Source organism: Lolium perenne, chromosome 4 (assembly GCF_019359855.2).
Source record: "Lolium perenne isolate Kyuss_39 chromosome 4, Kyuss_2.0, whole genome shotgun sequence".
NCBI classification, from domain to species: domain Eukaryota; kingdom Viridiplantae; phylum Streptophyta; class Magnoliopsida; order Poales; family Poaceae; genus Lolium; species Lolium perenne.
Genome location: NC_067247.2, coordinates 52544726 through 52613949, shown reverse-complemented (window position 1 = coordinate 52613949; position 69224 = coordinate 52544726). Strand labels below are relative to the sequence as shown.

The 69224-nt window shown below is 47.9% G+C and overlaps 6 protein-coding genes and 6 non-coding genes across 18 annotated transcripts in view; 1 reads left to right on the top strand and 11 right to left on the bottom strand.

The window, feature by feature from the left end:
- Positions 1 to 3025, bottom strand: part of LOC127292530 (uncharacterized) — a 3055-nt gene extending 30 nt beyond the window's left edge. The window contains exons 1-3 of one of the 2 annotated variants that reach the window (XM_051321952.1): positions 2691 to 3024; positions 2377 to 2471; positions 1 to 295 (exon numbers count right to left, since the gene is read on the bottom strand). The exon at positions 1 to 295 is cut by the window's left edge and continues 30 nt beyond it. In XM_051321952.1, the coding sequence (XP_051177912.1) occupies positions 2393 to 2471; positions 2691 to 2962 (351 nt within the window). In that variant the 5' untranslated portion in view covers positions 2963 to 3024 and the 3' untranslated portion in view covers positions 1 to 295; positions 2377 to 2392. Of the gene's footprint in view, positions 296 to 317; positions 2102 to 2376; positions 2472 to 2690 lie in introns of those variants that run through there. The other variant, XM_071818612.1, reaches the window with a different exon arrangement.
- A 4827-nt stretch (positions 3026 to 7852) lies between these two features.
- LOC127346783 (uncharacterized) lies at positions 7853 to 8470 on the bottom strand. Its single transcript, XM_051373046.1, has one exon. The coding sequence runs from the start codon at positions 8468 to 8470 to the stop codon at positions 7853 to 7855; it is 618 nt and encodes a 205-aa protein (XP_051229006.1).
- A 2698-nt stretch (positions 8471 to 11168) lies between these two features.
- Positions 11169 to 13131, bottom strand: LOC127292529 (accelerated cell death 11). The gene is made up of 4 exons (XM_051321950.2): positions 12799 to 13131; positions 12000 to 12172; positions 11746 to 11891; positions 11169 to 11411 (listed from the first exon to the last, which is right to left on the bottom strand). The coding sequence occupies exons 1-4, from the start codon at positions 12991 to 12993 to the stop codon at positions 11305 to 11307; spliced, it is 621 nt and encodes a 206-aa protein (XP_051177910.1). The 5' UTR covers positions 12994 to 13131; the 3' UTR covers positions 11169 to 11304.
- A 19600-nt stretch (positions 13132 to 32731) lies between these two features.
- LOC127297773 (small nucleolar RNA Z102/R77) lies at positions 32732 to 32817 on the bottom strand. Its single transcript, XR_007849462.1, has one exon. It is a non-coding gene; the product is annotated as a small nucleolar RNA Z102/R77 (small nucleolar RNA).
- A 224-nt stretch (positions 32818 to 33041) lies between these two features.
- LOC127297772 (small nucleolar RNA Z101) lies at positions 33042 to 33139 on the bottom strand. The gene has a single exon (XR_007849461.1). It is a non-coding gene; the product is annotated as a small nucleolar RNA Z101 (small nucleolar RNA).
- Positions 33140 to 33171: 32 nt separating this feature from the next.
- Positions 33172 to 33318, bottom strand: LOC127297809 (small nucleolar RNA snoR137). Its single transcript, XR_007849497.1, has one exon. It is a non-coding gene; the product is annotated as a small nucleolar RNA snoR137 (small nucleolar RNA).
- Positions 33319 to 33396: 78 nt separating this feature from the next.
- LOC127297737 (small nucleolar RNA Z159/U59) lies at positions 33397 to 33487 on the bottom strand. The gene has a single exon (XR_007849426.1). It is a non-coding gene; the product is annotated as a small nucleolar RNA Z159/U59 (small nucleolar RNA).
- Positions 33488 to 33751: 264 nt separating this feature from the next.
- On the bottom strand, positions 33752 to 33839 carry LOC127297796 (small nucleolar RNA U31b). The gene has a single exon (XR_007849484.1). It is a non-coding gene; the product is annotated as a small nucleolar RNA U31b (small nucleolar RNA).
- Positions 33840 to 33913: 74 nt separating this feature from the next.
- Positions 33914 to 34001, bottom strand: LOC127297795 (small nucleolar RNA U31b). Its single transcript, XR_007849483.1, has one exon. It is a non-coding gene; the product is annotated as a small nucleolar RNA U31b (small nucleolar RNA).
- A 1603-nt stretch (positions 34002 to 35604) lies between these two features.
- LOC127292528 (transcription termination factor MTEF1, chloroplastic) lies at positions 35605 to 37011 on the bottom strand. The gene has a single exon (XM_051321949.2). The coding sequence runs from the start codon at positions 36876 to 36878 to the stop codon at positions 35919 to 35921; it is 960 nt and encodes a 319-aa protein (XP_051177909.1). The 5' UTR covers positions 36879 to 37011; the 3' UTR covers positions 35605 to 35918.
- A 392-nt stretch (positions 37012 to 37403) lies between these two features.
- LOC127292525 (uncharacterized) lies at positions 37404 to 45638 on the bottom strand. The gene is made up of 7 exons (XM_051321944.2): positions 45482 to 45638; positions 41779 to 42025; positions 41322 to 41445; positions 40614 to 40954; positions 38723 to 40442; positions 38073 to 38317; positions 37404 to 37840 (listed from the first exon to the last, which is right to left on the bottom strand). The coding sequence occupies exons 1-7, from the start codon at positions 45574 to 45576 to the stop codon at positions 37769 to 37771; spliced, it is 2844 nt and encodes a 947-aa protein (XP_051177904.1). The 5' UTR covers positions 45577 to 45638; the 3' UTR covers positions 37404 to 37768.
- A 184-nt stretch (positions 45639 to 45822) lies between these two features.
- Positions 45823 to 49242, top strand: LOC127292526 (putative ALA-interacting subunit 2). 6 transcript variants are annotated; one of them, XR_007845178.2, is made up of 9 exons: positions 45823 to 45988; positions 46856 to 46917; positions 47010 to 47084; positions 47185 to 47301; positions 47526 to 47596; positions 47680 to 47974; positions 48135 to 48436; positions 48684 to 48764; positions 48843 to 49242. XR_007845178.2 is itself a non-coding variant. In XM_051321946.2 (9 exons), exons 1-8 carry the CDS (start codon positions 45919 to 45921, stop codon positions 48736 to 48738), a joined length of 1035 nt encoding a protein of 344 aa, XP_051177906.1. In that variant the 5' UTR covers positions 45823 to 45918; the 3' UTR covers positions 48739 to 48764; positions 48843 to 49242. The 6 variants fall into 6 exon arrangements, 4 of the variants coding, with proteins under 4 accessions (XP_051177906.1, XP_051177907.1, XP_051177905.1 ...); XR_007845177.2 differs by having other exon boundaries at positions 48826 to 49242; XM_051321946.2 differs by having other exon boundaries at positions 48135 to 48424.
- The last annotated feature ends 19982 nt before the right edge of the window (positions 49243 to 69224 follow it).

Here is a 69224-nt window from a genome sequence, read left to right as displayed (position 1 = left end):
AGTTTCATCATATGCCTTCTGGATAATAGACAGCATCCCTAGGAATCAAGTACTTGTAGAAAGAGATACATCGGGATAATAGACAGCATCCCCAAGAATCAAGTACTTGTACGCACAAATGACCAAGCAGATAACAGATATACGTAGTATAAAAGGCAGACGTAACAGTATTAGGCCTCGTCTATGTCTTCATTTACCCTCGATCCGTCACACCAAACTATCCCCATCAGTAGTAATTCGATACTTAGTGAAAAACTAATCCCATCAGTAGTTACTCCGAACCTCTGTGCAAAACCTGCAAAGAGACAAAGGGCGGTTAAAGAACAATAGAACAGCTATATATGACATTTAACCACGATGATCTAGACACATAATCTAGTTATGATAACAAGCCAAACATATCTCCAACAGTCAGCACTACTGTAAATTATTCGATTCCTTATTTGAGCAAAAGAAAAAGAACATAAACCGACAATAGACATTGTACAGTACTACCATCATCGAAACACAAGTACAAGATCTGAGTAGCTTAATGCATTATTGCACAATGAAGCAAGGAGGGTTGGTCGCGATGGAAGGTGGTAGCTCTAACAAGAGACAAGCAGAACTTTAAGCTTGATATCATAGCTTCACCAGTGTATCGATCGCACTATAAGTTCAAAACTTCAAACGTGTAGACTAGCATGTTGAATGTACCCAAACTGCCCCCATAAAGTAGCGGTTGCATAAATTTGAGGGATACTAATTTGTCATGTTACAACATAGTTATTTAGCTTTATTCTGACCCTGTTCATTCTTCCTATTCCAGTGTTATCTGTTATGTGGGGCATTTTGTATGCTCTGTTTGCCGTCCCAAGCTCGTGCGGAACAAGTGCCACTTATGCTCTGCCAAAACTACCTTCAAGCACTGTTTAGGGATGGAATATCTCATGGAATCCGTCATGGTTCCTTGCTCTAACGCCAAGTACGGATGCACCCAGAAGATCACCTACTACCAGAAAGAAGAACACGAGAAGGTGTGCCTGAACGTCCCATACTTGACTTAACAACAATTTGTTATGGCCAGGGACAAACAGATATGCTCAAAGAAAAAAACGAAAAAAAAACACTGCATTATCAGAACATGCTTTCAAATTGACATTAGAAAGTCAGATTACTACTAAGTTGGTAATTATTAGGCCTTCTTCAACATGAAAATGAAGGAACGATTAGATAACAGATATAAACAGCAGTTTCCAGCCATAAACAAGTGACCAATAAAAATGCCGGAGAAGTAAAATTGTTCAGCAAAACTTAAGGTCATGGTACTCTTAAGTTGCCAACCCAGTCATTTTTCAGTTAGAGCACGATTTGATTACATAGATGGGCTATGCATATCCTAGCAACAATGCCTTGTGCAAAACTGACTCTACTCATTCGCCAATGCCTTCTAACCTATAGCTGAGAAGTCCTACACGTCCTCGCTGTCCCTAAAACAATTTGTGAACAAGACAATTATAAGTTTATTGCACACAAAGACACACCCATATGGCATTTTAAACAAGCATATATACAGGTGGAGAACAGGATGATCAGACCAGAGAGCCAGATATGCATCTAGCACCTTTTTACAGAATCAATTTAACCAGACATGTGAAGCGCTGAGGTTACACAAACAATGCGCTGATATATACTACATATAGTGACCTTATCAGACTGACGTGGATCTGAAATTGAGATGCTCAAAGAAGAAAACCAAAAAAGTTGTGTTATCAGGACATGCTTCCAAATTGACATTAGACAGTCAGATTACTACTGGGTTGGTAATTATTAGCCCTTCTTCGACACAAAAATGAAGGAAAGATGAGATAACAGCTATAAACAACAGTTTCCAGCCATAAACAAGTGACCCGATAAAAAAATGCAGTAGAAGTAAAATTGTTCAGAAGAACTTAAGGTCATGGTACTCTTAACTTGTCAAGCCAGTCGTTTTTCACATAGACCACAATCTGATTACATAGATGGGCAATGCATATCCGGGTAACAATGCCTTGTGCAAAACTGAGGCTACTCATTCGGCCAGGCCTTCTAACCTGTAGCTGAGAAGTCCTACACGTCCTCGCTGTCCGCAAAACAATTTGTGAACAAGACAATTATAAGTTTATTGCACACAAAGTCACACCCATATGATCATCTCAAACAAGCACAGATACAGGCGCAGAACAATATAATCAGACCAGAGAGCCAGATATGCATCTAGCACCTCTTTTACAGAATGAATTTAAGCAGACATGCAAAGCGCTGAGGTTACACAAGCAATGCGCTGATATATGCTAGTAATACCACAAATACAGGGACCTTATCAGACTGTGGTGGATCGGAAATGGAGATGCTCACCTATAAGTAACCTGTCCTAATGCCTGGTCAAGCGTCGGATCTCCCGTGTACAGCGGAGACGCTTTCCTCTCCACTCCGCCTTTTGCGCGTTGGCCCTGCGAGGAGGTCATCAGCAGCGAGTGCGGGAGAAGATTTAGAATCAAACCCTCAAACCCCGCTGTGGAAAACCAAACGGAAACCCGAATCGAACCCAACCAAACCCCCCGTGTTGCGGAATTGAACCCTCCCGAAACCCACAACCCCGAATCGAACCTCCAGAAACCCTAAACCCCGAATCAAGCCAAGCATTGGTACCCGAATCGAACCCTGTCTACCTTTCACGGTCGTGTCGAGGCGCGTTGGACGTAGCGGGGGACAGGAGGTACTTGGTGAAGCCGACGCCCTTGGAGTAGCAGAGGTAGGCCGCGCCGCCGACGAACCCAAGCGCCCCGCACGCGACGGCGAGTGCGCGGAAGGCGCCGTGCGTCGCGTAGTGGCCCGCAGTGGCGCCGGCGGCGGCCACCTCCACCTTGAGAGCGGCGACCGTCCCGTTGCGGGCGACGGCGGAGACCCTGCCGGACGCCCGAATGATCATCTGCGCCGCCATGCTCTCGTCTGGCGTGGAGAAAGGTGGGCGAAGGGGACTGACTGGTCGAGCGAGCGATGCGGCGGCTGGTGATAAATGCGGCTCGCTCGATCTTCGGCTACGGACGCTGACTGCTGGGCCCCAGCAGTATCTTGGCCGTACCGTGCAGTGCCGTCCTATTCGCTACCTTCTATGACTGTGTATTGGACCCACTGGTCATAGCCTAGATCTCAGAGCATCTCTCTAGCATAGCCACTAAAAACACGAACTAAAAATTTAGAGTTCAGTTCACTAAATTCGTATTTACAGGTCAAAAATTAGCGCAGAACAGAGTTCGTAAACTAAAACTGCAAAAAGACATTCCTAAATATGTCAGTGGGCTCATGATATCAGTTTTTTTCCTTGTCTCCTCCTTCTTCTTCCTCCAGCCACCCTAGCCTGCTCTGCCCCAGCCGCGAGCCCCGCCCAGCCCGGCCGCGCCCCGCCCCGCTTCTCCTTGGACGTGGCCTTCCACGCCCTGCTCGCCCCGCCCTGCTCCGTAAACTAAAAACTGAGTTCAGCGCAAAACAAAACCGTAAACTAAAATTGTAAAAAGACATATTCTTAAATATGTCAGTGGATCCATGATATCATTTTTTTCTTGCCTCCTTCTTCCTCCAGCCACCCCGGCCTGCTCCGTCCCAGCCGCGCCCCGCTTCGCCTCGGCCACGCCCCACCCTGCTCACCCCGCTCGCACCCTGCTTCGCCCCACATGCGCCCTCCGCCCAGCCCCGCCCCGGCCCCGCACCGACCAGCCCCGCCGCTTCGCCTCGCCCCGGCCAGCCCCAGCCCTGCTCCGCCCCGCCCCGCCCGCGCCGCCCCACGCCGTCGCGGGCTCGCCGGAATTTGGTTAGATTCCGACGAATTTGGTTGAATTCCGGCGACGGTACCGGCGGAAGCATTTAGCTCGATCTGAAATTTCAGCGCGGCACGAATAGAGTTTTGTGTTAAGTTTGCCCTTTCGACCCCTACCAATATATGCCGAGTTGGGTTTTCGGTCTCGGTCTGAAAACTTTTTTTTGGTTTTAACTCGTTTACGATGACTGATCTGCGCTATTTTTTGAACTGAACCCGTAAATCGGCAGTTATTATTCAGTTTTGCCCAATTTACGGCTCTGCTAGAGATGCACTCACGCAGCTATTTAGCTATTTCTCTCTGTTGTTGTTTTGAGGCTGCCAGCTGTAGATAGGAGCGGAAGTGCGGATTTTGTTAATTATACAACGAAAGTTGGAGTTCAGCAAATGAGCGTGTTTCCCTCGGGATCAAATCCCCCGATCATAGGTTGTCAACAATTTAGCCATCGTATACGTTCACAATCTTTCCCACAAAAAGAACGAAAGAAAGAAAAAACACAACAAGTGGGATCTCACAGCGCCATCCTCACATGACTCCGGCCGCTCGCACCAGCAACAACTCTATTGATGGTCCTCCGGAGAAGCGGCCGTGTGGTCACTGGTGCAGCAGCCCTCCTCCTGTTACGCATCCGTCCTCAACGATCTGCATCCCCCAGTCTATGCATGTAGGCGTTGCTCCTCCGTCGGCCACAGCTGTCGCCAGAGAACCCGATGTGGCGTTGCTGATGCAGCACCGGCATGATGGCGCTTGCAGCAACGCCGATGATCGATGGTAGCAGCACCGATGTGGCATGGTAGAACCTCCGGCCGCCGACAGCAACACTTTCAGCTCCATTTTATTTCATATACATTCCATTGTATAATGTCTATATATCATTTTGTTCGATATTGCGGGAGCAAAAGTTTCAATTTCCGAAAGATCCCTCTCATCATTTTTCATGACCAAGGAAAAAAGCTATATATGCTTATATTTTCAATCACCATGACTCTAATTATTACACAGAGTGTCTTGAGATAGTGTTTGTTGTTCTCTACTATAAATATTTGTCTATAACTCAATCACTTAGGCTACCTAAAGTTAGACATTACTACAAGAAATTATGGATTCCTATCGTATATGAATGAATGCACCATTTTGTTTGTTCTCTCCCCTTGAATTTCAGCAGATCAACAACTCTAGGTACTCATAAAAAAATACAGTATTTTATACTACTTTATTGTGACTTGCTCAGTTTGCATCTAACCAGAATTTCTACATTTCCACAATTTATTTTGAAGCTTTTACCTTTTTGGAGAAATGTATATCTGTAATTTCCCTACTATCAAAAGTCAGATCACCAGAGGACTTAATTGTTCAGATGCTAAAATAGAATTCTCAAATTAACGTGTTATTCTCTATTTCTGTTTGTTCGAGTGGAGGGATTGGAGAAATGAAAATTAAACACGACTCTTGCTACTGTGTGCTTTTAATGGAGCATAGCACATAGTTTGGTGTTTCATGGGAGGACAAAATCAACAAGTTAGTGATTCATTCAGATGTACAATGGAGTGTACGTATAGAAGCAAAATCATCAGCTATGTACATTGTCTCACATATTTAAGCATATCTGCAGCAACGCGTGGGTTTCATCTAGTTTATAGAAATAATATGTCATGCATAGAGTTCAGTTCTGCAATAAATAACACATGCCGGCTCAGGCTGAATGATTCATTAGATATATGTTAAAACTATTTGAGAGATAAAAACACAAATGACTCCATCTAGGTATGAATTGAACCGAGTGTTCTTACCACAATTGCATTAGGCTACTAAGTACAATGATGTTGCTTAACTAACTCTATACTTTTACATGATTATTACACCACAAGATCAGGGGAAAACATCCACGTTGATTGCCAGTGATCGACGCCTCTCTGTGGTTTACTCATAGTTCGCGATTTGATATTGAATAGCTCGCCTGTGTCGGCAAAATAGATAGTATCCTTTTCCACACCAGCATAGGCGGAAATTGACTTGCAGTAGCGTTTGCTAATGAAAAGCGCTTGACCACCAAGTCCATCTAAAACCGGCACCCACACACCTTTGCGAATAGAAGCTTCAAAAACCTCTACCTTGCGAGTGCGGTTGATGCCTTCTTCCGCGTTGGGCACCCGCAAATGTCTTCTCACCATGAGTAACTTTCCACGTGACTGGACCAAGTACCAAATGACCATAATGAAATCCTTTGATTCATGTGACACGTCAGTATCTTTCAGGTAGGCTATACCCTCGAGAACCTTCTCATCGCCAGTTTTGTCCCTAAGTTCATCTAATGCACATTCCTCTTCATTCTCCTCTTGTGTTAGTTCCTCGTCGATGTAGTCCATGTCGTTCTCATCTGTATCGCCATCGTTATCGTTGCTGACCTCGGAGTTGTCGTTGTCATCATCCCTCCATACATGGAGACGGTATATGCGGGAGGGCGGGCACTTGATGAGGCGCTCGATACTGGTAACGTTGGGCACGCCATCGCCATCGAAACCGATACCGAGGTAGACGAGGTCCTTGGTGTGGGTGATCCCGTAGAGTTTGCCTCCAAGAAATGCAACGTCCATGATGTAGATGAAAGGAGCCTTTTGTGGTTCAGGCAGCCACACGCCCTTCCCTGGCTTGACCAAGATGAGGGGATGATTCCAGTTGTTCGTCAGGACAACGACGACATCACTAGGGCCTGAATGCATGAGCACTTTGCGGACCTCGAAGAGCTCGGAAACGTTGCCGATGATGGTGTTCAGCTCCGGTAGCGGCACCGTGGTGTCGGAGAAAGGATTGTGCAGGAAGTAAGTATGGGCTTTCCTTTCGTCGATGCAGTCAAGGGCGAGCCAGTCGTCGGTGGAGCCAATGCACGTCGCTTTATCTGGCAAAGTATAGGCAGGGAGCGGTGTCCATCGTCATCATCGAAGGGTACCAAGAACGAGCCATCGGAGAAGACGACCCACGGCAGCAGCCGCGTCGCCGCGTCGTGGTGGCGCATAGCCTGAAGCCACGAACGGCACACCGCCCGGAAGCGAGCGCGGTCAGCGGAGAGCGCGCGCTGCCGGACATGGCACAAGGCCTCGAAGCCGTCACGGTCGACAGAGATATTCCAGTGTAGGTGTAGGATCTGAGACCACGCCATTGAGAAGGTGAAGCAGCGGCGTCTCCGGTGGTGGTCAGGTGGGGTGCAGCCTAGGCGGTCGATGACGAGGGCTAGGATGTCCTCCGGGATGTCAGACCATGGCGGAACTGACGACGACGATGCCATTGATCGATCGATCAGTGCTTGATCAAGATCTGGATCGCCCTGGATACCAGCATACGTGTGTACTGTATATACTAGGTAGGTTGGGTCCGAAGTCGACAGTGAGTCCAGGTCCGTGGACCCTTTTTTGACAGAAAAATAAAATAAATGTTGTCGGACGTGACTCGGACCCGGCTGGTTTCCGTACGTATTAAGATTTAGTATAAGAACCAACGAGTTCAGGAAACGATACCATAGTAGGATCTTACGTTTTTTCCCTCAAATTTGGCAGATCGATAGGAAGGAAATAAATGTTCTTGGACGTGACTTGGAGCGATTTTTTTTTAAAATAATTTTTTTTTCTTATTCTATAAATAATATTTGTTTAGACTTTTTCTAGAAATAATACACCGTCAGGTTCAAGGAACCCGATTTTTAAAAATCGGGGTAGTAGAACCCAAGTATACAAAAATCGGGGTAGTCTAACCCAAAAAAAAATTCGGGGCAGTGGAGCCCGGCTTATTGTGTTACCGTGCGGAGGGAAAAGAAAAATAATGAATCGGGTTAGAGGAACCCGATTTTTATAAATCGAGCTAGAGGAACCCGATTTTTGGCCGAGTTTGCTCTCAGCATCATTTCGAGCCACCCTCTCCCGCCACCCCTTCCCGCCGTCGTGTTTCCCGCCACCACTTCCCGCCCCCAGGTGATGCATGCACCACCTGCTCTGCATGTTCTGCCATGGCGTCCCTTCATCAGGTCATGCTTGTTTCAGCGTCTTGATAGCCGCAAGTATATATGCATGCCTGTTGTGGAGGTTGCACACATTTGGGCGATCTTTCACAATTGATTTTTTTATCTGCCTGAAGAACCCTAACAAGCTAGCAGTGTTCTTCCTCTCAACAAATGCAAATGCGAGAGGCACAATTCGATTATTGCCGTCCACGCCAATGGCTGTCAGAATCTGACCCATGTACTTGCCAGTCAGAAAAGTTCCATCTACACACATCACCAGACGATAGTGGTTGAAAGCCTCGATGCATATGTTGAATGCGAAGAACACCATGTGCAGAACCCTGACAGTAGGGAACTCTGGTATCCCAAAATCTTGTATGTCCACATAGGTGCCCGGATTCCGGTCCTTCAATGTCTGGAGGTGACGGACGACGCCGTCATAAGCATCTAGGAAGGTCCCGAATCTGTTCTCCAGTGCCGTCTGTTTAGCCCTCCATGCCTTGCCATATGAAATTACATACTCATATTTAAGGTGAACTCTCTGCTGGATGGCTTTAACCCCAATCGCTTTATTCTCTACAATCTCCTTGTACAACAGGCGAGCAAGCAAAATGGAGGTAAGGTTTCGGTGATCCAGCAGCATACTCTTAAGGACACATGTGTGTGGCACGAAGTCGCTCACAACTCATGTTGTGTCATACTTCGAACAATACCCATGCACCCTTGATGGACATCTAGCATCGTTGCAGACCACTGTCAAGAATTTCGGACTTGAAACGGTGGTTCTGAATACCCTTTGTGTGTTCATTTCCCACTGAGTGATTGCTTCCTGCAGATGTCTCTTGTCAGCATATCTAGCATCAATTGAGATGGTGTTCATGTTGTACTCCTAGGCAGAATCATGCCGGTCATCCACTATCATTGCCTCTGACAAATCCTGGTTTCAAGAAGAGGGGATTGAATCCTCCTCCTCGTTGTCATCTGAATTATCGGATCCACCGGATTGATCTGAATGAAGCTCATCCTCCACTCGATCCTCATCTTCCTCGTCTATCATGTTCTTCTTCTGCTCTTCTTCTTCTTCTTCTTCTTCTTCTTCTTCTTCTTCTTCTTCTTCGTCGCTATCAACCTCGGCACTACCATCATGACCACCAGCTGCATGGCTACTCTGCCCGGATTGGAAACTGCTGCCTCCAGCATCATAAGTTTGACTGCTCTGGCCTGGATGGAACTCACCCTCGCCTTCGTGGGAATTGACCTCCTTCTTCTTCCTGCAGATGTCTCTTGTCAGCATATCTAATTTGTTTTCCTACCCGTCATCTCTCACTCGAGCCATGATGAAATGGTGGTTCATCCAAGTTGAAGATTGTTGAAACTTTGCCACTAGGTCGATCTCCAACTTAGCATGTAAGGCTACCTAGGTGGATATCTGTTTAGTTGAGGCCTATGCCTATCCTAGTATTATGTTAAGGCCAATTTACATATCCTGGTAAGAAAAATTCAAGTTACTAGCAGGAGCTCTGCCTTTCATTGATAGGAGAGTTGCCTAGTTAACGCACCACCATGCACACCAATACACAAATGAGTATCGACAAGGCACCTCCCACCACACCGCAAGAACCACCACCGAAGAAGAGAGAGGAACCAAGCCGCTACGGGACAAGCGGAAATGGGCCATCCAAACAATGGAGAGGATAAACACCCAAACAAATTAGGAGAGGAGAAGCACACCTCGAGGGCCTCACGACATATGTAGCATCCAGCGCTATGCCATGCCCTGCACGGTCCACCAACAACCACCTTCTAGTGTCACTGTTACATCATACAAATTAGACCGAACCCACCAGGTTGCCATGATCATGTCGACACACGAAGTTGCTATTCCCGCGATGTCGAGATTTGACCTAGACCACATAGAGTCGACCCTGCATCCCATACGAGGCCATTTCCTTCATGCACATCTACCTTCTGGGACTGCTACCCCAGCTTTCCTTGCCATGGCTTCCCCTGCCATCGCTAGCAAAGAAGAACCGATCAACTATCCCAACTCTAGCAGGTCAATGGGGGATCGAACTCCAAAGACGGTTGGGGATCTTAGAGAAGAAGAGGGGCACAAAGCCCAATTCCCACACGGTTACTGATCTTAGATGGCAACAACATGATTTAAGTCACATGCGATACGGATTGGAACAATCTCATCAAAGAGGGTGGAACCGCGGCTTGAAAAAGATGAGATAGTGGATCTAGACTTCACAACCTTGTTGACAGCATCCGATGCTTGATCTAAGTTTTTTTTTACCTCAACTAGCTCTTCTTCCTTTCTCTGTTGGTTTTCTTGTCTTTTCTTCGATAAATGCTATCTAAATTTTTTTCACTCTATCTTGTGGTGGCTAGATGGTAGAGTTAACATCCCCTTCCTCATTTGCAATGTTCAAAATAACCTTTGGTCACAACCCTAATAGATAGAGGGCTTTTGCACCTAAAATACCAATAAAAAAGAAGGACCCATCTAGAAAACTAAAAAACTAGGGAAAATTTGCGACATTACACATATATTTTCTTGCGTTTGCCGGAACAAACCGTCTTACTGTGTTTAGGCAAGCGCAGAAAATAACGGTGTCATGTAGCAAATTTTCTCAAAACAAAATCTAAGGTGGGAATACCGAAGTTCTTTCTTTGCTTCTAAGAACCTAGATATGCGAACATGAGCTCTAAAATATACTTGCTAAACCATGCGTGAAGGATTGTGTATCAATTTTTCTAGATGTTTAAAATCTAACATGATTTTTGAGCCCTTCCCCTACAATAAACAGTGTGGTTCTGAATAACACATTGGCAAATAAAAAGCCTCTCTTTCAGGCTATGTTGAGATTTCCACTCACACATCATGTACTCAACACTAACGCCCGACTCAACATGCCACATCGACCACTAAATGGCAAGAAGCTAAACTGAGATAGTGAGAGTGATGGACTAAGTTGGTTAATCTGATAGGTTAAGGACATGAATGAAGTGCGAGTGACGGGAACTTCTGAACATCCACCTGTTGTTTTATCTTTCAAGGGAACTTAGCATCACATAAATTGCTAGATAAAATCATGGAAATGTTGATCGTCCAGACTCCAAAACATTCATAAATCTGCCGCCACAAGATTTACAAAAACTTATAATCTCTGCACCAAGTTTTGAATTAGACACTAGTTCCCATTATAGCCCATATATGCAAGTAGCATTCCAGTTTAGCAGCTCTAGAGATAAGCTAGAATTTCAGGTTTGTAGAGCGAGCATTTCGTTACAAAAGGTTCCCTGTCCACCCGTCAGGAACCTCCATACAGCACAACTTATTGAATTTAGGTTACAACAACCCTGCACTCTCATAACTCAAACACCGAAACCAGCTACAGTTATTTCGGAGTCACAGCAGCGCACCATCTGATCACATTAGTACATTGGGACCGCGTGGTATAGGCTTTTCGCTCACCAGTCTAATCCTAAATTCCTTGAGGTGAAGAGGTCTTCGATGTAGAGAATTACTGGTCCAGATGACCTCACGAAACTCTGCATTTGAGCCTTTGCTGAAGCCTCTGCAAGATTAAAAGAGGCAGCCTCAGAACCACTCGTACGTCGTAACAAAAAAACTAAGATATATAATTGTCTTTTGATGAATAGGATCCCTGTTACTTTCTCTCTAGGCAACCTGATTAACCTATGCACAGGCTACAAACTCTCATGGAGTATCTGCACTCATGGAAGCCAACAGCTACGCAAACGAACAACTAATTTAATGCTTCCTAAGGCAATCGAAAAGCAATGTGATGCGATCATGCATGTCTGCAAATGATGTGAGTTGGTTGCATATGCAAGAGGTTGTAAACAGCAGAAGTGGTAGATCTGTATTCTGGAGATGAGGATACTCACCATCTTCATTCAGTTTCTTCAAGAGCTGCGACTTGGAAGGAAGGGCATACATTCCAGCACCAACTGCTTTCCGTATGGCCCAGCCATGGTGAGGAGCAAACACCTGAGCATAAGCCTTTGATGCTGCGTCCTTCAGGGAGTTGCCCCTTGAGAAGAGGCAATAAGAACATTCTCAGTAGGCATAATGAGAATCGCAAAACTGGGGATTGGCAATATAACAGAAGCGGCACCACTGTCCAGTTTGCTGCACTTACTCTGTAACCAGTATCTGCTCAAACAGAACTTTGACCATATCAATCCCACGTTTAACCCTGAGCAGATTCCTCGTGTGGCTGCCCGCCACTCTTACAGTGCCCTTCTGAATGTCTTGCTCAACCATGGAGGGCAATGTTGAGACCGACTTGGATGCCTCCAGTAAATCATTGACCTATAATCGATGGAACAAGAGGAAGTGCTAATCAGACAAGATCACCAACATATGCCTTGGAGAAAGGGATGCCACAGTTAAACAGGTAACATAGGGTACCAAGTCATCACCAAGCACGCTGTAGCAGTAGGTTTTAGTAGCAAATTGAACATGCGAACTGGTTGGACATACTAGCGATGGTACAGCAGCAAGTACAGACATACATACGAGTTTCTAACACCTCAAGCAAACATCGTGGTAGCAAGCATAGCAGGGCATCTGATCCTAGTGTGCACACAATTGTTGCTGGAATAATATGATTGAGACCATTTTGCCCAGACCTTCTAGTAACAAAAAACAACTAAAGTTCAGGGATCTCCACAACCAAATTACCAGATAGGTGTATAGGTTTGCGCTGTACAAAACAAAATCAGCACGGCAGCCCTGTTGCCTTGACCCAGTTGAGATATCGACATCATTTCGCCCCCAAACCTCGCAGCTCTAAACAACTAGCAAAATTTCCGGGAATCGCCTCAATTATGTTATACCAGAGAACTAGAGAAGCACAACGAAGTAGTCTAACCCTCCCTAAAGACAGGAGCCGAAAGCTTAGATAGAGCAGAGAGCGGGGAGCAGCGGCGTCTTGCCTTGGCAACGTAGTCCATCTCGGCGAACTTGAAGGCGATGCCGAGGCAGCCGAAGAGGACGGATACGTGGGAGCAGGCGCGGGAGAAGTCCCCCGCCGCCATGGCCGCGGGCTGCTGCTGCTTGGCGACGGCCGCCAGGTCCTCGAACGAGGCGCCGATCCGCCGCAGCGGCTTGTCCGCCTCGGTCGACCCCATCGAGTCGCCGCGGCGGGCGGGGAGGAGCGGCACCGGCGCGGTGGGGGAGGCGTGGGCGGTTGGAGACGAGACGAGAGCTCGGTGTCGTGGTCGGGGTAGCTGATGCCTTCGGCTTTCGGTGGTTCTACGGGGAATTGGGGAGATGGCGACGGCGAGGCTGGTCGGCTGCTTGATGGGCTGGAGAGTGGGGACGGTATCAGGTTCGGCCCATCGTAAGGAAGGACGTCGTTTCTGTGTTGCTTTTCACCTTACAAGGCCCATATAAGAGCATCTCCCGTCCCCCAAAGGTTTTTTTTTGGGCGCACCAGTCGCGCTCCAAAGGCCCTCTTCATCCGGCGCGGCCCAATACGGTGTATGGCGCTTAGAACGCTCCAAGCAGCCTTGCTTGCGTGTTTAATGGAGCCAAAACAGAATCATTTAGACCATCAAGAGGAATTCGACAGGGAGACCCAATCTCTCCTTACCTTTTCCTTTTGGCGGCGGAGGGTTTATCCTGTCTGCTGAAAAACGCAATGAGCACGGGCGAGATGGCTGGAATTCAAGTGGCGGTGAATGCACCGAGTATCAACCATCTTTTATTTGCGGATGATTGTATACTATTTTGTAAAGCAGCAGTGGCTGATGTTGCAAAGATGAGAGAAGTCCTAGAGAAGTATTGTGATGCATCGGGTCAAAGGATTAACAATGAAAAGTCCTCTATTTATTTTGGGAAGGGATGCCCGGATATTCTTAGGACTGATATTAAAGCAGTGTTGCAAGTTCAGAATGAGACAATGAATGATCGGTATCTTGGACTTCCTACGGATGTTGGGCGGTCGAGGAACGGTGCCTTTAGCTACCTTAAGGACCGAATTTGGAAAAGGCTCCAAGGTTGGATGGAGATGATGTTGTCAATGGGAGGGAAAGAAATTTTGATAAAATCTGTGGTTCAAGCTATACCGACTTACTCGATGGCGTTGTTTAAACTACCTCGGGGGCTATGTGAGCATATTACATCCATGGTGAGGAAGTTTTGGTGGGGGAGTAAGAAGGGAGAAAGGAAGGTGGCTTGGGTATCATGGGATTCGATGACAATGCCGAAATACAAAGGCGGGCTTGGATTTCGTGATATCGAGATTTTTAATCTTGCTCTCTTGGCGCGGCAAGTCTGGAGGATCTTGACTGAACCTACTAGCCTAAGTGCACGCATTCTGAAGGCGGTGTATTTCCCTGACACGGATATCTTGTCGGCTGCTGTGGGGCCGAGACCTTCTTTGATATGGCGTTCACTATGCGAGGGGAGGGATATGCTCAAATTAGGACTGATCAGGAGAATTGGTGATGGAGCATCAACAAAAATCTGGGATGACAACTGGATTCCGCGCGATCAGTGTATGCGGCCGTATTGCTGCATAGCTTCGGACCAAGAACAGAAACCTGAGTACGTGGAGGAATTAATTTGTTCTGCAACAAGGACATGGGATAGTCAGAAGCTGGAGAAGCTCTTATTGCCGATGGACATTGAAGTGGTGACACAAATTCCAATTAGCTATGTGAGGCAACAGGACTTCTGGGCATGGCATTATGAGAAATCCGGGGTGTTCACGGTCAGGTCGGCTTATCGGATGATCATGGCTACAAAACACCGGCGGGAGGCCTTTTTAGAGGGTCGTACTGAGGCCTCTGGAACTGAGCAGGAGGAGAAAAATTGGAAGAAATTGTGGAAAGTTAAAGTTCCATCGAAACTCAGGATGTTTGCATGGCGTCTAGCACGTTCAACGTTGCCCACTGGTGAGGTTCGGCATAGGAGGAACATGTCGACGAGTGCAGTTTGTTCTATCTGTAATGCGGCGGTCGATAGTTGGAGGCACTCCTTGCTTGAGTGTAACATGGCCAGGTCGGTATGGGCGCTGAAGGAGGACGACATCACGCTACCTCTTTTTGACGACGAAACGACCGATCCTAAACTTTGGCTGTTTCAGCTGAGCAACATTTTGAATCAGGCGAGTTTCATCGAAGTCTTGGTTACATTATGGGCTATATGGTGGGCAAGGAGGAAAGTTATTCACGAAGATGAGTTCCAGTCTCCGCTGTCAACACATTCTTTTATCAGGCGTTACCTGGATGAGCTGGAGTATACAGGAGGGAAGAAAGAATTGGCTAGGGGTGGAGTACATGCGATAACGGCCAGGTGGGCTCCTCCACAGCCAGGGTCTGTTAAGATAAATGTTGATGGTGCAGTGGCCAGATCTCAAGAAGGCGGAGCCTACAATGCGGTTTGTAGGGATGATCAGGGAAGGTTCTTGGGGAGCTCTTCTGTAAAGATCAACGGGATCACTTGCCCGGTTACTCTTGAGGCTATGGCTTGTGCGGAGGCAATGTCTCTGGCTGCCGATCTACATGTTCGTAATTTACTGATTGCCTCAGATTGCTTGTCAGTTGTCAAGGAACTGCAGAGCAAACAGAGTGGTGGACCTCATTGTATGGTGATTAAGGAAATTTTATCTCGAAGGAGTTCTTTTCAGGATGTCTTTTACATCCACGAGCGGCGTGAAGCTAATGGTGAAGCCCATCGTCTTGCACGATCAACGACTACCTTAGATGCTGGTAGACATGTGTGGCTTGGGAACCCCTGCTGGATTGGGTATACCTGTAATTCTTGCTATAACTGATCAATAAAGCTTCAGCTGTTCGTCTCAAAAAAAAGAACGCTCCAGGCAAGTCGGACAGAGCGAGAAGCGAGGCGCAGAGTGGCAGGCCCGACGCGTCATTGACACATTCAAATTTAACCTAATCGTCACCTACTCGCGATGGAAGTTATTGGTGCACAGCGACGGTGCAGTTTCCGCAGAGGTGCATTGATATGTCTCGTCGCTCCCAGCTCTCCTTGTCGGCATCAATGAGCGCCACCGCTCCCTCGCCTCCCTCCGGTCTATAAAGAGGGGCGCTCTCGCATCGTCCCTCACACACAAACCCGAGCGCCTCTCTCCCCAACCCTAGCCGCCACCATCTCAAGAGTCGAGGGGCATTCCATGGCTGGTAGAGGCCGAGGTAAAGCAGTAAGGCCTGCACAGTCGTCGTCGCCAGCGATGTCGTCGTGTTTCGAGAGGGAGTGGGAGTTCGAGTTCATCGTCATCCTCAATGGCGACCCACTCGGCATCCAGACGTTGTCGGACAAGTTCACTGAGTTCGTTGCCTGCCGCGCTACAGCTGCGGGAGGTTGGCTGCGGCTTCTGCCGGTGGCCGGTGGACGTGCGCTTCGACGGGCGCGACAAGATGTACCTCCACACCGGCTAGGAGAAGTTCGCGCACTTCCATGACATCAAAGCCGGTTAAGTCCTCACATTCTCCTACCAAGGCGACGAGAAGATGAGCGTGAAGGTGTTCGACGACATATCCTGCCGCCGGCACTACCACGGCGACAACGAAGAGGACGAACGATTGAACACGCAAAGTGTTCTTTCTTCGCAGCAAAAATGGTCACAGAAGTTTTAGTATGTTCTCCATGCATTGGATCAACAGGGCTATCATAACCAGCTGGATTTTCCAGTTTGAGTGACTGAGAGTAACTGAGAGTGTTCTTTCTTGGCAGCGAACATACGAAATCTGCGAGGCTAACTCTAGTTAGGCTTCCTCATTTTGCAATGTTTTAACTATGTATTAGTTTGTGTAAACCATGTTCCAAACTATGTATTAGTTTGTGTAAAACCATGTTCCCGATTATGTATTAGTTTGTGTAATGTTCTCTATTGAAATGAAAATGCAAAAAATAAAAAAAGCAGTTTAATGTATAAACAAGTTTGGGGACAGAGTTTGGGGGACGCGACTGGGAAACGACATCCCCCAATCGCGGCACGAAGAAAAAGTTTCCACCAAACACTCGGTCCGACGACGCTGTTTGGGGACGCGACGGGAGATGCTCTAATGACGCTTTTCGAAGAGGCAATTAAGATCCGTTTCTTGTGAAGTACGAGGGCGAGGCACTACAAATGGACGTGAAACGGCCATTTGGGACCATGCGGTAAAAGTAAGCATGCATTTGCCGCCAAATTTACGTCTCGGATGCGTCTTGGCGAACAATACGTGCACCGCGTGACCACTCACTTCTCCCACATACTTGCCTGGAAGTGGGCGTGAAGCCTATTTCGAGCGCATCACTTCATCGCCATCGCTTCTACATCTGCACCGTAAACTTCGCCATGAATGGTGTTGCTTCGTCTTCTACACGCGCAATAAGCATGTCTCTTCTACATCTGCGCCGCAAACTTCGCCATCAATGGTGCCACCTCGTCTCCCACCCAACCACCGTGCGATGCAGCATCGCCATGGGGAAGAAGCACGACTCCAAGACGTCCGGCAGCAGCGTCGAGAAGGAGCAGCCGAACAGGGTGCCTCTCCCCATCGAGATGGCGCAGCTGATGTACGAAAAATGGATGCTATGTCGATGATGGGGGACGTGCACCTGCCTGGCAGTGGTTGGTGCCGGTACCAAGCGGACCTCTGGGATCGAGGAGGAATGCAGGGTTCTCAACGACTGAGACTACCAGTTTAACGGCCGAGACTATGCACTGAAACACATTCTTTGGCAACTACGTTTGGATGGGTGAATTAGAGAAGCACAATAAGAGGAAGCTTAGAGCATCTGCGTCCCTCAAAGCGTTCCCCAAAGGGATTTGGGGCGCGCCGGACAAAAAAACCGTTCCAGCCGCGTCCCCTAAAGCCCATTTTTGTTCGGCGCGGCCCGATACGGTGTCCGGCGCCCTGAGCCCGTCCCCGTCCCACAGGGGACGCTCCGGGGACGCCGGACACACCGAAAAGAGAGGCGGGCTCCCACATATCGGCGACTATTTGCATAAACCGTTGGTTCGCGCCTCTTTTCTCGTCGCTCCTTCCTTCCCGCGCCTCTTTTCTCGTCGCTCCTTCCTCCCACCCCACCGCCGCCGCTGGATTTCCCGGCCGTTTGGGCGTCTGATCTCTGCTGAGAGTCGGCACCGTTGTCGCGGTTGGGGCTCCCGCCGGTCATGCAGCCGCCGCCGCTTCGCCAGCGCGTCCCAGAACGCGCCGTCAAATCCGCCCCACCTCCGCGCACAGAAGGTGCTCGACGACTTGCCAGGTAGGCGCGATTGGCCGCTGTTTGTTGCGTCGTCTGCCTCGGTGCAATTTTAACTATTGATTTTGCTTTAGCCATGGACAGCCACGATGAGATGCTTGCCCTGCTGCTGGAGGACGAGCAAGCCTTCGGCGACGACCTGCAGGAGCATTTGCTGATCATCGCGTCCCTCCAGGACATGCTTGACGCTGAGGCGGAGAAGAGGAAGAGGCCGCGTCGCGGAGGATCAAGGCCGGTGTCGTTGCCTATTCGACAGTACTCCAGAGGAGGTATCCTCATGGAGGGGAGAAGAAGTAGGGGCCATAGGGCGGAGTGTCCTCGGGACGGTGGTACGCGATTTACCCAGCTTCAGACCACCTGCACGATGGCAAGGCCTACTGCTGCTTGTCTGGAATTATCTGGGCGCTTTCGCGTTGTTACAATGAGTTGTGGTTGTGCCTCTAGGGCTCCCGGGATCCGGCTTATAAAGGCGCACGGATCTAGGGTTTACACGGAGAGTCCTAGCCGGAATACAAGTTGCCTAACTACGGTACAATATCTTGTCGTGTACGTCAAGGATCCACCTTCCTCTAAGTACGTGTTGGATCTAGATACTTCCTGGGCCTTCACGGATCCGGCCTCCTTCGTAGGTCGGTTGGGATCCGGCTTCCTGTTCCTGGGCTGGACTTCATCCTTCAGGATCTACAGCAACTGGGCCGCCCGATGGGCCACATGCCACATCACCGTCTATGGGCCACCCGGGCTTGCCGGATCTAGGCACTGCCGTTGATATACTCATAAAGTATACCCACAACAGTAGCCCCCAAAGTTCTCCGAGATTCATCATTCCTCCGGCTTCATTCAGCTCGGATCCGAAGAGAATCTTGAAGAGCTTCAAAGCCTTACTTCTTTCCGGTATCATCTATTCGGAAATCCTCTTTTCTTCTGAATCGGCAATGCAACGGAGATTCTACTTGTCCCGCGCGCAACTTCCTCTTTTCCCGCGCTAAATTTTCGGAGATGCGAATCTTTAGCCGGAAATTTCGGGAGCACACAGTTAAGTTACCTCCACGTCGTTTTACCGCTTTTGACCTAAGACACGTGTCAATCATCCGACGGTGTCACCGTTCCGTTCCCACCATTAGATCCGAATCACGAATCTCCGCACGAGGTCTATAAATACCCCCACGCGCGGTAACTCTTCCATTCTTTCACCGCATCTTTCACCTCTTCTTCTTCCTCGCGCAGCGCCGCCCACCAGATCTGAACTCCGGCGAACCTCCGCGCTGAAAGCTTCGACCACCGCCGTTCCAAGGTCCCTCTCGACCCGAGATTCGCACGTTTGATCGGGAAATCGTCTCCGCCGCCGATTGGTGGTCTTTGGAGGCTCAACGCTACAAGTCCGGCGACCTCATCCTCACCGGCGTTTCGATGAACCACCGCGCCATTAACTGTAAGTGCACCGGTCTTGTTGAAGAAGAAGTAGATTAGTGTAGACTCCGGATACTCAACTTAGTTTGCATGGGTGCAGCCGGAAGCATGTCGCATGGTTCACCACATTGTACTGGTAGTTCTCCGAGTAGCCCGGAACCCAACACCGTAGAACCAATCTGCCCGGATCCCATTGCATATCTACCACCATTTGTTTCCGACATCAGATTAGCTCAACCGTTCTCCGCCTCTTCCAGCACCGTACTCGGCCGGATCCCCACTGCCCAAGAACTCCGAGAGGAACTCGAAGGACAAGCTAGAATGGCAGCCAAAGTCCAGGAGACGGAAAACAAGAAGGCCTCCAAAGCTCGGAGCCGTGAAGGCGAAAGGGGTCAGTGGTGGCCCTGCGAGACTACTGATGCGGAGCTTAGGGAGCTCCAGAACGAGGGCATGATCTCCTCTCACTGGAGCTTCATGTGCGACTCCGACGTTCCCAAGCCGGATACGGACGAAAGAGTTATGACCAAAGCTTGGGTCGAGCGGGGCTTGTCGCTCCCCTGTTCGGATTTCTTCCTTTCTGTTCTCAACACATACGGTCTTCAACCCCACAACATCTGCCCAAACTCCTATCTCCTTCTCTCCAACTTCGCAACTCTCTGCGAAGGGCATCTCGGAATCCGACCAGATGTTCGATTATGGCAATTCTTTTTTCGGGTGAAGAATGAAACAAAGGAAAAGGCCATGGTGAACTGCGTGAGCATGACTTTTATGCTCCGGCCTGGCCGCATGTATCCGCCCCATGACTCCCACAAATCCGTCCGGTATTGGAACGCCGGATGGTTTTATGAGAAGAATATTTCAGTTCCGAATGTCCATGAAGGACTGCCCAAGTTCAAGAATCAACCTCCGGAGGAGCTCGCAAGCTGGAGCTTCGTCTTCACTTGCCCAAACACCAATTTTGGAGAAGGCCGCGCGGAGAATATCTTGGTTAGTCCATGATGGGCTGACCGAAGCTCAGCTGACCCTCAGCTGGTTCACTCGGAGGATCCAGCCTCTGCGATACAACGCACGTTTAATGTGCGAGTACACCGGGGTGGATGATCTTCTCCGAGTTACGCGCCATGACCTCCCTGCGGATTCCCTCAAAAGGAGATTCAAGACGCTGGTGAAGATCGGTCGGGGCCAACCGTTCCCGGAACTGATTAAGGACATCAATACTAACAACCAGTGTCCTCCGGTAAGAACTTTCTCTTTTGTCATATCCTTCATCTTCTCATGTTTTGGAAGTGTTTTAACTTATTCTCAAATCCTCCTCACAGCTCGATACTTTGGCGGAGGAAAATTTGCGCAACATACTTCGAGTCCCCGTCAGTGGCGACGCGGCGGAGGAGGACCCGGAAGACGACGATGAAGACGAAGGGCGAGCACCTCGAAAGGCTGCCCCTCGTCCTTCAAAGCGTCCCCGCGCCAAAGCTTCCGGCTCCGAAGCCGGAGCTAGCGGCGAGGCCTCCGCCAAGAAGCCCAAGGTCACCAAGCCACCTCCGCTTAACTCCAAGAAGGCAGAGCGCGAATGTATCAAGCTGCTGACAACAGCCGGAAAACGATCGCGCCCCAACATTCCTGGCGCCACCACCACGTAAGTTTCCAAGCACGGTGCGTCTCTTTGTTTTTTGATAAACTTGTTGCTTATCTATTTCCTTTTACCTGTCTTGTAGGAATCCGAGTACCACCACCGCGCGGACCAATGTCCAAGAGCCTATTACTAAGTATATGAAAAAGTCTCCGGCCATTGGTCCCGCGACACCAGTTCCGCCAAGCACCTCCCATGCTGCTCCCCAGCCCTCTCCTCCTCAAGCGGAGCAATCTCCTCCTCTTGCCACCGAAACTCCACCGGAAATAATTCCGGTTAGCAGCGAAAAGGGGGGCGAGGAGAACTCCGGAGCCAGAGGCTCTATCCCCGAAGAGGCTGAAGTTGAGAGCTGAGAGGAGGCGGAAGTCACCTCTACGGGAAAAGCTGAAGCTGCGGCCAGCGATATCGTCGTTTTTCCGAAGAACTTCGGAGATCCGGCTGATCTCACCTCCACTCCCAAGGCCTATGCAACAAAGTTCTTTAATAAGCTCACCGAGGCGGAGAAGTGGGATCTTGAACAGGACCTGCTCAACGCCATGATGAGCAATGCCTGGGGAAAGCCTGACACCGAATCTTCGGAAATTCAGGACTTCAAGAAGGGAGTTGGCCAGTTTCTCGACAAGCTCCTCTGCAAGCAAAAGGTACTCCCCAGTATCCCCCAAGTATATAGGCGGAAACTAGTTAATAGTTAGCACCTAAATACTTAGAAGAAACTTTTAACTGAAGAGGAAAAATTAAAAGCCGTAGTAGCCCCCAAGCATTTTGTTGGAAAAAGTTTCTGGCACAATGCTTCCGAAGGACTTTACTTGTACTAAATCTGGAATTTACTCCTGCTCTGATGTACTTTCAGGAACAACAGACTCTGCATTATGAGCTTCATAAGAATATTACCCTGCAACGCCGCGTTACCTTGAGCCAGGCAGAGCAAATAAAAAACTTTAAACAGGAGAACACGGATCTGAAGAAACAACTGGCAGATGCTCAAGGTCAGGTTCCGCCTTAATTGTTGAGAATTCACGATCCGAGTTCCGAACTAATCTTGATGTATCTTGTACAGGTGCTTCTTCCTCCCTTGCCGCCGCATCCTCCGAGCTGGAAACTCTGCGCTCCGCCCGAAAAGATCCAGAGACAAAGCTTGCAGAGGCGGAGAAAAAGCTGGCGGATAAGAGCTCCGAACTCATCCAGAGAACTGGAGAGTTTGAAATGAAAAGAAAAGCTGATAGCGAGACTATCCAAAGGCAACAGAAAGAGCTCAATGGACTCCAGAGATATATGGAGACCGCGGAACAGCACTGGGATCTGCTCAACGAGGATATCCTGCGTATGAATCCGGAGATTTGTTTTGACAACTTATGCATTGTGCTAGATCTGTATGCTGATATTTGCTTGTTTTGTGCAGAGCCTCTCGGATATCACGAGAAACACCGGAACCTGTTCCCTCGGGATGATTTGCTTCAGCTGGCTGGGGATGACTGCAAGGACCTCATCTCAGCATGTCGGAAGATTTGTCACAACCTGTCCATCAAGAAGAGCCGAACATGCGAAGTTCGAGAACTTATCAAGAGGATGGCCGTGCTTCCGGAGCTGGTGGTGGATCTGCAGGCATCGTCCGCTCGAGGCGCTGCCACCATGTCCTTGGCTATGTGCCTTGCACACAACCCGGAGAATCTGCCATGATGAATTTTATGACAAGGTCGTTCTTCCTGCCGACGAAGCCCTCGAAGAAGAGCTCCACAAGAAGCGCGAGGCGGAAGCTCGACCTGCTCAATCCGGAAGCCAATACACATGGACCAGTTCCAAGGACAAGGATGGCGCCTCGTCTCCGGCTGAAGATGATGAAAAGAATGAAGATGATGTCTCCTCTCCGGCCAAGGGCAAGGAGGAAGAAGATCCCAAGGGTGACGGCAAGGGCGATGTTTCTCCGGCTGAGGAGAAGTAAAAAACTTATTTCCTATGCAATGTTCCAAGGACGTTCTGTTTCGTCGTATATGTCATCCGGATCCTCTCGCTTGCGCTTCCGGTACCAATTAGCAGGTCTGTCCTTTAGCTCCCAGAAATCGACAAGGCAGTACGATCCGTTGTGAAGCACCTTGCTGACGATGAAGGGTCCTTCCCACGGAGATTGCAACTTATGGTCTTTCACCTGGCGAAGGCGGAGGACCAAGTCTCCGGCCATGAACGAGCCATTCCGGACTCGACGACTGTGATAGCGTCGGAGCTTCTGCTGGTAAATGATGGAACGTTGGTCTGCTAAATTCCGAGCTTCTTCGATCAGGTCCACAGATAGCTGTCTGGCCTCGTCAGCAGTTTCTTCATTATAGGCGGAGACTCGCGGTGAATCGTGGATGATGTCGGAGGGGAGCACAGCTTCGGATCCGTATACCAGGAAGAACGGAGTGAACCCTGTTGACCTGTTAGGGGTAGTTCGCAAACTCCACAGGACAGAGTCTAACTCCTCAGCCCAAGCTCCGGCTGCGCGGCGCAGCGGTTCTTCAAGGCGTGGTTTAATTCCGGATAGGAGGAGTCCGTTGGCTCTTTCGACCTGACCATTGGACTGTGTATGAGCCACTGATGCCAGGTCTAGCCGGATCCCTACGTCATGGCAATAATCCTTCGATTCTCCTTGTGCAAAGTTTGTGCCATTATCTGTGATTATGCTGTGTGGGATGCCGAATCTCGTCACGAGGCTGGAGACAAATTTTAGTGCCGTAGCACCATCGGCTTTTCTCACTGGCTTTGCCTCGATCCATTTACTGAACTTATCAACAGCGACCAGGAGGTACTCAAAACCGCCAGGAGATGATTTCTTTAACTTACCAACCATATCAAGCCTCCAGACCGCAAAGGGCCAGGTGATAGGGATGGTCTTCAGCTCTTGGGCTGGAGCATTTGGTTGAGTAGCGTAGTACTGGCAACCTTGGCAGGTTTTTACCAGCTTGTCAGCATCTTCTTTAGCTGTGAGCCAGTAAAATCCGAGCCGAAAAGCTTTTGCAATGAGGGACCTGGGGGCGGCGTGATGCCTGCAATCCCCAGCGTGGATCTCTCTGAGGATTTCAATGCCATCTTGATTGGAGACGCATTTGAGAAATACTCCAGTTGCACTTCGTTTGTAGAGTTGTCCATCAACTATTGTGTAGGATCTTGCTCGCCTTGTGATCTGTCGTGCGAGGACCTCGTCCTCCGGCAACTTTCGATCGATGAGGTAGTCCAGGAAAGGCTGCGTCCAGGCCGGAATGATGACCATCACTTCCTTTGCCGGAGATACTTCCACTTATGGATTCTCCGGGTTAGCGCCCTTCACCGAGGGTATCCGTAGATGCTCCAGGAAAATACCAGGCGGAATTGGTTTTCTGCCGGATCCGAGCTTGGATAGCATATCTGCCGCTGCGTTATCGTCTCGCCTGACGTACTTGTCTTCGTATCCGAGGAAACAATTGGCGATCTCATCAACTTTGTCTATGTAAGCCGCCATGACGGAGTTTCTGGCGTTCCAGGTTCCGGCTACTTGTTGTGCCACCAGGTCGGAATCTCCACAGCATATAATGTGTTTGATCCCAATTTCCTTAGCGATGCGCAGACCGTGTAGTAGAGCCTCGTATTCCGCCATGTTGTTTGTAGCTTCGAAGTGAATCTGCAGAACGTACTGCAGTTCTACTCTGGTGGGGGACTTCAGGGTGACTCCGGCTCCTGAGCCTTGATGCTGCTTGGATCCATCGAAGTGCATGACCCATGTTGCTGGTTCCGGCTCCAGATTTGCATCCGGAGCCTCTGTCCAATCTGCGACGAAATCTGCCAAGACTTGGGATTTGACCGCGGTCCTGGCTTTATAAGCGATGTCGAAGGCAGATAACTCGATGCCCCATTTTGCTGTGCGTCCTGTTGCGTCAGCGTTGTTGAGAATCGTCGACAGCGGAGCTTTGCTCACAACTGTTATTGGGTGCTCTTGGAAGTAGTGTCTCAGCTTCCTGCTACCTAGGAACACGCCATAGGCTAGCTTCTGAAAGTGAGGATATCTTTGATTGGATTCCGTCAGTACCTTGCTAATGTAATAGACGGGCCTTTGGACTCTGTACTCGTGACCATCTTCCGTTCGCTCCACCACGATGACGAGACTGATGACTCTGTTGGTAGCTGCTAGGTAAAGGAGCATGGGCTCTGACTCTTCTGGGGCTGCTAAGATAGGTTGAAAGGTGAGTATTTCCTTCAATCCCTGAAGTGCTGCGTCTGCTGTCTCGTCCCAGACAAATTTGTCTGTTTTCTTCAGCAGCTTGTACAAGGGTAGCGCCTTCTCGCCAAGACGGCTGACGAACCTACTGATTGCTGTGACACAGCTAGTTAGTCGTTGCACATCTTTGAGACAAGTTGGCCTTTTAATACACAGGATTGCCTTGATTTTTTCCGGGTTAACCTCAATGCCTCTATGAGAGACGATGAAGCCAAGGAGTTTTCCGGCTGGAACGCCAAAGACGCATTTCAGCGGATTCAACATCATCTTGTACCGACGGAGATTCTCAAAGGTTTCCGTGAGGTCGCTGATCAAGTCGGATCCTTTCCGGGTCATGACCGCGATGTCGTCGACGTAAGCGTGCACGTTCCGGCCAATTAGGTCCTTCAGGCACCGCTGCATCGTACGTTGGTAGGTGGCACCTGCATTTTTCAAACCAAAGTGGTGACATAGCAGTAAGTGCCGAAGGGGGTGATGAACGAGGTCGCCTTTTGGTCGGACTTCTTCATCCGGATCTGATGATACCCGAAATATGCGTCAAGAAAACACAGAAGTTCCGCCCCTGCCGTCGAATCAATGACTTGGTCAATGCGCGGCAAGGGGAACGGATCCTTCGGACAATGCTTGTTCAAGCCGAAGTAATCGATGCACATTCTTAGTATTTCACTGTTCTTTTTGGGTACAAGGATGGGATTTGCGACCCAATCAGTATGGATAACTTCTACTACAAAACCTGCCTCTAGTAACTTTGCTAATTCCATTCCTATGGCGCGGCGCTTCTTATCTCCAAAGCGTCGCATAGCTTGCTTCACCGGTTTAGCCCTCGGATTTATGTTGAGGTAGTGCTCGGCGAGTTACCTAGGTACTCCGGACATGTCAGAAGGTTGCCATGCGAAGATATCCAAGTTAGCACGGAGGAACTCGACGAGCGTGTCTTCCTATTTGGGGTCCATGTTGGCTCCGACTGAAACCTGCTTGGAGCCGTCACCTACGATGAGGTCGTGCTTCTTGCTTTCTATCGCGGCCTTGAAGGAGGTCTTCTGTTCGGAGATCTGCTTCTTGGTGGTCTGCATCTCAGTCGGATCCACCGCGGCTCTGTAGCCTTGCAGCTCCTCTCCAGATATCACAGACTCTGCGAAGGCGGCTTCGCCTAACTCGCACTCGTGAGCCTTTTTGTAGTCTCCGGATACGGTAATCATACCCTTTGGACCCGGAATCTGGAGCTTGTTGTAGATGTAGCATGCTCTTGCGTGAAACTTGTGGTAGGTGGGCCTGCCGAAAATGACGTGGTAGGAGCTTTTGAAGGGCACGACCTCAAACGTGATCATCTCTTCGTGAAAGTTACTGGCATCGCCGAAGGCCACGGGAAGTCTGATGCTGCCCAAGGAATTTGCCTTTTTACCCGGAACTACACCATGAAATTCAGTGGTGCTGTGTTTGAGCTGTTCCTTGGTAAGGTTCATCCGCTCCAGAGTTTCCAGGTACATGATGTTCAGGCTAGCACCGCCGTCCATGAGACACTTGGAGAAGTCATACCCGTCGATGCGGGGACTTACAACCAAGGCATAGCACTCTTTCGGAATGATAGTGGGATGATCCTTCCTATCAAACGTACACGGAGTTTCCGACCACCTGACATACTGCGGCACAGCGGGTACTGTGGCGTTCAGGATCCGGAGAGCTGATTTGCTTGCACGGACTGTTGGAGTTCCCAGGAAGGTGTGGTACGCGCCCGCCTGCGGATCCGACTTTGGGATCCGGCGAAGCATCATCCTCATCCATCGCCTTGGAACTATCTTCCTCTTTGTCCTTGTTCTTGCCCTTGCCTCCTTTTCCGCGTGGGCGGTGCTTCCGGGCTCGTTTGTATCCTGCTTCCGGGTCAGATTTGAGATCATTGACCCACTTGCAGTTGCGGTTGGTGTGAGTGGACTTTCCTGTAACCGGATCCAGATGGGCCAGGCAAGGCATGTCTCTGTACTCTTCATAAGTTTGGGGGCGCGGGTTCCGGCAGCGGTGACCTCATCGCCACGCTGTTGGCCCCTTTCGGCTCCGCCTCCGCGGCCGCGGCCTCTTCCGCCTCCTTGGCCTCCGCGCTGGAAGGCCATGGCGATCAAGCCGGATCCGCCACTCCTTTGGTCATCAGGGGGATTTTTCCGCTTGGTGCCGCTGCTGCTACCGTTATCACGGTTCTACTTTTGCTGATGCAGGGGAATTGCTGTAGCTGCCAGATCTCCGCCCGCGTCGTCATCGGCGGCAGTATGATCGCTGGCGATGGTGATCATGTCATCCAAAGTCAGTTTTTTTGCGTTGACCAAGCAAGTTAGCTTGTGCCGCAGCAGTCCTCCTCTCTGCAACCCACCAATAAAGGCGTGCATTGTTGTGCGGTTATCAACGTTCTCGCACTCGTTCCTGGTTTGCAACCATCGGGTGAGGAAACTCCTTGATGTTTCACCCTTCTTCTGGATACATGCCTGTAGGTCGCTTGTCGTGGCAGGTCTCTTGTAGGTGCCCCTGAAGTGCTTCTCAAAGGCGTTCTTCAGGTCAAACCAGCAAAAGATGGAGTTCTTCTCGAGGTCACTGAGCCAGATCCGGGCTGGACCTACAAGGTACAACTGGAGCATGCGGCAGACGATGTTAGGGTTTCCACCGGCGAAGGTTACTGCATTGTAGTAATCCTCTATCCAGGTGTCCGGCCTTTCGGTGCCATCATAATACTTCAGGTTTCCGGGTAGCTTGAGGTTCATCCTTGGCTTTGGTTCCTCTTGAATCATCCTGCCAAAGCACTTTGGGCCAATGTAATCAGTTTTGTACTCGTTGAGGCGTTCTCGGGCATCGCGTGGGCCGCCGTCCGGGGTTTTTGAGCGGGAGCGAGATCTCCGGCCACCGCCCCCGCCTCCGCCTCCTCCACTTGGTGGTGGTGAAGGGGACCTGCGAGGGGGCCTGTAAGATTTTTTGCTTCCGCCCTCGGATTCCCGGCAGTCGTCTCGTGGCTCGCTCCGGCTCCGGTGGCTACCTTCACCTTGGTGATAGTTTCCTCCGTCGTTCCGGCTTCGGCGGGGCTCCGGCTCATGTTCCACGTTCCGGCTCCTCCTGGGCTCAGGCTCGCGATCGTTGTTCTAACGTGGTTCCGGCGTACGCTCCCTGGTTCTCGGCGGCGGCATGTTGTCTCGGATGTTGATTCCACCGGCCCCATCAGGCCTGGTGTTTCTGGCTGGACTGCGGCGGCGAGGAGGCGGGGGACGCGAGTACCCGTTAGGCGGAGGTGGCGGATTCCGGTACTTGTTCCTACCAGCGTACATTGCACCTTTCCCTTCTTTGGATCTGACGGAGGCGTCTTTGATGGTATGGGGATTGGATTTGGGCGCTCCCTGGTTCTTCTTCTGCGCTCCGAAGATCCGGTGCGCGATTCATCATCGGGATGGCGATTGACGTGGGCGTCCTTCTGCGCGGTAGAGACACAGTGATCCGGATTGGATTCCAACCTGCGCGAAGTATCTGCCTTACTCTGCTGCTTCATTGCTGAGGCAACGAGCGTACGAACGTAGTCGATGTCAATCTCCTCGTCCTTCTTTTTCAAGATCTCCGCAGCCTTTTTCATGTTGTCCTTTGGAGTTGCGAGTGGCTGTTGCTCAGTGGGGGTCGCGAAAGTGATCTTGCGAGGGGGTATAGCTTCCCTCCTGATTTGATCGACCTCCTGCTGAAGCTCGGTGACCTTGTCCTTCCAGTGCTGTTGGAGCTCCTTGACTTTTACCAGTTGTTCGTCAACCTCCAGCTCTCGCTGGTGGAAATTTTCCACGAAGTGCGCGGCTTCTTTCCTTTCATCCAGCATTGCTGCTGTGGTTCGAGCGATTTTCTGGGCTGTTGCCAACATCTCCTGCCTCTTGGCCTCTAGAGCCTCCGGATCTGCAGCTTCCTCAGGAGTTATGGGTTTGTTGAGGATCGCCGAGTGTGCGATTGCGTCCATGCCTGCCTGCTCAACCAATTCTTCTGGGGACAGGACTTCCTTACGCGGTCGTTCCCGCGATAGCGGAGTACCTGCATAGGATGGCTGTGGGTCGGAAGTGGTGTGCTCATCTGCCGATTCCTGCTGATCCAGCGCTGCTAAGGTTGCGAGAACCTGCCTAGGCTGGGCGGAATCTACCTCGATTTGCTCGCCACCTCCGAGTTCCTTCAACTTGCGATCGTATTCTTCGGTATCCATGGAGGAGGTATCGTCGGAGGTTGGGCTGAGGTTGCCCAGGATCGATTCTTCACCCGGGGCGTTGCTTTCTCCGACAGCCTCCTGCTGATCCGGAGCGTTGCCGTTTTCCGGTGCCACAACCTGCACGGGGCCAGCTCCGGCTTCTTGAGGGGCGGCTCCTGCGGTATGGGCTATGAAGTGCACGAAGTGACACCTTTGCTTCTCTAACACCTGGGAGACCCAGGCGGATCTGCATTGGTCCTCCACCTTTATTTCCTACTCAGGGGCGGATTGGGTGGGCTTTGATTTTTCCAGATCTAAGGCGGAATCTTCCTTAGGAAGTTCCTGCGACTCAGATCGGATCTTCGCGACTGCGTCCAGCTCAGCGGCGATCGCGTCAGCGTTACTTACCAGTGCGTTTCCGTCGGAATCGACGGTCTCGCCAATGAAGATGTGTATCCCGCCGATCGGGATGATGGAGAGCTTGACGGGGTTTGTCTTGGCCGGAATCCAGCACTCGTCCTCACGGACGATCGGGAAGTTTCCGGCGTACTTGACGTGCCCCACTGCGATGGTGTCGCCGATGCCTCCGAAGGTAGAACCCTCCCGGTTCCGGCCTCCAGACGCCGCAGGCCCCACGGTGGGCGCCAACTGTCGTTGCCTATTCGACGGTACTCCAGAGGATGGATCCTCATGGAGGGGAGAAGAAGTAGGGGCCATAGGGCGGAGTGTCCTCGGGACGGTGGTACGCGATTTACCCAGCTTCGGACCACCTGCACGATGGCAAGGCCTACTGCTGCTTGTCTGGAATTATCTGGGCGCTTTCGCGTTGTTACAATGAGTTGTGGTTGTGCCTCTAGGGCTCCCGGGATCCGGCTTATAAAGGCGCACGGATCTAGGGTTTACATGGAGAGTCCTAGCCGGAATACAACTTGCCTAACTACGGTACAATATCTTGCCGTGTACGTCAAGGATCCGCCTTCCTCTAAGTACGTGCTGGATCCGGATACTTCATGGGCCTTCACGGATCCGGCCTCCTTCGTAGGCGGTTGGGATCCGGCTTCCTGTTCCTGGGCTGGACTTCATCCTTCAGGATCTACAGCAACTGGGTCGCCCGATGGGCCACATGCCACATCACCGTCTATGGGCCACCCGGGCTTGCCGGATCTAGGCACTGCCGTTGATATACCCATAAAGTATACCCACAACAGCCGGGAAGAAGGAAGTCGAAACCCCGACAGAGGATGGAGGGGCATGCCATGCTGCACAACGACTACTTCGCCGATGATGCAACACATGCCGACAATTTTCGGCGCCGGTACAGGATGAGCAAGTGGCTGTTCATGAATATCCTCCACGACGTTCGAGAGTTCGACCCCTACTTCAAGCTCAAGCTCGACGCTGTAGGCGTTGTCGGGTTCTCGTCCATTCAGAAGTGCACCGCCGCCATGAGGATGCTTGCATACGGAGCACCTGCCGATACACAGGACGACTACCTTCGCATGAGTGAGTCTACTGCCATTGAGTGCATGTACAAGTTTTGCCGAGCTGTGGTGGGAAAGTTTGGCAAATACTATTTGAGAGGGCCAACTGAGGAAGAGACTGCAAGATCATGGCACAAAATGCTGCCAGAGGATTCCCTGGAATGCTTGGAAGCATCGATTGCATGCACTGGGCATGGAAGAACTGCCCGTTTGCTTGGCAAGGTATATACAAAGGGCGTCATGGATATTGCAGTGTGGTGCTTGAAACTGTGACAGATTATGACATGTGGATTTGACATTCTTTCTTTGGCATGGCGGGATCACACAATGACATCAACGTGTTGCAGCAGTCTCCGATGTTCAGCAGACTAGTGGAAAGGATGCTCCACCATGCAACTATGAGATCAATGGCCACGAATATACCAAAGGCTATTATCTAGCCGATAGTATATATCCAAAATGGGCCACTTTTGTCAAAACAATCTCGAATCCACCAGGTCTGAAGAATTCCCATTTTGCTACGCGACAGGAGGCTTGCAGGACGGATGTCGAGCAAGCATTTGGTGTGCTTCAAGCACAATTTACCATTGTCCGGTACCCTGCTCTAAGCTGGTCTCACGACCAAATGTGGAGGATGACCGCAAGAATTTGCTGATTTTCTCGCCATGCACGCAGAGATCCGTGACAGCAATGTTCATGACCAACTTCAAACTGATCTCGTTGAGCACTTGTGGAGGATCAAAGAAAATACCGTGGCACCTTGATGTAGCATCTAGCCCTATTTATTATATTTGTTTACTTGTTTTATTGTTTGTTGTGATTTAATTTGAAAACAATCCTCGCAAACATTTTTATTCATATGCTATATTTGATAAATAGTTCTATGTTAAAAAGAAGTATTTTAAATGTTTAGGACGGCGTTTGGAGGACGCTGCTGGGAAGCGACGTCTCCAAACGCGGCACAAACAAAACACATACCCCACACGCTCCGGTTTGGGGGACGCGGCTGGAGATGCTCTCAGACAGGCAGACTAATACTGCTTCAACGCAGACAGACAAGGCTTACAAGAAATTGATTAAACATATGACTAAACTACTCCCTCTCTCACAGTTTATAAGGCACGCACGTACCCCTAGGTCGCAAATTTGATCAAGTTAGCATTAGTTATATGTTATAAAAATTATATCATTAGAAAGTTCAGATGTTCTATTTTCTAATGATATAATTTTTGTATTATATAATTTAAATTATATAGATTAAATTGATGACCTAGGGGTACGCGCACGCCTAATAAACTGTGAAGGAGGGAGTATCAATAATGAAGGCTGAATTACAATAACACAAACAAGCTACTAGATGTTAACTTTGATTTGACAGACACAAATAATTACAGGACAAATTTCTTATACAAGCTGTGCTTCTCGGAGTTGGAGAAAAAATAAATGTCGTTTCAACAAATATAGACCAGAATGCCATGACGGCGTTGTACAATAGACTTTGCCATGACAGCATAGAGCAGCAGCGCAGGTTGAGTCAACAAATCCATCCATGTCATACTTCGCGTTCTGTAAACCTGAAGAATACTTTACAAACGGGTAGAACTGAACAAATTCAATTCAGAATCTAAGCCATTCATCACCTCTTCTACGTCTACCATACAGAAACTAACACCAAGCATCAATAAAATACAACAAAACCAAAGTTCTTGCGGTAATACAAGGATGATCAGATTCGGTTCAGTATTGAGGCCATCATATCGGCCAATCAAACCAATAGGGAAATTAATCTCATTCATCATCTCATCTCAAGTCCATTAAATAAAAACCACATCTGCACCAAGAACATCAACGAGGTTTTCCCCCAAAATACAAATAGAAATCATAGGGTATATGATCAGATAGAACACATTCTATGGACACCATAGATTCCAACAGCAAAAATATTGCTCATTGTGTCTCCCAAACAAAAGGGAAAGCAAAAAAAAGTAATCAGAGAAAATACAAAGAACCGAAAACCTAATCAGCAAGGAGGGATGCATCAGATCTCCAAGGTGAAAAAGAGTGTGACATCATTGAAATGCCTCAGACGCAAATTACCCATAAACTCATGTCTCCTCATATGCATCAACAGAGTACCAAACCACGTTCTTGTATGTTTAAAGTTGTACCAGAAGACAGGTAACGCGGCACGGTTTGATATAAGTGCCGTGCTGTTTAATGATGGCCGGTGTTTCCGCTCATCTATGCTTCCCTCTACAGGATGACCAAACTGTTATCATCAGGCCATTCTTCCAGATGTGAAGCAACATAAACCAGGAAATGTCTTTTACAGCAAAAGCAAGAGAAAAAACAACTTCTTAAGAACAATGAACGATGTAAATAAATGTTTCCTCAGTTCAGGTCTCCAAATTGCTTCCGCACCGCGCAAAGAGCGCATCAGAAGAACGAAAGTTTTAGTTTGATCATCATCGGACAACAGCTAATATTAGATCAAGTACTGACACAGAAAAGCAAAATAAAAGACTACTAACTGCCCCCAGGAACCCCCTCTGAATGATAATAATTGCTGTCCAATTTCAAATAAGAACTGTTAATTGTTGAACGGAATTTACCAAACTAAGTCCAGTAACCAAGCAAACGATATGCCTGAAAAATCGGAACAAAACAATTGAGAAAGAGCATCAAAACATCGAGGTATCTACGAAAAAAAAGGAATGATCGATGGAAGGATTTACGTGCAGAGTCAGATTAGATAACTATGTCAATCAGCACAGGCCCGGCGAACCAGATCCTAAGACTGGGGCGACAAATATGAAATCATCATCCTCGCAACAGGTCAGAGAAGGAACACATTGTACTTAAAAAGGCAATAAAATCATCATAGAGACGACTGCATTGGCCGGAGTCAGATTTAGATAACATGTCAATCAGCACAGGTCCGGCGAACCGGATCCTAAGACTGGGGCGACAAATTCCTATTCATCATTCTCCAAAGCAGTAGGCCGACGAACCAGAAAACGATCGAAAACACGCCGGAAACAGGTAGAATCATTACAAACGGAAGGCTGGGGAGAGAAAAATCGTCCAGAGAAGAAGCCCAAGAAATCAGATAGCATAAATTCGCAGAAAACCTGTAGAAACAAATCGATTGAAGGCGGCGGCGGTGGAGCTTGCGGCGTTTGATGACGGACAAGGGGGCTGCGGCTGTATTTATCAGAAGAACTAGGGTTTGTTTGGATGGGCCTTTTGACGACGTGAAGCTTGAACGGGCCAATTATGGGTTATTCTACTCGATGGGCTGCCAGTTATTAGCACGGCTGTACTTTTCTGGCCTTCCGTCTCGTTTAAACTCGTTTTGTTTCCTGGTCTTTTTTTTAAACAGGTTTTGTTTCCTGGTCAGTTTGGACTTTTGGACGCACCTAGATGGTGTGGGAGTGAAACGTCTGGAGTTTAAATCTCAAACCAAGATTTTGGAAGAGTGTCATCTACCATTGCCACCAATCTGGGTTTTATTTTATGAAGTAGTTTGGTTCACACAATTTACATTTAGCTTAAAGTATTTTTTTAGTTTTCTTCTCCGGCTTCGATGTTTTTCTTGTTCTACGTGGTTTTAGACTTCTAGTGGCTTACTACATGAAGGGATAGCTCATGCGACCCTGTTCCTTCTAAATCAAGCTGGATCTTTAATTCCTAGGTTCAATGGGTCATCTTTTTTCCTCAACTTTCTTCTCCGTCTAGTCTCACTAGACGCTACCATTTCTTTGTTATTGCCGCCTCTTGCGCGTCATGTATTGCACTTATTTTTCATTATGACATCATGGTTTAATGAAACCCTCGGTTAAGCGTGCTTGATTGGGAACAATCTGAAGATGGCCTCATGGGTGGGCCTCCTAGGAAGTTCTTCGGAGTGCGCACGCTAAAGAGAAAAAAAGTAAAAACAGACCAAAAATACTTGTGTTTACATGTGGTTCCGGTCCAAAGATCCTAAAGTGCTATTAGGAATAGTTAGGTTGCCCTCCCGGAGTGGCTGGGTACAAATATGTCCAGCATGAACACCATCCCAAACCCTTACTCCCTATTTCATAGTTTTTGTCTTGGTTTAAATTTAAACTAAAACCACGACATGAATTATGGAATGGATGGATTATTCTGGTGAGCATGGCCAATGTTCACGTTCCCCCTCGTAGTTCATCGGCACTTGAGCTTGAGGCCTACTGTGTTCTTTTAAGGGTATGACTAATTCGTAGTCACATGAGAATCTTAGTTATTAGTCAAGTGATGATATCAAATATTAGCACGAACTAGGAAGCAAATTTAACGGTCTGAGGCATTATACTTGCAAGTTGCAACCGAAAATCTCAATTGCAACATAACTTACAACTCATAAGTGCATGAATTACAATGCAAATGTAATGGTGTAGGACTTGACTTCTTTGAGTTTAGTTTTTGCGGCCGTCCTCGCTAGGCAGAGTGTTCATTTTGGTTTTGGTATTAAGAAATGGAATTCTGGGAGCTAAGTTAATTCAGAATTAGCAAAACCATTTGTTAACTATAACAACAACAAAAAAGGACGTCCAATGACCAGAAAGACGATTTCAGTGTGTCATGGCACTATCATCCGAAGTTTGATGCTCAGTCTGATTTACACCTGTTAATACTCTCCATGACTTTATTTACAGCCCCAACTAATGTCTTGTAAACACTGTACAGAATACGACTACTCGGCAACGTGAGTCATGAGCCGTGGCACCAAACATTGTGATCCTTATGTACAGTGCAAACTGTGGTCGCCACGAACGCCGGTGATCACTACCGTAGCTGCCCGGAGGTGTCAGTGTGCGTGCATGAGCACGGCGGATTGCGCGTTCGCTCAGCTGCCGGCCGGTGACGCAGCGTCTGCTTCATCATCAGCTCCTTTTCCTCTCGAGCATCTCCCTGAACTCGTCGTCGGTGGCCTTGAGCATGTCCGGCAGCGGCAGGTCGACGCCGGCCTCCACAGCTGCGCGGTGTCGCGGCGCGATCCGCTTCTCGAGGCTGAAGGTGAAGTACTGCGGGAATGCCTTGACGTCCTCCACGCCGCCGCCCATCTCCTGCACCAGGTACTCGAACTTGGGCCTGAAGTTGCGCTCCACGTTGAAGGTGAAGAGCGCCGGGCAGCGGAGCACCATGGCCACCGCCTCGTCCTTGGACATGCCCAGCTCCGTCCGCAGGTACTCCAGCTTGGGCGCCATGGTGCGCTCCACGCTGGACACCAGGAGGATGGGGTCCTGGAACGCCAGCGCGCGGTTGTCCCGGAAGCCGAGGCGGCGGAGGTAGAAGAGCGCCGGCCGGAGCTGGTCGCGGACGCTGCAGGCGAGCAGGCGCGGGCACTTGACGACGACGCGGCGGTAGGCGTCCTCGGGCACGCCGAGGTCGTCGGTGAGGAAGGCGAAGACGGGGCGGAGGTCGGCGCGGACGCTGGCGGTGAGCACGGAGGGGCACATGCCGAAGACGCGGCCCAGGTCCCTGAAGTGGAGCCCGCGGGACTGGAGGAAGGTCACCACCGCGTGGATGGACTCCGGCGACGCGTCGCGGAGGTCCGGGTTTAGGGATAGCGCGCGCCCGTAGTCCACCCCCATTAGCTCCAGGCTCAGGATCTTGTCCCGCGTCGAAGACGGCAGCTCCGGCAGGTGCAACGACAGCACCTCCGCCGCCGTGGACGCGTTCGCAGTTGGTAACGTGGTCGCCTCCGCCAGGACCGGGCTCGTCGTCTGCTGCACGGTGGTGATCGCGGCCACGGCGGTGGAAGGGAGCTTGGTGGAGGAGGGCAAGGAGTGGGGCTTGGCGACGGGGAGGGAGGTGGAGGCGTAGAAGCTGCAGAGCGGCATTGTCACAGGCCGTGGCTATAGCTTCTCCCTAGCTAGCTTTGTCTCCCTTCCACCGATTGATTTGGAGGTTTGGAGATTAATTGGAGGGGCGCAGCTGAGGAAGACGATGATGGGGTACACTGGAGAGAAGTGGCATCTCATCCACTACTCTATCCGATCATCGGTGATGACCTGGCACTCCGAGTGCTGCTCATTGGGCGGTCAGATTTTGAACCAGAAAGTGACCGCTGTGTGGTTGTCAGCTATAGCGCAAGCAGAAACAAATCCAATAGTGACATTTGTTTCCATCCTCAAAAAATATCAGAGCACAAATAAAATGGAGAATGGCGACAGATTTTTTTTCATTACTGGAGGTGAATTATGGGCTCTGTAAATTTGAACTAAATTCTAACAAAAATTCTGGCATAGCCCTGATATTACTATGAGTGAATTCTGTATTCCGAGGGTCAAAGAGTGACTCACTGGAACACAATCACTCTCTGAATTATGTGTCAGGTCATTCCCAAGAACACAAACATTGGCTCATAAGTTTAACCTGGGGGTGACAAATAATCAACTCACTTGCCAAATTCTGCAAATGTTCCTTTTGGAATGGTGGGTGACGTTCAGAGCTGAATCAACTCTTCCGGAATAACTGGAACATATATATCAAATTGCCAGATTATGTGCAACCATAGGTGACAACAATCTACAGACTAGCTGACATGGATTATTAACTGGTTTTCTTCCGCCGGCGCCGAACCTAATTTAGAAAGGGTACATCAGGCAGCAACAGCACTGCATGTTATTAAGCACCCAGATGCCCCAATCTGGATCTTGAACTTGGCCGGATGCTATTCATGTTTGAGAAGAAGGTGAAACTAGCTTGGCTGGGTATGATGGAGCTTTGCTCAACATTTCCCATGGCTTTTGCTAACTGAAGACCTTCTTGCCAGCTTACGGTTAGAAGCTACTTGATCATCCTGCGCCATACACAGACAGAGAGCTCCATAAGGATAGCTTGGTGCACAAGGAAACATACTAGTTGACATCTGCATGGCACACTCCTATGTACTTAGGGCCATCCAGATATCACAGCTAATGAAGATCATTAACTCGGGTTTTCAAATATGGACCACAACTAGTTCAATATGTCATGGTAAATTCAAAAAGGAGCAAAAATAAAGAAAATAAAGTTGAGTGACAAAAGGTTACCATATTTAGCGAGGCCGCAGATTCAGACTGCATTGTTTGGTTTTGACCAAGAGACTGGAATGTATCAAGCGCATCTACTGTTAGCTGCCAACCAGAAAGTTCTGAACTGCTTGAGCTGGAACTAGCATCGTAACAGCAAGCTGCTGCAACAGTTCCATTTACCCATGGACAGTAACTTTTGTGATGCTTGATTGGATCAAAATCTGGAAGACCTGGTTCATAGTCATTTTCTCCATTTGTTGCTCCTGAGAAACAAACAATAGAGTATTGATATGAGCAAATCACATATAATTGAGCAGAACAAGAACAAGCACATTAATACAAAGAGGGGGCAATAAATAAAAACATGTGTGTGGGGTCTGGGAGCAGTCGGTATAGGACGACTAGGAATAGGGGATGCCAAAGCCGAACTAACTATATGAGATCAATACCACGTATGCTGAAAAGGGAAAACTGAAAAGATAGCTGGCTGCTCCTTGGTCACCAACAGATCATTTTTTCACAACTTAAAACTTCAAAGAAAGCATGACTAGCAAGTATCTCTAGCTGTCAAATAAAGGCAGTTTAATAGTAAAATGTAGCATGCAACCACACAAAATAACGCAAATACGGTTCGTATAAGAATAGGAAAAAGGCTTGATGATAATTACCTAACTCATTCTGCGGATCATAATCTAACCCCATTAACACATCATCTGTAGTCGGTACTTTGCCAGCCTGTGTCACTTCCTCTTTAAACACATCAAAACCGTTATACATCACAGCATTGCAAGACAGGGAAGGATGCATGGTGCTTTCCTGACCAATGGCATGTCCTATCTTTTTTCCACTCTCACCAGAATCAGCTTTATTACAACCATAATTTTTTGATCCACTGTCAGCACGCCCTGCTGAACGGAACACTATGTCTTGGCTGTCTCCATGATTTACTTCCCGGTCAACTTCTTCAGGTACAAACTCATCCATCAATCCAGGTCCTGGAACTGATTCGCCTGTATGACCCATTGTCTCAGTAAGGTCAGTAATAGGTTCTGCATCGCCTACAACACTCTCAGTTCTTTGCACAGAAACATCAATGCCATGAATTTCAGCCTCATGACTAGCACCCATGCCAACACTCCCACCACTAATTCCTAAGCTAAGTTGATCCCTTGCAAAAGCAGAAGTCGTGCCTGCATTAAGTACTTCCTCCCCTTCATTTGTACTGCTTCCTCCTATCTCCCTTCCGTCACTTCCAGCAGCAGGCTGTGCACAAGCACTTTGCTGTGCTTGGTTGCTATCGTTGAGATCAAAGGCATCATTCATTTCAATATTCCTGTACCCACTAGATGAAGGCATGTTAATATCAATACCAGCATCTGGATGGTACTCAACGCTCTCCATCGAATCTTCATCAGCACTTCGAATATCCATTGCAATAACAGAAGATGCCCTCATAGAATCTCTAGCAGATGGATGCTCAACAGGACCTAGACCAACAGCTCTAGAGTGACCGAATATACTGGTATCTACATCAGAGTCAATGCAGAGGTTTCTACTAGGTCCCGCTCCAGAACAAGATGGAAGATTGGCGTCAAAAAAGTTGAACCCACGGGATCTTTTATTCTGGATGTCTGAATCTTGCACGTCATCATCAACTTCTTCACCATCACGATCGATGACAGTTCCTTCTATGCTGTCAGCATGTTGAACCCCGTCTTGTGGCTTGTCAGCAGTGCTCCCACCTTCCTCAAGGTTACGCTTCCGCGAGCTTGGACCCCGAGACTCATACGACGTTGCACGATCACCAACTTCACTTCCAGTGGGCTGTGCAATCATCAGATCTCTTCCCATTCCTCCATTAAAGCCCTCAGATGCAACAGGCATTGCAGAATGAATTGGCGGCAGTCCTCCAGCCATCGTTAAACTCAGGTCTACTCCAGCATTTGATAGTAATTTTCCCTCATAAGTTGCCGCTTCATCACGCCCTTCAGCTTGATCTCTTACCACCCCATCATTAACCCATCCATTGATCCCACTGGCTGCACTAATTCCACGTGTCAGGGTTAACTTTTTGCCTGTTTCTGGCGCATCAATGTTATTTGGGCTAAAATGAGGACGTGACACAGATCTGAAGTCCCAGATCCTAACTGTAGCTCCACACAGGCTACAGTCTAATAAAGGTGAGCTCATGCTGCATCCAGAATCTTTGAGGGGTCGTTTGCCTTTTCCTTTATCTTTCTTGGCTGATTCCGAGAATGAACTTTTCTGATGTTCGTCTGGTTCATTTGAAAGTGCATTTTTAGCCGAGCGGGTTGAATTTTCTTCACAGTCCTGAACATTTGGAAGCCACCTAGGCTCCCATCCACAAAGGCTTATAAGCTTCTGCGCCTAGAAAGCAAAACAGAAACAGCATTTGAATAAAATAAAGCTACATGGCCGAAGAATAATACTATAGTAGTGCCACAAATGAACATATCGCACACATATACGAGAAACAGAACTACAGTAGTGACACAAATGAACATATCGCACACATATACAAGAAACAGAAAAACATACTCGCGAGTAGCCACAAGAGGAACCTTGATGGATGTCAACTCCTGGTGTACTGTCAGCTTTGTAACCAAGTTCCCCAGATAAGAAGGTAATCGATTGGGTTAATAGGCGGTTAATCTGAGCAGCCCTGGTCAACCTCATATTCTCAATTGCAGATGAAGCAATCACAGGAAGAGAGAGAAACTGTAGAAGTCCATCACAACGATCTTTAAAACCTCCAATAAGCGCTGACTGCGTGAGGTGGAGCTGAATAAGGCTATCAGCACAGCTACTGCCTCTCCAGGGACAACTATTCTTGTGTGATGCATCAAGCTGCTCCGCAAAGGCTTCTCCAGCATTTGCAACTAATATACAACACATAAAGAAAGGTTTCACAGCTGAATAACATTATGACACTTGGACATATGTGTTATCTTTGATAGTATGTAATGTTGTCACTTACTTTATCATAACAATTTCAGGTGTTAAACAGCTGGCAAATCAAACTATTAACTATTCCCAAGTGAGAGCATAGCCTATAAATATATATTATATATTTTTTATCATGAAGGAGCACAAAACTTAACATGATCCATCTCAAATTTTCAAATACCACTGATACCAAGTCAAATCTATTTAACTAGACTGAAAGGTGACAAAACATAAAGATGACAAGCATAACAGCTATCTCTCAAACAAATTTCAACAAAAGCATACCAACTGAAAACATACCTTCAGCTGGGGACCAGGATGTCAGCACACTGAATATAAGATGCGCACCACATGATTCACATTCAATTTTGTCGATATCAACATTCACCCAGCCTCTTTGAGCGCAAGACAAGGAACTAGCAGCCTACAAAAAGTTAATTTAGGCTTAAATTATGATAACATGAGTAGAAATTTTCGTAAATAGTCCATAATCACATTATAACTTAAACCTAATAAAAAAATGTCAATTACAACGAGCAAAGGAAGGAACTGTGATCTTTATCAAATTCTGTATATCTAAGCTAGCAGTAAGCATCATAAGTGATATCATAGGAAAAGTCACTGTGCTTGTACATTTACGTACCATGAGTCCATGAGTATCTCTTACCGCAAAATTAATAGACACAACATTCACCAGTTGTATCTTGTTGCTTTCAACAATTTAAAATCCCTACATATAATAAGGAAAAGAAATGACCTTCGGCTTAGAATCCCAAGTTGAAGGCTTAAATGTGGCCAGTCGACGAAGTAAATCTCCACGCTCCCATGGTCGACAAGATGGTGCAGAATCCAAAGCAGTTCCAACAGCATCAAAGCTATGAGCAGGCCCATAGGCATGTGGTGCAACTTGTGATGAGGAATCAACCCTGGAAGCTTGTTTGCTACCCAACCAATCTATGCTTACTATATTAATTTGCATAGCAGGTGATGAGGCTCCAGCAGAACTGAAAACGCAAAAGGAGGCTTCAGTGCAAGCAGTGGAAAATTATGAGTGTTTGACAAGATTGTGAACAAAGTATTCTAGCTGGACTCTAGGTTGCAAAAGGGTGATACTAGAGTCAGGTTTTGCTCGAAACAAATATATGAAAATAACTTATATAGCTCTAAGAATTCTAACAAGCAAAGCGTGAAGAAACACGTCCCAGAAACTAACATCTCACAAAAAGGACTAGCAACAAGGCATCACAAGTTCCAATAACATAATAAGGTTCTGCATTATCAAGTTGTAATGGCACTTCGCATTAATCTTTTCAACTTTACGGAGGCACCATACCATTAGACAGCACAAATCCTAGGGTTTCACAGCCAGGGACAGAACAGCTGACGCAGAAGGTGCTGCAACTAGTTTGTGATCAGGATGCTCAGGACTCTACTAAAAACCATGTTCAAGATGGCGGGGCACCTCTTTTGGTGATTTCAGATGTATGATACGTCTACTTGTGTTTGCTTGCAGTCTCTATGAGCTCCATCCATCTCGAAACACAAGAAACAACGGAGCCAGGCGTTCCATTTTCAGTTTATTGCTTATGTCCGAGGTGGTACTTTTCCAGTAAGGCTGTAGGATAGTGTTACCAGGTTTCCGCCTCGTAGTGTGTACTGGTAGTGCGTCGAGAAAAAGTACAAACAGGTGGTTTCCTGGTAGTGTGTCGGACTCAATTATCTCTCTGCTCGTTTCTGAACTTGTTAGATGTTATTTCATCATCATAATGGAATGGGTGATCTCATCCAAAGGAAGAAAAAAAATGAAGTGCTAGGAACATACTCCCTCCCATCTCTTTTAGTCTACATTCTACAAATTTAAAGACCAATTAGCAAGTCATTAAATATACTTTAATATGTAAACAACCAATCCAAGCTACATTAAAATTAATGACATCCAATGTAGACTACTAATATGCAGGGTCAGCCGATAGGGCGGGGCAACGGGGCGCCTGCCCTTGGCCACCGAGAGGAAGGGGCCCCGGCCTAGGTAGTAACTTGTACTAGTACTTCTGGCCTTTCCCCTTTGGGCCAAGGTTTGTGGTGTAAATTCAGAAAATTAACTAGACAATCCAAGATGCAAGGGAAGGCCACTACGGATGTATGGAGCGCTCAAATCGATTGCTACTTGATTCTAAGGGCCTTTTCTCGACAGAAAGAAGAAAGCAACTAATGGATTCTTATCTTTTTCTCAGTACTGTCTCTACTTGGTCTACGACTCTAGGCGCAGCCAAGTGCGAAGAAGGCAACACATCTATATTCCATGGTAACACAAAAGTTTCACACTCAGTATATTGTCACACAAAAAAAATCTTTAATACTATCATGGAAAGCAATCTTCAATTTTTACACATACAGTACATTCTTACTATCACGGTACGGAATAGTTCTCTTGTGTTTTGATGGATACGAAGTCGTGTCAGTTTTAAAGGAAAGATATCATCGATCTGTGGAGCTTAGAACGGCCTTTCCCTATCTCTTGTGGAATCACCCACGAGCCCATGAAAACCGCGCTTTTTCTTTAGATAATTGAGCTTCTAATGGGCTTTCCCTGCCAGGAGACCAGCATTACCTGTAAAGGGTAAGAATCGACAGATTGTCTCAATCCGACTCTACTAAAGAACATGCGCCCCTCGCGGCTTCATCGGCGCGATGCCCGTGAAATTGAGAGTTTTTATCAGCAGTACTACGAGAACTACGTCCGTGCACTTGACAAAGGGGAACAAGCTGACCGGTAATTCTGAAGCTCCAAACCAGAGCTCTACCTCGTTATAAATCTAATCCTAGCCATGACACACCCTGTCCCATGCCAATGTCGCCTTCAGGGCCCAACTTGGGAAGGCCTACCAGACCGCCGGAGTCCTCCTCGAGGTGCTCCGCGCCGTCAACAAGAATGAGAAGGCTAGAACATAAATATAAAACATTTTGAGGCACGTCTAAATCTCGCTTGACTTAGCTTAATTAGCTCTCAGTTAATTTCACAAATTTTATAATACAGATCCTAATTGTTTACTGTATCATAGTTTGTTCAATTTAGTTGAAAAATGTACTGTTGACTCACTCGAAACTAATTATCCCATAGTTTTTACAAATATCTTTATACACACCTAAGAAAAATTGTTTAGTGTTGTTGAATAATTTGTTCATATTGTGCAATCAAAATGTAATGTTTGTTCTCAGAGTTCAAAAAAGTGCAATCTCGTATGCATCTTAAGGTCAGATAGACGGTTGTCGGTATCGACTGAGAACTAAGTAATTCTGAGTCGGTGTCAACAAGGACCTCTCTCGGTGGTTTTGCCCAAGGGTCCCACATACGTGTGGACCGGCCCTGCTAACATGGAACAAAATTTTAGTCTAGGATGTAGACTAAATAAGAATGGAGGGAGTACACAGCTAAACCCCTAACTTTTCACACATTAGATACCCGTGGCTGAGTTAAGCCACCAAATACCGTCTGCTTACACCTAAAAATGATCTCTTTTATATCATCTAGGACTCAGGGTGGGCATTCGGTTTTAACCGAAATTTCAGTTCGGTTTTTGCGGTTTTTGAACAAATTCGGTTTTCAAAAATGGTAACCGAAATTGGCATGAAAATTTAGGAAACCGAAGATTCGGTTAACCGACAAATTCGGTTCGGTTTTCGGTTAAAACCGAATGAACCTACTCACCTGAACAAATAGTAGGCATCACCGAAGAAATCAAATAGTGATTGACATATCAACACAAAAAGCATCAACTGCGCAAGAAATCGACAAATGAGCACCAATCATGGAGGGATGCTATTTGGTAGGTTGCGACACTCGCGGTACAGATGCATCACTCGTGAGCGATTAAAAGGGGTAGCTAAGACTTCAATCGACGTGTTCTATTATGCAGGCTTCACGCTATATTTAGAAAAAGCTAGTACATCAAAGACTAAAGTCATACATTGAATGAACAATTTTTGGAACATCAAACGCAATTGGGCTTCTATGGAATGATCGGTTTATGCACAAATTGATGGTAGGTTACTCAATTCGGTCTATTCGGTCTTGTTCGGTTGGTGGGGCTAAAAACCAAATTCTACCAAATTTAATTCGGTTAGTATAAATGGAAACCGAAAAAATAGCGGTTAATGGAAAAAACCGAGATTTCGGTTAGTTCGGTTTCGGCTTCGGTTCGGTTTTCGGTTTCATGGTTTTTATGCCCACCCTGATCTAGGACTAGGAGAGTGACAACTTGATGATGGCTGTAGATCATGCCCTACCCTTTCTGCAGCATTCACACAGACACTCTGCAACCCCGTGAAACCCCACCTACGATACGATCCTAGGTCTTGGTCGAATCGTGCCCAAAACAAATCCAGCTTTCGTTTCGATTCGTCCGACCACCGCTGCGGCGAATCTACCACCAGGAGGCGTGGAGCGGCAGAGAGCGTACCTGGCGACCGGGGTGGGCGGCGGCGACGACGACCGTACGACGGCGAACTGCTGCTCCGGCACCGCCCCCGACGAGCTCCTGACCTCCTCCCGCATCTCCGCTCGCCGCTCCCCTCTCGCTCCTCTCCTCCTCGGGGAATTGGGGAAAAGAATGAGCTCCAGGACCGCGACGCGCAGAGCGGCTTGACGGTGGCTCCATCCGATCTCACGCCGTCAGCTTCACGGCCCGCTTGGCCCAACCCAGAGCCCAAACTGCATGGGCCGGATATGGGCCCATCTCGCGAGCCCAATTGAGGCCCGTATCCTTGGTTACTTTCTTCTGGGTTTCTTCCACCTGCTTTCTATTCTTCTTCTTCTCTTCCGCGACTCCGATCCCCTGGGTGCGAAGCACGGACTCCGGCGAGCGGACGGGAGCTGTGCGGCGAGCTAGTGGGCGTGATGGACGAGGCGAGCACCTCGGCATCCGGAGGCTCCGCGGGGCGCTCCTTCCCGCCGGCGAGATCGGGAGGTGAGCCGAGTTCCGACCACACCGGTCGCTTTCGATTCGGTAGCTCATGAGCTTCTTGGTGCTTCCGTACGCGTGAGCAGGATGTCCCGTGTGCTAGGATTTGGTTGCTCTCTGCGACCGGGAGATTTTTTTGCGACAGATCGCCTCTTAGCTAGTGACTTGCTTCGACGTTTGGTACTAGTATTCTCCTTAGCTGTTTGTCTGTTCGGTAGTTCGAACGTGATTTGAGGTGTGGGCATGCTATGTTAGTGTGTTGCATTCAGAGAGCATTTCGCAAGGGAGGAAATTAGGTGAGCACCTTCCATGTTATAGTATTGGGCAGGGCTTCATCACAATTCTGCTGATGCAATTGCGTTGAGGGATGGAGCTGATAATCTCCTTAATCTGCCTTTGCATTGCATACAAGAGGGGCTGGTTGGAAGATGATCTGCAGAAAAGCTTTTGTGTTTGCTTGGTTCAGTTGCCTGATGGCCCTTTGTGCCCATCATGTTCTGTACATATGTAACTCCTACCATTGTGTGTTCACTACGTTGGACGCTAGCAGTAGGCAGCGATTTACTTTCCCTGTCTTTTACTTTTCAGCACCTGGATGCTTTTGAGATCGTCGTTGAGTTTTCGTTATCATTCTGATAACGAAAATCGATCCCCCTCGTGGGTCGCATGGAAAAAAAAACCTTCCATGTCATAGGGCCAATCGATTGAGGAAATGAGATGCAATGTTGATGCACTAATAGCAATCTTCCTTGTGTCAAAATTTACTGAATTTGATTAGTAAACATTGAGACAGTGAATGTTGTTTATGCATTTACATACTGGTTTCTTCCCTGCCTCATGCTATCCAGGTTGACCATGTCGGTTGTTTTGCAGTATTCTATAGATTCACCCAGCAGGATCTTCCAGCTTGGAAACCGGCAATGACACCAGGATGTGTAAGTTGGCACTGGCCCTAACCATAGGTTTTTGTACCCATGGTATTATGTATTGCTTTGTAACTTACACGGTAGTACTTCCCTTGTTTCAGGTGATAACCATTTTCTTGATCATTGGGATCACTTTTGTACCTATTGGGCTAGTTTGTCTTCAGGCTTCAAACAGTGTAATTGTTTTTTTTTTTCTGTATGGTAGATGCTGAACTGTCATTAGTTTGGGTATCATGCTAAATGCGCACTAGGGTGCTCCCTGTTCTGGGTGTGCAGGTTGCAGAAATCGTTCACCGTTATGATATTGATTGCGTACCTAATGCTTACAAAGGAAATAAGCAGGCCTATATCAAAGACAGCTCGATTTCAAAGAAATGTATTCAGAAAGTGCAGGTACTTTGTTATTAGACCCTATTTCTCCTATTTACTTGTTAGTAGACCAGAGTCTATATATTATTTTTTCATTTATAACTGAAAATTCTAAGTTTGGTTTGGGACTTCGAGATTACGTTAGGCACATATTACAGTATTTTTCTAGTCATATCTGTCTAATGTTGCTATTACTTATATTTTACTTCTTTAAAAAAATGTCCAGACTTGAGAATGTATATTTGCAGGTTCGGTATCGTATGAAAGCTCCAATATATGTCTATTATGAACTAGACAATTTCTACCAGAATCATCGTAGGTAATGATCTATTTACTGGTCAGTGTCTTGAAGAACTCTAGGCTCTCGCTTTCTGAACAAACAAACTTGTTCATTGTGAACAGATATGTCAAAAGTAGAAGCGATAAGCAACTACGCCGTGGCCTCGAACACACTGAAAGCTCATGCAGTCCGATAGAAAGGAGCAATGGCCTTCCGATTGTTCCCTGTGGACTGATTGCCTGGAGCTTGTTCAATGATACTTATGGTTTTACCCGTGGATCAAAGGATATAATGGTTGATAGGAAAAATATTTCATGGAGAAGTGATCGGGAACATAAGTTTGGGAAGGATGTCTATCCTTTCAACTTTCAGAATGGATCCTTGATCGGTGGAGGAAAACTTGACCCTAATGTACCAGTGAGTACTTCTGTATCTCAAGTGGTGTTTTTTGTGACAATTATCTCAAGTTTTTTCGGTTGCCCATTCAATAACCAGTCTTCAGTTTACCATAAGAAGATAAGTTTCTGAATTACTAGTTTTCTTTCATGTTAGCTAACCGACTGTGTCCGTTTGCCAGCTGAGCAATCAGGAAGATCTTATTGTGTGGATGCGCACAGCTGCCCTTCCCCAATTCCGAAAGCTCTATGGTGTCATTGAAGAGGATATTCAAGCTGATGAAACCATTACCATGCACATAACAAATAATTACAACACCTACACTTTTGGTGGGAAGAAAAGCCTAGTTCTTACAACATCAACCTGGCTGGGTGGCAAGAATGACTTTCTTGGATATGCATATATGATCACTGGTTCCCTGAGCATTTTCTTGTCCATTCTCTTTGCTCTGATTCATGTGAAAGTTCCAAGGTAATCAAGAAGGTGAATGTTTTGAATTATCTTGTATGGCCCTTCTTACGTCGTGTATATCTCTCTTAGAGTATGTTGTCTGAAGGCGATAAATACTAGCCTGTGATTTTGTTTTCTCATAACAACCTAACTAACACTGCACGTAACAGTAAACAGAAACTCCTTTGGATTGTTTTATTGCAGGCGTATTCAGATATGCAATATACTGTAGTTTGTTGATCAGGTAAATTTTTCCTCTCATAGTTCAATGAATTTGCAGGCCACATGGTGATGCTGCTTATGTAACTTGGAGTAGGAAAAACAGCAGTAGCTGAGGTTTCCGTCTAGTTGTTTGTGTAAGGTATACGCCTGATTACCGCTTGCAAAACATTCTCTTCCCTCGTTCCTGAGACAACATACAGTTGAGATGATATTCCAGGTACTCTGTCATGCACCTAGCGGGGTAGAACCCCGACCGGAGGTTTCCTTGCCGCACCATGCTCGTGCTTCTGAAGGGTGATGGTAAAGTAGCAGCTTCTGGTTCCACACTGTTGGAGAACAAAATGCTTGATTACTGCCGTGGGAAGATGTCCGTAATTCACTATCATGTTCGTGGAATTTAGGCTACCGCTCTTAGGCGTCCTTCAGGGAAACTACTGTGTCGTATACATGGATATATGTAAAGCAGCATACCGTGTACATGATGTTGTATTGAGTGTATGTATCTCCAGTTTCACACTTGGAATGAAAGCATATGCTACATCTGTGCCACATATCGGTTAGGATATTGACATTGTTCGATATGTTGACCATTAATTAATTGGCTTAAGATTATGCTAGTTCTAAATTTTGAAGACAACTCTATATTTCGTGGTGTACCTTGTTGTATTAAGTTTTTTGAACACCAAAGGGATTTTATTAGCTAGTAAGTAGCGTTACATCATTTAACAATACTTGGGATAAGAAACGTGGAGGTACATCATGCCAAACAACGGTTGATGATTGTTTAGCAAAACTAGCTAACATTGCTTCACGTGGATGGTGCTCAAAGATGATCCTCTGGAAATCTTGAGACAATTCTTCAACTGCCATTACAGTTATGGATAGTTATCTGTAATTATTTCTATGTTGGTAATCAAATCTACTACTCCCACCATTCCATAATTATTTTCTTCTTACCCTGCTTCGTCCACCATGTTTGATCACATCTCCCATGGACGACACCAACCGTCTCAGCTCGCGGCTGCCTCTTCCCCGATAGTCTCCGGCACTGCACGTCTGCTTGCCTCATGTGACAGCCACATGAGAACAGATGCAACGCATTCTAGGCTCGCTGCTTCCTGAAGCTTCATCCTGTCGCAGACGGACGTGACACTCGACGACTCTGGCCTGGTCGCGATGTATAAGATCGATCAGAAGCTCACATCACAAATGCTCCATCAGGTCAGCGTCCTTTTCAGCTAGCTGCTGGTCGATCGCTTAACGCTTAACTGGGGACAGACAGCAACTAATCACTTCACTGTTGCTGCAGCAGCTGCTGCATGCGCCATTGGATGTGACATCGATCCTAAAGCTGCCTTGTGTCCACGACTTTTAGCTTTCAATCCATGATTTGGTCTCGTCTCCACTATCATGATTTTGTCTCTTCCATCTCATCATCTGATCTCTTCTGCTGGTTGCCCTACTCATTTGTTCAAAAGATGTTGATCTAAAAAAATATTCTTCAAAATAGCAGAAGAAATGAATTATTCTTGGAATAAATAGTGCCTTCCCAGACCAAACTAAACACACTTGTGTTGGCAATTCAGACAGTGCTGCATGGCAGGAGTGTTGTTTAGGACTTGTACAGAGTTCGGAGGATGCTGCATCGTATATCTGTATCGATCAGCGCAGTGTCGATCAGGCTTCAGGTCCAGATGCATATGTAGCCATGTCTAGAGCCTGTCTTTGGCAGCTCGCAGAGAAACTATTGAATTCGCCGTTTCCGTGGACCCACCTTCGTCTAATCCACAATGTGGCGTCCCTGCAAAGCCGGTGACGGAGATGGCGCAAGCTCGCACAGAACGGCGAGGCGGGACAAATTCGGTCACCGCCCCGAAATTTCGCCGCCGTATTTATAGGTGCCACTCTCACGGCCAAATCCAAATCCATTTGGCCCTCTTCCTGCTCCTCCACCTTTTGAAATCCATCAACATGGCGAGGTTGTGGCTAGAGCTTCGTCACCGGCTAAGTCACCGAGGTTGCGGTGGCGACCGGCCGCCGCGTGCTAGCTTCTTCCTCTGCCCCGAATCTTTCGGTGGTTGTAAGCATCTCAAACCCTCGTTCTAGCTCGGATCTAAGCATGTGGTAGATGGGGGTGGATTTGATGGCTTCGATTATAGGTCGTGTCTTCTCCCTCGAAGACAACAATGGTGACCCTTCCCGGTTCTCCCTTGAGCATGGCTACGGCGGTCCTGCCGGATTCTCCCTCTACCCCGATCTCAGTGCTACATGTTGTCCCTGTGACATTAAGAAACCTCTAATATTTCACCTATTAGCTAAGATATGTATGTCAACCCCCCATCCCCCATTTGTGCATGATAAATCACTGTATGCACTGAAACCTTCAATGGTTTGGGAACAATTTCCACCAAAGTTCATCCTTAACCAGTTAGTTGACCTTGTCAAGAGCGGGAATAGTTGTAGCCATGGCTTCAAAGAGAGCCAGATGAAGAAGGATGTGAATGATGTTCTTGACTCTACTAGTATCTCAGTGAGCACTTCCGCTGTACAACCACACCAGGAAAGTAGGGGACCATGTGGACCATGATTTGCAAGGTAAAAGAGGGAGGCAAACTCAAATGTATGAAAACATTTGCTTTATGATCTGAGGCAGCACCTCCTGGTAAGATAGTGTGGCTCTGTTTTGCATTGAGTTTGTTCATACGTACATTTTGATCTACACTAACACTTTGTCCTTGTCAATCGCAGTGCTACCCAAAGCACCATGGGTTCATGAACAAGCCCATAGTGAACTATGCTCAGATGAATATTGTCTTCATGCCCGGGCTTATTTTCAAGAAGCAATTCTTCGAACCACACTTTCTGATCAAGACACTGAACTACATTGTTGAGCACAAAATCGAATGTGCTGAATATGCTAGGCCGTTACCAGGTGAGAGGAGGGCTTGACTTAGGACATTGTGTGCGCAAATGGTTTGCTTAGTGCTTCTTTGTTGATGTTCAACATCTATCGGTGCTAGTCATGAACTGTAAAAGAGATCATGCATGTATATTTTGGGAGGTGGTCTCATATCACTCCTTTAGTTAGGGCTTGATTAAACATAATCCATGTTCTGTAATATGATGAACTTGTTGGAGGTGGTATATACTAACTCCTTTTATGATGAGCCACTAATGCATCACGAGTTATTGTTGCTTTACTCGTGGTGCATCACCCATTAGGGTAACTCTTATGTAGGGTGTTGCTGCCTATTATCACTCCCTTTTGATAAACTGAATTATGCAGGGTGTTGCTGCATATTATCACTCCCTTTTGATAAACTGAATTGTTGTAGTGTGCTAGTATTATTCAGTCACGGTAGCTGGGTAACCTCACCACTATAATAAAAAAAAAGTTACGTCCTCATGTGTGTAACCAAACAATAGCTGTGTTACACTAGCAAAGCAAGAAAGGCTGTGGGCTGTGGGCATCCTACCAAACAAAGCGGGCTGAGTTGCCTCGGGCGACAAGAAGCGTTCACAAGCTAAGTGCTAAAAGTGGTCTGAAACTCGTTTGCAAGGGGCTAACATACATAGAGCCTGTCCCTGTGGTACACGAAATTCGACCGAGACTAGCAAATTGGTCCACACTTTTGTGGCTAACCATATTTTGATTTGGCAAATTATGGCTAGAAACCAAACACGCCCTCACACTTTACAGGTAGGACTGTAGGAGTAGGAGTAGGACATGCATGTTTGGCACTGTTCCGCCACCTTGTCATGCATGATGAGTTGCTGCTGCTGATGATGTTTGATACAGTAGCTAGCAGTTCCGGTGAAGCAAACTACGTACGGTGGATGGACCATGAACGTGGCGCAGGGTGGCACGGCGCTTGCGCTCTGTTGAAGAATCTCCGTCTTTTTAGCGCGTGTGTTAATTACACTGAGGCTCAGCCTGCTGAATGTCTCAAGATTGCCAACTTTATCATGCGGTCATGTCGGCATCGTTCTTTTCTACTTGTCGCGGATGGTGTGATCTCAGTGCAATATCATATCAATGAGTGGCCATCGCAAAAGATAGAGCTAAATCGACTAATTAATTAAGGTTCTTCTGATATTTAGGGTGCAAAGATAACAGACAGAGTTGTATTCTCAACTGGTGATTCATTTTTTCTTCCTGATTGCAAATACTCAATGTGTCTGTAGGAAGCAAAAGGGGAGAGGATGAGAACAAGCAGGAGAGCATGGCATTCATATCCCACGTATCCCAAAATTCCTTTCTCCACTATATATTTGTCCAGGAATATTTAATATTGCATACTTTAACCATATACATATGGTATCAAGTGACAAGTTTAGCTCTGATTATTGTTTATCCAGGTATATTCAGTTGTTATACGACAACAAGAAAATGGGCTCTGATTACTGTTTCTCGTTTCGTAGAGTACATATCTTCAGATGTTTCCTGTAAAAACATTCCTATGGTTATGTATATGCATGAACTTGTGATTAGTCTTGATCTGTTCAAACTAATCACAAGTTCATGTAGCTAGTAAAGGTCGCTTCGTGTTGCCTAACATGTAGTTGGGTTGTGCCACGCTATAGCTTGTCCTTCTGTGTTTAGTTTTGCTTGTGGTTTGTCGGATCGCTTCATTGTTAACCTGTTTTATATGTACTTTGATCTCTTATGGGTCTTTTTTCTTCTTCCTAATATATATACATGCAGTTTTCCTACATGGTTTGAAAAAAAAGGAAAAAAACTTGTGATTAGTCTGGTTGCCGTGAATAATAATAATAAGAGCATCCATGTTGCACAAACACTTGAGATATGACGTGATCCTCTACCACAATCCCAAAAAATGCAAGCTGATTTGGGTTGAATGTGTACCTAGCTAGCTGTGTTCGAGGAGCTCTGCACTTTCAGGTGGAGATCTCACGGTGGAGTGAACGGCATGCTAAATATATTTCAGCAAAAAGAAACACTTTCAAAAGAAAATCCGTACTTAATTGACAACAGTACTCCGGATGGCCGACATGTGTCCAACGACATAGCCAATGGCAACATGATAAGTGGCGTGGAGTTGAGCCAATCAGCAGCTGCCTGGTATGCTATCCCCAACCCAATTTGGTACACTGCCCCTTGCTGAATTAGTCCGACGCCAAATCAAGGAGCCTCGTAGCAGGAGTAGACCTAGGTTTGTCACATCGCTGCCTGCGTGGCCTTATTCGTGTGCGTATCGATAAAGTTTGCTGGATGTTCGAGGCGGCCTCTTTACAAGGAATGTGGTGCCGTGCCCCCATATGCATGCCATGGCGACCAAGCCTTTACAAATCAGGGCGTCGTCGGGCAGGGAAACATTGCATGATCACGACGCCACGTCCACAGTTTGGTGTTTAAGTTAAGCTAGATAGAGTAGCCTGAAAAGATAACGTAGCGAAACAGTAAACCAAAACACTACTTCCTCCGTTTACTATTATTGTAAACAAATGTATTTTAAATAGAAATTAATGTAATTAAATGTGTTTCATTTCACTCATTTCGATTCTTATCTAGTTCCATATCGAAATATCTGAAACATCTTGTAACATGGAGCAAAAGAAGTGCATGCATTTTTACAACCAAATATCTTCGCATGCATTCCACCTTATTGAATGCCTTTTTTGTGCATATTTCACAACTTATTGGTCTAATCTGTCACAACATCCACCGGTGTGTCATCTAATCAACATATTACCCCGGTTGACACTAAGACCGAAAGGTGGAGTCCAAATGTCACTGCTCTAGTTTATGTACAAAGATTTTAGAATGATTAAACTTCATAGAAAAATAATTATTCATGCAAAAATTGAGACTTTTTGTGGATGCACTCTAGGCTATAATATATTCATTTCGAAAGAAACATAAAAAATTACTAAAAAAAAGTTCAAATGATTATTTGCAAAGCAGGAGAAAACAAGTGTACCTCCAAAATTTATGAAAACGTAATAAGTGCTTTATGTGAAGACAATTAAAGTAAACTTTCAAACAAACAATTTATGTCAGAGAATACGTTCACTGCATCCTATAAAGCATTAATAAAATAAAAAATTGATGGTTAATTGTTTTAGTATAGTGCAATTTATTTAGTGAGTCGATTATCTATTTGTAAAAATAAACGGCCAAACCTTTTCTAGTGAACTTTGATGCTTCGTATAAACCGCGTCAATTATGTCCTAGAGTGCATCCACATTTTTTCGCAGTTTTTGGATAAGAAATTACTTTTCTATAATTTTTTAATCATCCTACAATCTGTGTGTATAAATTAGAACATTGACTAGGGAAGCACATGTGCCACTTTTGCTAGTTTTGCTATTAATCGGGTTATATCGTTGATTAGATGACCAAGGGGTGGAAGCTGCAATAGGTTAGGCCATCTCCGCACCGACAGATAATGGGCAAAACCCTAGTTGAGCGTCCCGGCGCACAATGACCGGCCTGCCCACGCGAGCACATTCACGGGCCAAATTTGGGCTCGAATTGCGTTGGCACGGACAACAACCCACGGCTATGCATGTTCCTCTAAATTAACCTAGGGCTTGCTCGCCAGGGACACCAAACCTGGTAGCCACCAAATTGTGTCCTTCTTCCCTTTGCAGCCCTAGAGCGACAACACCGCCCGCCCCGCCGCCTCACCATTGTCGGCATCCTCTGTTTAGGCCGCAACTCTTTGGATGCCATGAGTGGTGTCAGTGTCCTAGAGAGAACTCACCGGCATCATTCTAGGACCCTGTTTGCCACCCGCTTGCTCGGACCTGACCATTGGCATTGACTCCCAAGAACTATTGGTCCAATTGTGAGGCCGATTTTGGGGTAAAAAACCTAGACCATTTTCGGCCATTTGCGCCATCTAGACTGGCCTTTGATTCGTCCTTGTTGACCTCAGCAATTTGATCGAGTTCTTCTACAACAACGTCATGGTCAACTCATCAAACGAGGAGTCAGACGGCTCTTCGGAGTTCATGATTGCCGCGGCCTCCCTCCTCGATGACCATACTGAGAGGCAACAACTATTGTGCAGGGGCTCGTAGAGGCCTAACACGGGCAATGCGGCGTGCAATCAAGAGGCTGGCCACTACCGACTCTAGAGGGACTACTTCCACCCCCACGAAGCATGCCTTTAATGTGACCATGTTCCACCGCCACTTTTGGATGCCAAGAGACTTAATCTTGACTATTCTACGAGGCGTCAGGGACTACGGCCCCTAGTTCAGATGCAAGACCGATGCCACTTGTAAGTTAGGCTTCACCTTTTATTAGAAGTGTTCTGCAGCTATTCATATGCTTGCATATGGATTGTCGGGTGATCTCGTGATGATTACCTGTGAATGAACGAGACCACCTACCTCGATGTGAAGTACAAGTTTGTCGAGCCATGATTGTGTTGTTTGGCGAGGTTTACTTGAGAGAGACAGTAGCTACCGACACTGCCCTGGATGTTGTCAATCAATGTGGCACGGGGGCTTCCGGGATGATCTGGAGCATAGAATACATGCACTGGGAGTGGAAGAACTACCCTTTCGCATGGCAGGGGTAGTATAGAGGGGATGCAGAGAGATGCACTATCATTCTTGAGGCAGTTGCATCACATGATCCGTGGATTTGGAACCCTTTCTTTGGCATAGCCGGTACCCACAATGACATCAACATGCTCCGTCTCTCTTCAGTATTCTCCGGGCTTGTTGAAGGCAATGCTCCAGTGGCTCACTATGAGATAAATTGCAATTCATATGATAAGCCATATTATTTAGTTGATGGAATCTATCCTAGATGAGCCATACTAGTGAAGACGATCCATGATCCTCAAACACAGAAGGAGAAGAGGTTTGTGAAATAGCAAGAGACATGCAGGAAATATGTAGAACATGCATTTGGTGTGCTCCGACCTCGGTGGACTACTGTTTGTCACCTCGCTAAAACATGGAATAATCAGACCATGTGGGAGGTGATGACCTGTTGTGTGATCACACCATAATCGTTGAGCAAGAGAATGATGACAACCTCCATGACCTCAACTTGGTTGAGCTACAACCTGGGGCTTCAACGTTTGAGTAGTTCCTTCATATGCACGGTTCCAGTCGCGTCCCCTAAACCCATTTTTGTCCGGCGCGCCCCGATACGGTGTCCGGCGCCCCGAGCCTATCCCCGCCCCACAGGGGACGCACCGGGGACGACGGACACACCGAAAAGTGGGGCGGGGACTGGCGGGGCCGACCCGTCAGCGGCACAATAAATTTTAATCTTACCGTCGCCTACCTTGCAACAGAAGTTATTGGCGCGCAGCGACGGTGCAGTTCCCGCAGAGGCGCAGCGACGCGTCTCGTCGCGCCTAGCTCTGCGTGCCGGCGTTAATGAGCGCCACCTCTCCCCCGCCTCCCTCCGACCTATAAAAAGGGCCGCCTCTCGTCGTCCCTATCACACACAAACCCTAGCGCCTCTCTCCCCAACCCTAGCTGCCACCATCTCAAAAAGAGACGACGCCATGTCTGGTAGAGGCGGAGGCCGACCTCGCGGCCGTGGTCGTGGTCGTGGTCGTGGCCGCGGCAGAGCGTCACGCTCGTCGTCGCCTGCCACGTCGTCATCTTCACCGTCGGAGATGGACGTGGAGCCGGGCGTGCTGTTCGAGTTCGTCCTCGCCCTCAAGGGCGACCCACGCGGCATCCAGAGTCTGCCGGACTCCTTCGCCGAGTACGTCGCCGGCGATGCCTGCCCGCGCACGATGCATCTGCGGGAGGCTGCGTGCGGCTACTACCGGTGGATCGTCGACGTGATCTACGACGCGCGTGACAAGATGTACCTCAACATCGGCTGGGAGAAGTTCGCGCGCCACCACAGCCTCGAAGCCGGCTTCATCCTCCTGTTCTCCTACTTCAGCGACAGGGACATGAGCGTCAAGGTATTCGACGAGACGCGCTGCCACGGTGACAACACCGACGAGGAGGACGACTGATGATGAAGAGTGTTGTTTATTCGCAGCAAATACGTGCACGGAAGTTTTTGGATGTTCGCCTCATCGGTAGAACCAACAAGGGCACCATCCTCCCGCTGGATTTTTCATTTTGTGTGTCTGGGTGTGCCCTCGAGTGTTCTTTCTTAGCAGCGAACACAAGAAATCTTCGATGCATGGCCTAGTTAGGTTTAGTTTTTTTGCAAAATTTTATATTTGTGTCCACTATGGTTCAAACTATGTATTAGTTTGTGGAAAACCATGTTCCAAACTGTGTCTTCCTGTAAACCACGTTCCCAATTATGCATTAGTTTGTGAAAATTGAAATAAAAATGCCAAAAAGAAGTATTTTTAATGTTCGGGGGCGGCGTTTGGGGGACGCGGCTGGGGAGCAACGTCCCCCAAACGCGGCACGAACAAAACACGTCCCCAAACGCTCAATCCAGCGTTCTTTGGGGGACGATTTGGGGCACGCGACTGGAGATGCTTAATGAGGGGTAGTTATCCCATCTTACCTTTATCTTTTAAACTGTGAACTAGTGTTTTGTTATTTCCTGCACAACATTGCATCTGAACTATGTAGTTTATCTAGATGTAATAAAGCTACAAAGCTATTTATATTTATTTGATTGCAATTTTATTATTTCATATACATAGGAAGAGATTGGGTTGAAAATAAGATGAAAATAAATCAAATGAGACCAATAAGATCAAAATGCGCCGGGCCGCTAGCCCAACCTAAACGGATAAACGTAACCAAATAACTACGGAGTAGTTTAATGTCCCCCACCCGACCAGAACAAACTAAAACAAATAGTATATATTATGTCCGAAATAGGATGAGCCGGAGATGCCTTTAGGGCATCTCTAGCGGCGCGATGCAAATGGACGCTAAGCGACCGTTTGCGTCCGTGCGGATCGGAAATGCGTCCGTGCGGTCCAACGGGGTGACGCAAAGTGACCGGACCTTCCGCGGAGACGCAAACCTGGCCCAAATATGCGTCAGGTTTGCGTCTCCGCGGATGCTCATGGCAGCGACCTAGGTTCGATCGGCCTCGAATTCACAACGCGCGCCGGTGTGGCAACCGCGGCGATCAATGGAGCGCCGAACCGCCGCGGAAGAGCAACCGCCGGCCTCTTCGTTATACGCGCCGTCGTTAATCCGCACACATTATAACCCCCGCGTCTACGGTAATTCAAGTTCAACCGCCTCCTTCTTCTTCCTCTTTTCTTCTTCGCCAACACCGGCACGCCATGAGCGACTACACGCTGTCGTCCGACTCGGAGAGCGAGGGCAAGTCGCCTGGATTTCTGCATTGGTGGGAATCCCCTGCGACGCCAAGCGATCCGGGCTCCACGCCCAGCGACCCTGCCTCCACGCCGAGTGAGGACGAGGAGGACGGAGGCGGCAATGGCAGCGAAGGCCAGGAGGAGGACGGAGGCGGCGCTGCCAGCGACGCCGAGGACAAGGAGGAGGGCCGGGAGGAGGAGGAGGACCCCGACAACAAGTTCGCCCGGTTGGAGGCGCAGGAGGCGGCGGACGACAAGGCGGCGGCAAGGAAGAAGTCCAGGGCGCGGGCGGCGCGTCGTCGTCCATTCACCGACAACGACGACGAAGACGTCATTTCTTCCAGTTTCAACTCCTCGACGGGCGCGTCGTCCTCCAGTTCCGACGAGGAGGTGACAAGCAAGAGGCGCAGGAGTTTCGACGACGAGGCAGGGCCTTCTAACAAGAAAGCCAAAAATAGTTTTAGTTTATATGTTTATAATTTTTTTCTTCTTTGTATGTTAAATATGTTTGAATCTAGTCGATTGAAGTATCCGGTTAATTGTTTAGGCTATAATCTATTCGATTCGACCAACATGAAATCATTGAGTATAACTTTTTCGCGTTTAAAACTTGATCATTCAACAAAATTGAAAAGAAGTAGCACCAAAAAAAAAAAACACTTGCATGTCCAAAATGCGTCGGACCGCTAGAGGTAGCCCCCGACGCAAACGGACATTTTGCCCCTCGTGGTCATTTTGGCGTCCGCCAGGCGATGCAAACGAACGCGAGCGGACAATTTGGACATCCGAAATGCGTCGCGCCGCTAGAGATGCCCTTAGACCAATAAATAGTGAAATGTGAAAAAGAGTACAGTTTCCTCGTGGAAAAGATAAAAAAATGATTTCGGAGATGCGCACCCATACCAGACGGCGCAGCGCTGCTCTGGTGTGTGCAGTCTGCGGCGTGAACGAACGCAGGGCAGCTGCAGGAGCCTGCAGGTAAAGCATCAAATAAAATGAATGCAGGAGGGGATAGAGGGGGACAGCCTCTGCCCGGCTACCTGAAGCAGCATGTGCACGCAGTTTCATCTCATGCCGCTGCCCTGCCACCTTTAATCTTTCCCCTCGACACAGCTACTACGAGTAGCGTCGCCAGAGCCCAGAGGAGTCAGTTCAGTCTGGTGGCGCAATAATTCGGATCTTTCTTTCGCTCGCCGGCTCCGAAAAGGAAAAGTCGTTGCGATCGGCTTTATTGGCCGGGCCTTCATCCACGGCTCGACATTAACGAAAACATGAAACGATCATTTGCGATCGAGTGGCCAAAATATGCGTCTGCACCTTAGCCTAGCTGTTCGACGCATAACGACCGAGCTATCTGCCAATAGGCAAACGTGGCCTAAAAGTCTCGGATTTATCGGTGACCGGAACTACCCGTTCGGTCCACCTCGACCGCACGCATGCCCTACTGCGCCTCGTCGAGCACAGCAGCCGCCCCCTCCTGCACCTTCCCAGGACGACCCTGCGCTCGCCTATTACAATGAGGAGGCTAGTGATGCTTGCGACAACTTCGCCGGCAGCGTCTTCCAGACGAGGAGGGCCAGGAGTTCCAGCTGCTGAATACGATTACCGACACGAGATCGTGAGGCTCGGCATCCTCGTGTCGGAGGTGCCGCAGGCGCCCCCGCCGTTGCCCCGGTACGTCAGCGACATCATGCCAGCATGCCTCACGGACGATGAGGCCCTCGAACAGGCACTGCAGAATTCGGCCCCGCACCCGCACCCGCCACCACCTCCACCTCCGTCGTTCAATTCGTGGGCTACACCGGCCGCTCCACCTCCACCTCCACATCCACCTCCATCACCGTCGTATGCTCCGCCGGTTGCCAACTGGCCGTGGGCGATCCAGAGATCGTCGCCATTGACGAGTACGAGGAGTAGGCTAGGGTAGCAGGCGCTCCATGGACCTTTTAGTTTTGTATTTATTTTCGCTTATTTCCTATGTAAATTATGTTTTTTCAATTAAATGGAAAATCTAAAAAAGAAATGTCAGACCGCTGGAGACACCTTTAAATGTAAACGGACACACGATCAATTTTAACCATTTAAATCGACACAAAAAAATATCCGCTAAAAATGCCCTTAGAAATGGGAACAGTCACGTCCAGCCCTACCTCCTCCTGGCTGTGGCTGCCGTGGTCCGTGGACGTACGACTGATGCATGGAGATGACACGCTGTACGTCCAATTATTCGACTTTACCGACGCGTCGTGTTGCCATCACGTCACGTGCAGTGCAGCCAAAAATGTTGAGAGGGAAAGGGAAGCACCACACAAGAATACGCAGGTGTTTACTGTTGAGTTGGTTAGAAATGAGCAGCGTCCCAGTACTATTTGGAGGCCAGCAGCCATAGCTAGCTAGCCACCTTGTGTTTAGGGCATCTCGGCAAGCTCAGCAACAGTTTTCGTCCGCCATGACTGGAAATGCGTCTGGTATCACTTCTAGCAGGGCGACGCAAAGTGATCGGGCTGTCTGCGGAGACGCAAATCTGGCCCAAATATGCGCCTCGAATGCGTCTCTGCGGACGTCCGGAAACGTCCGCTCGCGTCTGGCGGACGTTCCATCGGGCCCGCCTGGCGGCGACCCTGCCTCGATGCGTCTTCTCAAACGCGCCAGCGACTGCGCGGATCGCTTCGGCACTCTGCGCCACGTTAATGGCGACGATGCCTCGGCTGCCGAGCGGTCGCCCACCTCCGCCAACCACGTTAATGGCGACGCCACGCGTCCAGCGGCCACCGCATGCCGCCGGCCAATATAAAGGGGCGCGCCTTCTTCTTCCTCATCCATTCCTCCAAAAGAAACCCTAGCCGCCACAAAGCTCGACCATAGCGCCGCCTAGGTGTTCCTGCGACGCAGCCAAGCCCACGAGGAAGTCCATGGCCGGTCCTGGTGGCCGGTGAGGCGGTCGAGGCCACGGCCCTGGTCATCCCCATGGCCGGGGTAGGGGCCGCCGTGGTGGTGCAGCTACGACCCCACGCTCGCCGTCGCCTGCGCCCTCCTCGTCCTCGCAGGAGGAGCGCTGCTTCGAGTTCCTCCTCGCATCGACGACGACCCACTCTCTATCAAGCGGCTACCGGACAAGTTCGCCGAGTTTGTCGACGGCGTCGAGCCGACGCAGTTGCAGCTACGGTAGGCCAGCTGCAACTTCTACCGCTGGACCGTGGATGTCCTGTTCGACGGGAAGGGCAAGATATACCTGCACACGGGGTGGGACAAGTTCGCCCGTGACCTCGACCTCGAGCCCGGCTGCCAGCTCACCTTCCTCTACGAGGGGGGCGGCGAGATGATCGTCAAGGTGTTCGACGACACGGCCTGCCGCATGCACTTCCACACCGACGACTACAGCTCCGACACCGATAGTTAGAACGTCGAGTGCTTCTTTGCAGCGAATCTGGCTACGGGCCAGACGAAGCTAGTTGTCGAGGTTTCTGGATGTTCGCCTCATCGGTAGAACCAACAAGGGCATCATATCCTCCCGCTGGATTTTCCAGTTTCGGTGGTTGGGTGTGCCCTCGAACATACGGAAATCAACACAACTGACTTCTTTTTTTAAACTTTTTATATTTGTGTCGACCATGGTTCAAACTATGTGTTAGTTTGTGTAAACCATGTTCCAAACTATGTGTTAGTTTGTGTAAAATCATGTTTCAAAATGTAATATTTGAAACTATGTTTAATTATAGGAGAAGAGGGATAAAAAAGGAAAAAAAATTAATGCGTCGCCCCGCTGGAGCAGACCCCAGACGCAAACGGACATGTGGACAAAAACGGTCATTCTAGCGTCCGCAGCGCGATGCAAACGGACGGTGTCGGGCATAAAAATACGTCCGTCTCAGACAAGAGGTGGCCGCATGATTAACAAGGCGGGGGCATCTTGCATGTTGCTACACGTTCGTCTTTTGTTGCACCGCAACTCTACCATGCCAACGTGCAACACGTGCTGTGAGAGTATCTCCAGCCGGTTCCCCCACCGTCCCCAAAAGGATTTTGAGGCACGTAGGACAAAAAAAACCTACCAAGTCGCGTCCCTCAAAGCTGTTTTTTTGTCTGGCGCACCCCGATACGCTATTCGGTACCCCGAGCCCGTCCTCGCCCCACAGGCACGCATCGGGAACGCCGTACATACCAAAAAGCGAGGCGGGAAGTGGCAGGGCCGACCCATCTGAAAGAACATTTCCCGCCCTTTTGGGTTTTGTGTGTTTGATGTCAGCACTAGGTATATATTTATGTGTGTTGATGTAGACAGGTACAAGCTTTCGAGAAATATATTTGATCGGTGAAATGGTATGGCTGTTCTGAAGTTATGAAGGCTTTTTATCTCTGGCGTAAGTTCCGGCCTCAGCTGGCGGAACTTCCGCCCTGGTGCATCCAGCAGAAGCCTCTCAGCGCAGTTCTGTGTGCAGTTGTTATTCCCTGACCGGAAGTTCTGGTGGAGTTGGCCGGAAGTTCCGGTCAGCGGAACTTCCGCCCAACTTCCGGACAAGTTCCGGAATTCTCGAATTGTGGCTCAGTATAGTCCAGTAAGGTTTCTCACAATTCCGGAACTTGGCCGGAACTTGGCCGAAACTTCCGGTCACCGGAAGTTTCGCCCTAGTTCCGCCCAAACATCTTCTGAACTGGATGTCTGACAAAGGCGGAAGTTCCGGCCCTGGCCGGTACTTCCGGTGCAAGCCGGAACTTCCGGTGTTAGTGAATTTCGCCCCAACGGTCAGATCTGAGAGCTCCAATCATATAAATAGCTCTCTTCTCCAAAGGGACAAGCTGCTCAATCATTGCAAGAAAAATCTGCCAATCTTCACCACCATTAGAGCCACCTCAAGAACACAAGATTTGCAAGATCTCCTTCCCCCCAACCAAAGCTCTTGATCTTTGGAGATTCGAAGGAGAAGACACCGATCTACATCCTCACCGAAGCGTTTTTCATTTCCCCCTCATTTGTTTGAGGGATCTCATGCTAGTGTTCCTATTTGGTTCCCTAGTTGATTTGTGTTGATGTGTTGTTGTTGATTGTTGTATTGTTATAGATTTGGGAGCCTCCAATTCAGTTGTGGATGTGTGCCCCAAGAACCTTGTAAAGGCCCGGTTTCTGCCTCGAGGAAATCCCTTAGTGGAAGTGGGCTAGGCCTTCGTGGCGTTGCTCACCGGAGATCTGAGTGAAGCCTTCGTGGCTGTTGGTTTGGCTTTCGTAGCAACCACACTCCTCCAAACATAGACGTACCTTCTTGCAAAGGAAGGGAACTACGGGAATCATCTCCGTGTCATCGCGTGCTCCACTCTCGGTTACCTCTATCCTATTCTATCTCTTATATTGCGTAGCTATATCTTGCTTAGTTGCTTATCTTGTCATATAGGTAAATTCACTTAGTTGCATATCTAGAGAATTTACCTTTGTGTCAAGCCTAAATTGAAAAAGAACTAAAAATTGGTTAGCACCTATTCACCCCCCCCCCCCTCTAGGTGCGGCATACGATCCTTTCAATTGGTATCAGAGCCTCGGCTCTTATTTCGGGCTGAACCGCCTAAGAGTATGCCGGACGATGGACCTATGGAAGGGGAGGCTAAGATGGTCACCATGGATGATTTCAATTCGTTGATGTCATCCATAGAAGCTCAAATGGAAAGCATGAGAAAGATGATTTCCGAGCTTTTGACTCCGCCCCGTCCCGTGGCTCCCACCAAAGAGGTTAATGTCACGGATGCGTTAGAAGAGGGTGATGCTTCGGTATTACCCTCCGCTACCACACCCGTGGATGGTGATAACTTAAACACTATCAAATCCCCCATTGCATCTCCTAGGGGAACTAGTGGAGGTGAGAGCTACAATCGAGTGCCTCCACCTTTTCTATCTCCCGATATACCGGTTCCCCATCCTCATATAAACATCCGGGCGACCCACCTAAGTTTTCTGTTAATGATTACGATACTTGGCAATTTGAGTTTAGCTCTCATGTTCGCAGTGCCTCCAATGAACTTTGGAGAATCATCGTGGAAGGCTTCAAGCCTTACAACCCCGACAAGTTGACTAGAAGAGAAACGGTTGATAGTCAACTCAACAACACTGCCTTGCACATGATTCAAACTAGTGTGGGGACAAAGGAGTTGTCTCGTGTTCGGGATTTCACCACCGCCAAGGAGGCTTGGGATGGTTTGGCCGCGAGTTGCATTGGAAGTGAGAGCACAAGAAGGAACAAGTATAATGCTCTTCGGAATAAAGCCGAAGGATTCATGAGGCTACCGGATGAAGATCATGAAGACATGTATGGAAGACTTCTCACCGTTGCCGGTGCCTTCCGGAATGTTGGTGCCACTCACATTGATGACTCTTGGATCAAGGAAAAGTACATTGATTGTATGATGCCGTTTGATCCTATTGATGTCAAGACTCTTGTCGGTAGAGAATGCTATGCCTCTCTCACCTCTCAACAAGCCGTGCATGAGATGCAAGCTCTCAAGGTGCTTGAGCAAAACTCTCATGATTCTCGCAATCGTGCTCTTGGGATGTCAAAAGGGTCCAACCTTGCCTTGGTGGTCAACTCCGTGGAAGAAGTGATTCCTCAAGAATCTTATATGGCATCTTGGAGCTTGTCCTATCCGGAAGACTTGGAACACCACTACCATGACCACATGGCGTTCCATGCAAACACCTTTTGGATTGATCCATCCAAGGCCAAAGAAGACAACATCAAGAGAAACAACTCAAGGGTCCCTCAAGCTCGGGCCCAAGAACAAGATCTTGCTACAATGGCAATGACAAGCGCCATTTCATTGCCGAATGTCCCTATGAGAATAGGGAGACTCATGGTGGAAGGCTCATCCCCAAGGACAAGAGCAAAGACTCAAAGGGCAAGTATTCAAAGCCCCCCAACAAGAAATTCTATAACAAGAACAAGAAGGGCAAAAGGCCCTCAAGGATTGTGCTAGTGACTAAAGAAGAATACTCTTCTGATGAGATTGAAAGTGCTAGTGATGATGAAGAGGAAAGCTCAAGAGAAGTGGCCGCCATTGTCACTACCAACATTCCCTCTTCCTCTCTCTTTGATTCACCCAATGAGAACCCTCAATTCAAGATTGCACATTGCTTCATGGCAAGGTCCACCTTGGTGTAGGATAACGTTGCATAGAAAACAAAAAATTTCCTACCGCGAACACGCAATCCAATCCAAGATGCAATCTAGAAGACGGTAGCAACGAGGGGTTTATCGAGTCTCACCCTTGAAGAGATTCCAAAGCCTACAAGATGAGGCTCTTGTTGCTGCGGTAGACGTTCACTTGCCGTTTGCAAAAGCGCGTAGAAGATCTTGATCACCGGCGCCACGAACGGGCAGCACCTCCGTACTCGGTCACACGTTCGGTTGTTGATGAAGACGACGTCCACCTCCCGTTCCAGCGGGCAGCGGAAGTAGTAGCTCCTCTTGAATCCGACAGCACGATGGCGTGGTGTCGGTGGTGGTGGAGAAATCCGGTGGAGTTTCGCTTAAGCGTGCGGGATGTGGTGGAGGAGAGAGGCCGCTAGGGTTTGGGGAGAGGGGGCGCCGGCCACTATAGGGGTGCGGCCACCTTGTGGTTCTTGGGTGGCCGGCCCCCTCCCCTTGGCCCCTCATTATATAGGTGGAAGCCCCAAGTGTTGGACTACAAGTCTCCGAATAAGACCCGAACCCAAAACCTTCCATGTGATAGGGAAACCTACCCAAGGTGGGAATCCCACTTGGGGTGGGATTCCCCCCTTCCATGTGGGGGGTGGCTGGCCCCCATAGGGGGAGTCCACTTGGGACTCCTCCCCCTCTAGGGTTGGCCGGCCATGGAGGTGGAGTCCCTCCGGGACTCCACCTTCCTTGGTGGTTTCTTCCGGACTTTTCTAGAACCTTCTAGAACCTTCATAGAACCTTTTGGATCATTTTAATTCACATAAAATGACATCCTATATATGAATCTTATTCTCCGGACCATTCCGGAACTCCTCGTGATGTCCGGGATCTCATCCGGGACTCCGAACAAATATTTGAACTCCATTCCATATTCAAGTTCTACCATTTCAACATCCAACTTTAAGTGTGTCACCCTACGGTTCGCGAACTATGCGGACATGGTTGAGTACTCACTCCGACCAATAACCAATAGCGGGATCTGGAGATCCATAATGGCTCCCACATATTCAACGATGACTTTAGTGATCGAATGAACCATGCACATACGATACCAATTCCCTTTGTCACGCGATATTTTACTTGTCCGAGGTTTGATCATCGGTATCACTCTATACCTTGTTCAACCTCGTCTCCTGACAAGTACTCTTTACTCGTACCGTGGTATGTGGTCTCTTATGAACTTATTCATATGCTTGCAAGACATTAGACGACATTCCACCGAGAGGGCCCAGAGTATATCTATCCGTCACCGGGATGGACAAATCCCACTGTTGATCCATATGCTTCAACTCATACTTTCCGGATACTTAATCCCACCTTTATAACCACCCATTTACGCAGTGGCGTTTGGTGTAATCAAAGTACCTTTCCGGTATAAGTGATTTATATGATCTCATGGTCATAAGGACTAGGTAACTATGTATCGAAAGCTTATAGCAAATAACTTAATGACGAGATCTTATGCTACGCTTAATTGGGTGTGTCCATTACATCATTCATACAATGATATAACCTTGTTATTAATAACATCCAATGTTCATGATTATGAAACTAATCATCCATTAATCAACAAGCTAGTTAAGAGGCATACTAGGGACTCTTTGTTTGTCTACATATCACACATGTACTAATGTTTCGGTTAATACAATTATAGCATGACATATAAACATTTATCATAAACATAAAGATATAAATAATAACCACTTTATTATTGCCTCTAGGGCATATCTCCTTCAGTCTCCCACTTGCACTAGAGTCAATACTCTAGATTACATTGTAATATACCTAATACCCATGGCATTCTGGTGTTAGTCATGCTTTGCCCTAGGGAGAGCTTTAGTCAACGGATCTGCTACATTCAGATCAGTGTGTACTTTGCAAATCTTTACTTCTCCATCTTCGATGTACTCGCGAATCGAGTGGTAACGCAGCTTGATATGCTTCAGCCTCTTGTGTGACCTTGGCTCTTGTGCATTGGCGATGGCACCCATATTATCACAAAGAGATGATTAATGGCTCCACTGCACTAGGAACCACACCGAGCTCTACAATGAACCTCTTCATCCATACCGCTTCGATGAAGCCTCCGAAGCCGCTATGTACTCTGATTACGTTGAAGACTTTGCCACCGTGCACCGCTTCGAGCTTGACCAGCTTTCTGGAGCACCATTCAATATAAACAGGTACCCAGAATGTGACTTAGAGTCATCTGGATGAGTGTTCCAACTTGCATCGGTGTAAACGCTTACAACGAGCTCTTGGTCACCTTCATAACAAAGAAACATTTCCTTAGTTCTTTTCAAATACTTCGGGATATTCTTGACCGCTGTCCGATGTTCCATTCCTGGATCACTTTGATATCTGCTAGTCAAACTAACAAAGCATGTGATATATCCGGTCTCGTACATATCATGTCATACATGTTAGATCCTACTGCCTAGGCATAGGGGTATTACTCATCCTTTCTCTTTCTTCTCGCCGTAGCCGGTCCTTGAGTCTTACTCAAGACCTTGCACAGTAACATAGGTAAGAACCCTTTCTTACTTTCGTCCATTCTAAACTTCTTTAGAATCTTGTCCAGATATGTACTCTGTGATAGCCCTATTAGGCGTCTTGATCTATCTCTATAAATCTTGATGCCTAATATATACGATGCTTCACCAAGGTCTTTCATTGAAAAACTATTATTCAAATAACCTTTTACACTGCTTAATAGTTCTATATCATTCCCGATCAATAATATGTCATCTACATATAATATCAGGAATGCTACAGAGCTCCCACTCACTTTCTTGTAAATACAGGCCTCTCCATGACACTGTATAAACCCGAAGTCTTTGATCACCTTATCAAAGCGTCGGTTCCAACTTCTTGATGCTTGCTTCAGTACATAGATTGAACACTGAAGTTTGCATACTTTGTCAGCATTTTTAGGATCGACAAAACCTTTGGGTTGTACCATATACAACTCTTCCTCAATGTCTCCATTAAGAAACGCCGTTTTGACATCCATCTGCCAAATCTCATAATCGAAAAATGCAGCTATTGCTAACAAAATCCTCACAGATTTTAGCTTCGCTACAGGTGAGAAAGTCTCATCGTAGTCAACTCCTTGAATTTGTCGGAAACCCTTTGCGACAAGTCGAGCTTTATAGACAGTAATAT

Coding starts and splice junctions, on each gene's coding strand:
- LOC127292526 (XM_051321946.2), top strand. CDS start 45,919: ATGGACGAGGCGAGCACCTCGGCATCCGGAGGCTCCGCGGGGCGCTCC. Junction 47,302..47,525: donor AATGTATTCAGAAAGTGCAG/GTACTTTGTTAT, acceptor GTATATTTGCAG/GTTCGGTATCGTATGAAAGC. Junction 48,425..48,683: donor ATTCATGTGAAAGTTCCAAG/GTAATCAAGAAG, acceptor ATGAATTTGCAG/GCCACATGGTGATGCTGCTT.
- LOC127292528 (XM_051321949.2), bottom strand. CDS start 36,878: ATGCCGCTCTGCAGCTTCTACGCCTCCACCTCCCTCCCCGTCGCCAAG.
- LOC127346783 (XM_051373046.1), bottom strand. CDS start 8,470: ATGCTGCTGGATCACCGAAACCTTACCTCCATTTTGCTTGCTCGCCTG.
- LOC127292525 (XM_051321944.2), bottom strand. CDS start 45,576: ATGCGGGAGGAGGTCAGGAGCTCGTCGGGGGCGGTGCCGGAGCAGCAG. Junction 41,446..41,778: donor CTTGGGATTCTAAGCCGAAG/GTCATTTCTTTT, acceptor AACTTTTTGTAG/GCTGCTAGTTCCTTGTCTTG. Junction 40,955..41,321: donor ATCCTGGTCCCCAGCTGAAG/GTATGTTTTCAG, acceptor GTTGTATATTAG/TTGCAAATGCTGGAGAAGCC.
- LOC127292529 (XM_051321950.2), bottom strand. CDS start 12,993: ATGGGGTCGACCGAGGCGGACAAGCCGCTGCGGCGGATCGGCGCCTCG. Junction 12,173..12,798: donor AGATGGACTACGTTGCCAAG/GCAAGACGCCGC, acceptor CATCGATTATAG/GTCAATGATTTACTGGAGGC. Junction 11,892..11,999: donor GAGCAGATACTGGTTACAGA/GTAAGTGCAGCA, acceptor CCTCTTCTCAAG/GGGCAACTCCCTGAAGGACG.